Source organism: Glycine soja, chromosome 3 (assembly GCF_004193775.1).
Source record: "Glycine soja cultivar W05 chromosome 3, ASM419377v2, whole genome shotgun sequence".
Lineage (NCBI taxonomy): Eukaryota > Viridiplantae > Streptophyta > Magnoliopsida > Fabales > Fabaceae > Glycine > Glycine soja.
Window position 1 is genome coordinate 40194653 of NC_041004.1, and position 71741 is coordinate 40266393.

The 71741-nt window shown below is 30.8% G+C and overlaps 5 protein-coding genes and 1 non-coding gene across 14 annotated transcripts; 4 read left to right on the top strand and 2 right to left on the bottom strand.

Annotated features, from left to right (window-relative positions):
• Positions 1-2787: 2787 nt before the first annotated feature.
• LOC114406979 (receptor-like serine/threonine-protein kinase ALE2) lies at positions 2788-9210 on the top strand. Of its 3 annotated transcripts, none has more exons than XM_028369870.1 (8): positions 2790-3314; positions 4421-4549; positions 4639-4737; positions 5535-5903; positions 5994-6257; positions 6945-7337; positions 7437-7677; positions 8061-9210. In XM_028369870.1, the coding sequence occupies exons 1-8, from the start codon at positions 3146-3148 to the stop codon at positions 8770-8772; spliced, it is 2376 nt and encodes a 791-aa protein (XP_028225671.1). In that variant the 5' UTR covers positions 2790-3145; the 3' UTR covers positions 8773-9210. The 3 variants fall into 3 exon arrangements, with proteins under 3 accessions (XP_028225670.1, XP_028225671.1, XP_028225673.1); XM_028369872.1 differs by having other exon boundaries at positions 2791-3314; positions 4436-4549; XM_028369869.1 differs by having other exon boundaries at positions 2788-3314; positions 5535-6257.
• A 2273-nt stretch (positions 9211-11483) lies between these two features.
• Positions 11484-16800, top strand: LOC114406980 (sulfofructose kinase-like). 3 transcript variants are annotated; one of them, XM_028369873.1, is made up of 12 exons: positions 11484-11630; positions 11724-11813; positions 12195-12272; positions 12358-12432; positions 13180-13232; positions 13778-13928; positions 14152-14262; positions 14594-14720; positions 14881-14978; positions 15712-15850; positions 16291-16343; positions 16455-16800. In XM_028369873.1, the coding sequence occupies exons 1-12, from the start codon at positions 11589-11591 to the stop codon at positions 16536-16538; spliced, it is 1101 nt and encodes a 366-aa protein (XP_028225674.1). In that variant the 5' UTR covers positions 11484-11588; the 3' UTR covers positions 16539-16800. The 3 variants fall into 3 exon arrangements, with proteins under 3 accessions (XP_028225674.1, XP_028225675.1, XP_028225676.1); XM_028369874.1 differs by having other exon boundaries at positions 12358-12411; XM_028369875.1 differs by lacking the exon at positions 14152-14262.
• A 498-nt stretch (positions 16801-17298) lies between these two features.
• TRNAD-GUC lies at positions 17299-17370 on the bottom strand. Its single transcript has one exon. It is a non-coding gene; the product is annotated as a tRNA-Asp (tRNA).
• Positions 17371-17444: 74 nt separating this feature from the next.
• LOC114406981 (ribokinase-like) lies at positions 17445-22319 on the top strand. Its single transcript, XM_028369876.1, has 10 exons — positions 17445-17670; positions 17742-17984; positions 18532-18584; positions 19101-19251; positions 19804-19914; positions 20307-20433; positions 20552-20649; positions 20887-21025; positions 21850-21902; positions 22018-22319. Exons 1-10 carry the CDS (start codon positions 17515-17517, stop codon positions 22099-22101), a joined length of 1215 nt encoding a protein of 404 aa, XP_028225677.1. The 5' UTR covers positions 17445-17514; the 3' UTR covers positions 22102-22319.
• A 7341-nt stretch (positions 22320-29660) lies between these two features.
• On the bottom strand, positions 29661-30673 carry LOC114406983. 2 transcript variants are annotated; one of them, XR_003665573.1, is made up of 2 exons: positions 30416-30525; positions 29661-30318 (listed from the first exon to the last, which is right to left on the bottom strand). XR_003665573.1 is itself a non-coding variant. In XM_028369882.1 (2 exons), exons 1-2 carry the CDS (start codon positions 30647-30649, stop codon positions 29975-29977), a joined length of 483 nt encoding a protein of 160 aa, XP_028225683.1. In that variant the 5' UTR covers positions 30650-30673; the 3' UTR covers positions 29661-29974. The 2 variants fall into 2 exon arrangements, 1 of the variants encoding a protein (XP_028225683.1); XM_028369882.1 differs by having other exon boundaries at positions 29661-30223; positions 30416-30673.
• On the top strand, positions 30623-47779 carry LOC114406982 (myosin-6-like). 4 transcript variants are annotated; one of them, XM_028369880.1, is made up of 39 exons: positions 30623-30724; positions 32468-32596; positions 32922-33065; positions 33202-33347; positions 33426-33585; positions 33666-33724; positions 33820-33979; positions 34272-34421; positions 34517-34653; positions 34727-34873; positions 34998-35099; positions 35643-35700; positions 35837-35938; positions 36792-36829; positions 36914-37040; positions 37202-37372; positions 37465-37596; positions 37715-37824; positions 37906-37966; positions 38282-38459; positions 38552-38757; positions 38913-39032; positions 40792-40890; positions 41277-41489; positions 41634-41773; positions 41948-42062; positions 42152-42193; positions 42286-42366; positions 42460-42630; positions 44052-44207; positions 44295-44483; positions 44705-44830; positions 44948-45018; positions 45127-45226; positions 45404-45460; positions 45907-45963; positions 46451-46531; positions 46620-46702; positions 47124-47779. In XM_028369880.1, the coding sequence occupies exons 1-39, from the start codon at positions 30722-30724 to the stop codon at positions 47236-47238; spliced, it is 4536 nt and encodes a 1511-aa protein (XP_028225681.1). In that variant the 5' UTR covers positions 30623-30721; the 3' UTR covers positions 47239-47779. The 4 variants fall into 4 exon arrangements, with proteins under 4 accessions (XP_028225681.1, XP_028225678.1, XP_028225680.1 ...); XM_028369877.1 differs by having other exon boundaries at positions 42149-42193; positions 44283-44483; positions 47124-47370; XM_028369879.1 differs by having other exon boundaries at positions 42149-42193; positions 47124-47370.
• The last annotated feature ends 23962 nt before the right edge of the window (positions 47780-71741 follow it).

Below are 71741 nucleotides of genomic sequence, written 5' to 3' on the forward strand. Positions count from 1 at the left end.
CTCAGAATTCCACAGGGATGACTTACTCTTTTGACTATCCTTTCAAGTTGTGAATTAAATTCTTCGGATCCATCAAGTGAGAAACCCATGTAAGCAATTGGTTCATAACAAACCTAATATGTACTTTTGACGGGTAATCATTCAAATTATAATAAACTGTAAATCAAAATAAATAAGCAAGTTAAGCAACATAAGCATTGTCAAGTGCTTCTCAATAAGCCGTGTTGATTGTTGATGTGTATAATTTTCTTCTTCTTCATAAATCACAATCTTTAAACCTTTTCTTCAAATGACTCTCGATACTGCATCATAAACTGGTTGTGAGTGAAAATAAACTCTAGAAGATAAATTCCCACATCAAAAAAGGATTATCCCTTATTTTTATTTTATTGTCATACCTGTAATAATGTCAAGTCATTCGTAATTTTTTAAAAAATTAACCGTTGTATTGATTTGTAAATCAGCAGTATAATATTGTATAATTCTTTTGCTAGAAGCAAAATATTTTCACAATTAAAAATTATGAAACTAATCCTCAAAGTATAAATATCATAAATATTTTTCATACACACGATAAGATGATTCATAATCTTTATAACATGTTTAATTGTCATACTATTTTTTTCTTTCTTTCGCTGTCGTAAAGAGATATATATGAAACTTAAAATTTCAATTACTTGTAAAAGTAACGGTTACAACATTGTTCTAAATTCGAGATCAGAAACATTAAATAAATACATTGCTAAAGTTGATCTTAGAAAGGGAAAATATTCATGATTATAATAACACCCGGCCGGTCTTGTCGTAAACTTATTATTGCTGTTTCAAAAGTCAACTTTACATTTATCATTTGGTATTTGTTTTCATTAAAAAAGTTAATACAGTCTCCTTTGTTTTTTTAATCACATTTCTTTCCTCTTAAGTTTTGACTATTGAGGGGGAAAGCATTTCAGTTTCAAGAAGCATTTTCAATTTATATTTATCGAAAACAATTTCTATTTATTGTTTTTTCTTTAAAAACATTTTTTGTTCCCTTCGACTTTGATAATGAATTTTTAGCAATTCAATAACAATTAACAAGTGATGTTTGTACTAAATCCCATCCATAACTGTTATAACAATGTTAATGATAAATTTTGCATATCTTTTCATGAACAAACATAATTTCATAAAAATTTGAGGAAGGAAACAATTCTTCATTGTATTCTTGATAGATTATTTACTATTGAGCCAATGTGTTAAATTCTTAATATTCGGTTCGATTTAAAATAATGATTACAATTATAATGGAATAAATTAATAATGTACATTAAATAAAATAAAAAGTTGTAGAAATAAGAAAGGAACATGGGAAAAAGAAAGGTGCGATAGGAAGATGATGAGATATCAAAAGAATAAGTAATCGAAACCGTACACTCTATAAAAAAAAAATTGTTGAAAATATTGCACTAACATGTTGATGTGTGAGTGTTGTATAGATTTAGAATATGAGGATGCTTACAAGTTCCAATCTTTATTATAACAAAAAATTTTATATTTATAGAGTACAAAACATAACTACTCTTACTTGCTACAAATTCCTACTAAATTTTCACCATCAATGACTTTATTCTTTGATATTTATCATTAATATTTTTATCTTCAATTTTCACCTTTGATGACTTTGATTTTTGATCTCCATCATTGATAGTTTTGTCTTCAATTTTCACAATCAATGACTCTGATCTCTGATATTTATCATTGATAACTCTATTTTTAATTTTCACCGTTAATGACTTTGATCTTTAATATGACTTTTGGTCTTCGATTTCTACAATTAATTACATTGTCTTCTATTTTTACCGTTTATGATTTAGATTTTTATCTGTCAATAATCATCTAAATATCAAGTTTTGATAGAATTGAAAAATGACAATATTAACAAGCAAATAATAGTTTTATCTTATTTAAACAAAAATATGTTCCACCAAAGATATTTATAATTTTGTGCAAAGAAAACAAGTAATGAAGTCTTAATGACTAGCAACCTAATGTAGCTCAAACACCAAAATATAATAAAAGCCAAAAAAAAATCCTCATAAATTACAATAAGTTTTGGATTTTGAGATTCAAGGATTGCTTTGGTGGATTCACAAAGAATACACGTGTGGACAATATTTTTATTTATTTATAAAAAAAACAGAAAACACATGCAAGGCATTCCGCACCAAATCAAATCAAACGAGAAAAAAAACAAAGAAGACCTACTAAGACCTATTCAAACTTTTTTCTTTCATCAATTCTCAAATAGTAGAATAGATTAAGACGAGTAGGGCATTCTTTGAAGGATTTAAATTTGTTTTTGCTTTACCATCACAAAGTTAATAAGACAACATTTTATGATCTCCACCAAATTTCATTTCTTTAAAATAAATAAAACAATATATTGACAGGGGATAGCCCCACCACGAAACAATGTTCCCCCGATGTCAACGTTTGAGAAAGAGAACGGAACGAAACGGCTTGGTCAGTGTCGTTTCGTTAAACCCTTTCAGCTCACGCTCCCACCGTTGAAGAATGATCAACCTAACAACAAAAGAAATAAACAAATTAATTAAAGATTTTGATTTTGAATATATAATAATGTTAAATATTTGAAGGAATTTTTTTTGTCAGAATCATATCATTCAACTTGAACATGATTGGCTAGGATATAAAATACATGTAATCTAAAAAAAAAAAATATCAACGTAGCGCAAAAAAAAAAAAAAAAAACTGAATGCATCATGACAATTCACACGCGCAGACACACTCACTGTATCACTGTCAACAACACTCCCACCAGCATTAAAGTCTCTCAACTCCCCTCTTCCTTCTTCCCCTCTTCCCCTTCTCCACGCACAACACACTCGTCTCTTACGTTTCAAAACCTCTCTCTTTCTCTCTCGAGATCTCTCTCGCTTTCTCGCTCTAACTTTCTCTCTCTAGCTTTTCCCATGCACGCCGGTTGCGTTGTGTAGATCTTCCACCGCATTTCATGGATCCAGCAACCGAGCCTCCTGCATTGTCTTCTCTCTCTCCTAGGGTTTCGTGATTCCTTCTTCTGCTTCGCGCTTTTGAGCTATGCGTTCTTTCTCCACCGGCTCGGCCTGCTGCCGTCTCCACCATGACCGCCGGCGGCTGCTCTGCCGGAATTTCGCCACCTGCCGGTCACTCCTTCAAGCCTCTTCTCTCTCCTGACGATGCTCTTCGCCGGTGTCGCGTGCGGCGAGAGAGAATGCCGGTGTCGGTCGTCTTCCTCCTTGCTCTTCTCAACTTGCTTTTCTCCTGCCAAGGTACTTTCACAGTTTCAGTGTTTCACTTTAGTATTGTTTCGCTGTTTTGATTTTCTGCTTATCTTTGTGCTAATTTGTGTGGTGGTAATGAAATTTGAAGTAAATGTGGAATAATGGAAGAACGGGAAGAACAACGTAACGTACGAGTTTGTATTATTTGGTTCTTTAGCGCCAGTTCCGTAGTACTGTAGCTTGTTTTTTTCTTCTTCCTCGTCGCTGGAATATATATGAACTAGATGTTAACGCTTTCTCTGGGAAGTGTATGCTACACGTGAATCCCTGACTCGTAATTAATATGTAGCAGTTACTTGCCAGGTTCAAGGTCAGAGTCTGAGACTGGGTATGTACATGTCTGCTAGTGCTAGTTCTGTAGCTTGGTAGCAACTGGGTTCTTCAATGTTATACTTTTTTTTTTATTATTATTTGTGCTGTGTTGTTTGAATTTTAGTTGATTGGTTGTCAATATTTGCTAAATTATTTATAATTTTAATCGTGTCTAGAACAGCCTCTCTAATGTTTTTTTTCTTTCACTAAGTAGTTCTCTGCTAGCCAGTACATGTGGCATATCATTGTTTGCCCTTAATGTCGCGTTGGACAAAACCCAGTCTTCACTTGCCAAACCTAATTCTTTGATCCAGCATTATATTGAATATTCAATTTTTTTAATATTTGGTTTCTGAATATATATGTTCTACCGTTGGATTGCCTTAGGTACAGAATTTATTTAGTATTTTAATCTAATGACTCCTTTCCGTTAAAGCAGAACTATGACAATTTGATCTGTATACTGATATTTTCACATGCTGTCTCTCTTCTCTATGTTCTCTGCCTCAGCTACTAAACCAAGCATTGAATTGAATAATCAAGAAACATATTTTACTTGATTCTCTAATACCCTGCCAGATTGTCCGAGACTGATCATGTCAAGCACCTCATTTAGCTAGAAAATCCACAAACTGATTACTTTCCTGGAAAACATGCTTCAAACTTACTATCACACTCGTTGCTATTAAATGAAAAAGATTATCTGTTGATATTTTTTTTTTTGCAAGAGATTCCTTTTGAGATCCTCTCTGTGGATGCTACTGTTATGTATGACATAATAGGTTCTTTGCATGCAGTGAAGTCGATTTCTTTGAGTGTGTCATTTGCTTCATCAGAACGACCTAAAATGTGGTTTGTTAAACCTTCTTCTGGACCATCTTCTGCACCTGTGCCATCTCCATCTTATCATGGTATATTATATTATTATATATTTCAATAGCTCGCTGTTAAACTTAAAATTAGCTTTGCATATAAGAGGGCTAATCTTTTCTTATTTTAGGTCCTCATGTAACTCCAAGACCAAGACATCATTATCATCACCGTCACCATCACAGCACGAGACCTTATGTAGCAGCTCCACCACCTTCAAAAGATCAAGGTAATTTTTTGGAATAGACAATCTTTCTTCCTACACTTTTTGAGGGAAGAGATAGTTATAAGGTGATGTCCCGTCCCCCCCCCCCCCCCCTTCTCCTTAAAAAGCAGGAAAGAAGAGAAGAGAAAAATAAAAAAAAAGCTCGGCCAAACGCAACCAAAGTTATAATATCTCAACAACTATTGGTCTTTCCCTTTTCTAGTTATTATATATTTTTATCTTTATATGTTTTTCTGAACTCTCTATTTGGAAGTAAGATGATCAACAATGTCACCTGGTTTAGTAATCTAAGTTTTATAATTATGTTGCCTTCTTAGTCTTTTAGTGTAATTTGTGTTGTTAATCATGGTAAGACAATATAAATAGAAATGATGTCTAAAAAATAATATTTGGAAGAAAATTCATAATGAATCAGTTTTCTTCCTTAGATTAAACACATTTTATGTGAGGAATTTTTTATCTATTTTAAACAATATTTGCTTCTTGATGTTCTTTCAAACTGTCTGATAATGATTGCTCACTCCATATTAATGGTAAAAATGATTTTATGCTATATTTGCTTTTGGATGCTCAGCAGCATATGCAATGTGAATACTATGCCCTAGTTCTCAAAGTTATGGAATGGCTTAATGATTTAATTAATAGGCCTAAATATTCATTTTTCAAACAAACTCAAATTAATGATTTCTGTTAAATAAAACATTTTGCTCATTGATTGGATTTCTGAACTTAACATTTGCGTTTTTGACCCTCCCAGTTAGTGTCTCATACTGTATACTCAATACTGAAATTTCTGGCAGCTTGTGACCAAATCTGTACTGATCCGCTCACATCAACTCCCTTTGGTTCACCTTGTGGTTGTGTATTTCCCATGAAAATCAGACTTACACTGGATATAGCTCCTTATGCTGTGTTTCCGGTAATGACTGAGTTAGAGAATGAAATTGCGTTGGGCACTTATTTAGAGCAGAGTCAGGTGAAGATAATGGGTGCCACTGCTGACAGTCAGAATCAGGGAAGAACTATTGTTGATATTAACTTGGTTCCGCTGGGAGAGAAATTTGACAATACAACTGCATCTCTTACATATGAGAGGTTTTGGCACAAGAAAGTCCCTCTAAATAGGAGCCTTTTTGGCGATTATGCTGTTGTGTACATTACTTATCCAGGTAGTTGTGTTTCTGAGTTTCTCCTTGTAACATTTTACTTTAACAGTATCGTTATTCATTACTATTTGAGACTAAAGCTGTTTGTATCAGGAATGCCATCATCGCCACCATATGGATCTTTAACTGGGAGCGGTCCTAGTCAAAGTGTTGATGGTATTCTGCCAGTCAGTGCCAACTTTGTCAGCAAGAACCAGAAAATGAATCTCAGGACCATAATCATCATTGCTTTATCTTCCTTTGTACTCTTGCTGGTTTTGGTGGGAGCATTTTCGATTATTTTGAAATGGAGGAAGACTAGGAGACCATCAAGTGCTGTTGGCCCTGCGTTCACATCATCTCTAAACAAGAGATCAGGTATAGTTTTGAAGTTCTTTTGACATTTTTTTATGTTTAAATTGGCAGCATTTTTTGTTTGATTAATAAACATTTATTGTCTACTAACTAAAAATAATTTTCCTCAGGTTGATTGTGGCTCCCTTTGTAGTTTCTTTCTTTTAGTTTCTATGCTATTGTTATGTGAAGACAATTATATTTGTTAAGCTCTATTTTGGCAAAGTGAATTTACATGAGGTTTATACATTATGAGTTTGCAGTGTGTTGATCTGTTTGACTTTGAAGATTTTTCTACTGTCATTACTCATTGATGTTACTTTTGTACCACACTTCAATTAGGTTTTCTTGACTCACATGTGTTAGTTTTTGTGTGTGGGGGTGTTTTAATTTTTTATATGAAAAATGGACAGCTGTGAATTAGACTTGTTATACCAAATACGTACTATTAATGTCATCTTCAGGATCAATTCTATTAATGAGATGCCCTCTTCCTTTGGTGGTTATTGTTTTATATACACCTGCAGCTCAAATTTAGTAGTGTAGCAATGGAAACATTTTTATTTTATGTTTACGAATTCCTCTTTTGTTAGTATGTAAACTTGCATTTATGAGGTGGAAGTCTTGTATTTACTTGTCCTTGTGTATTTTTTATAGTAATTTTATTGTTTTCTTGAAGTAAATATAAATGGATCTATGCTTGGACTGCAGGCTTGGGGTCTATGTTGTCAAGTAGTATTACAAGCTCAACATCAATGTCACTTATGTCCACAATGGCTACTTCCCTGCTCTCTGTTAAAACATTTTCACTTTCTGAGCTTGAGAAAGCAACAGATAAGTTTAGTTCAAAGAGAGTACTAGGTGAAGGAGGATTTGGACGTGTTTATAGTGGGACATTGGAAGATGGGGCTGAAGTTGCAGTTAAGCTGCTAACAAGAGATAATCATCAGAATGGAGACCGTGAATTTATTGCAGAGGTTGAAATGCTAAGCCGTTTGCATCACCGTAACCTAGTGAAACTGATTGGTATATGCATTGAAGGGCGCAGGCGTTGCTTGGTGTATGAGCTTGTTCGCAATGGCAGTGTTGAGTCCCATCTGCATGGTAACATATTTTCATCAGCTCAAGACGTGCAGTCCATGTACAATTTGTGTTTCTTTGCTGTCTTTTAAATTATTTAAATGTTTGTTAATGATATTACAGGTGATGACAAGATAAAGGGAATGCTAGATTGGGAAGCAAGGATGAAAATTGCACTAGGAGCTGCAAGAGGATTGGCCTATCTTCACGAGGATTCCAATCCCCGAGTTATTCACAGAGACTTTAAAGCTAGCAATGTGTTACTAGAAGATGACTTTACTCCCAAAGTTTCTGATTTTGGCTTGGCAAGAGAAGCAACTGAAGGAAGTAATCATATTTCAACACGGGTGATGGGCACTTTTGGGTAAGTGTATAAACTGACTTTGTCTACAGCATTTTGATTAAGTACAGTCTTAAAACATTTCTAGTGCCAAATTGTAAAGTTCTTCAATGACTCCCATATACTCTATTAAAGTTTTGGATAGTATTTCAATTCTTGACTTTCTTTATTTAACTTACATATACTTAGTTTAGTTAATCTGTGAAAGATTCTAATAGTTAAATTGTATTTACTACTTGTCAACCATTTTGAGATTTATCTCCTCTCTACTAAATAATTTAGCTTTATGAGTTGTAATTCATTCGTCTAAGAAATGGTGGGACTATGGGAGGTGCATTCTGTTTTTCATGCATTACAAATTCCAGGTTTTTAATTTGATGCCTTTTCTCTGATCTTTAATTTTGCAGGTATGTTGCCCCAGAATATGCGATGACAGGCCATTTACTTGTCAAAAGTGATGTTTATAGTTATGGTGTTGTGCTGCTTGAACTTCTCACAGGCAGAAAGCCAGTGGATATGTCTCAACCTCAGGGACAGGAGAATCTTGTAACTTGGGCACGGCCAATGTTGACGAGTAGAGAAGGTGTAGAACAGTTGGTGGATCCATCTTTGGCTGGAAGTTACAACTTTGATGACATGGCAAAGGTTGCTGCTATCGCTTCAATGTGCGTTCACCCGGAGGTTACACAGAGACCATTTATGGGTGAAGTTGTGCAGGCTCTCAAGTTAATATACAATGATACAGATGAAACTTGTGGAGATTATTGTAGTCAGAAGGATTCCTCTGCTCAGGAGTCTGATTTTAGAGGTGACCTTGCCCCTTCAGATAGCAGTTGGTGGAATGCGGGAGGGCTAACCCCTCGATTAACTTATGGGCAAGCATCTTCCTTCATCACTATGGAATACAGTTCTGGTCCACTTGAAGAAATGGAGAACAGACCGTTTTCAACTTCAAGCTTGATTGGCGATGAAATATCTTTACCGGTTAAGCATGGGAATAGATCAGGTCCCTTAAGAACAGTCCGAAACAAGCTGTCCTTGCATAGATTTACAGGAAGTCGGAGTGAGCATGGAGGACCTTCTTCCAAGCGTAATTGGAATGATGGCAACTGGGTTTAACAGGTTTGGGGGGTTTTCTACTGTTTTTGAAATGTACAGTTTCTAAAGGGATCAGAACTAATGATTGAGTGACTGATTTAGCTTAGGCATCTCAAATTTCTGCAGTTTTTATGTTATGGTTGGAGAGATACAGGACGTTGACAAATTTTGAAATATTGATTCATTATACAAGGAGGAAGTGTAACTTAAACAGTATTGTAAATGCCTTGAATTGTATCTCGTGGCGTCATTCCATTTCCATTTCTATCAGCAAGGACTAGCCAAAATGAACTTTATGACCATTCCTCTAGTGTCCATTTTTACCAGCAGTTGTATTTGCAGTTCTAGTATAAGAAACAGGTATATAATGGGAAAAAAAATGTAATTTAGTAATTTATCATTGCCATGCATTGCCTCATGTATTCAATCTTACAGGATTAATGTTAACTTCATGAGACAGATATTACTATTAGAAGCTGTAAAGAGAGGGAAGTGCACATTCAGTTGCAATTAAACGTGATTGATTTTTTTTTTTGTCGGCTGGTGGTGGTCTAAGAAAAATATTAAGAATACATTTTCTCACTTTTTTGAACACAATCTTTTTGTGGTTGAAATTTATTAATTTTGTAACTTTTAATAGATTTTAAAGGATTAGAAAGACTATTTATAGAAAATGTGTTCTCAGCAATCTCTATCCCTTTTGCCTGTTCAATTTAAAGTCAATGTTTTTATAGAATCTTCAATGCAAAACTCTAATTTAGTTTCTTAACTTTTTTAAGGGATCTTTTGTTACCATAAAAGATTTACAAACATCTACTAATTTTACTAGTAAAGTTTAACTTATTTTTAATGAGTCTTCATTTTACTTTATTTTATTTATCCATCCAATATAATTGTTAAAAAAAATTAAAAATCAAATCAAATTGATTCTTTTTAAATTTATTCGGATGATTTTTTTCTTAAACGAAAGTTTGATTCGGATTACAGTTTGTGTTTTTATGTTTCTTAGTGTTTTGTAATTTTATGTATGTGAAACTTATATAGTGTATATCATTTTCTTTTTAAGATAATTTTTTAAGATATGTTTGATTTAGAATAAATGAAAATTTGATAAATTTTTATTATAAAAGGTTTAATATATTAATAAGTTTCATAAATTTTTATTAAAAATATTTTTAATATAATTTAATTTAAAAGATGAAAAAAGTATATAAATTTTAATGAAATAATATTTAATAAAAATCACAAAAAATCAAATTAAATCAAATCACAAAATATTAATTTATTTTAATTCAGATTTTATTTTAAATAAAAATTGAATTAAACCAATCTACATATATTTTATAAATTTGGTTCGAATAGTTTTTTTTTATGAATAACCGAATCGAATTACAGAACATCCCTATCCCTGATATTTCATTGCACATCATAAGACTCCCAACTCAGTCTCTTCTTCACTCCTTTCGCACTCACATTACAAAATTCTCAAGTCAATTTCTTTTCAACTCCTCTCTCACTCACATCACAACGGCCTAAAATCAGTTTCTTCTTCACTTTCTAACCCGCACATCATAACACCCCCAAATTCCTCTCAATCATGGGAATCGTCATTGCAACTGGCGACTTGTGCTTCGTGGGTATTGCCACTGCTGCTGGCGATCTGTGCTTCGTGAATTCTAAACCCCCCCCCCCTTCCCCAACGAAAGTAAGCACACATTCATCTCTTTCCTTTGTTTGTGGTGATGGCGAGAAGCTTTGGAGAACCTTTGGCCCTCATGTTCTTCTATTTTCAGTTTTCTCAAAAGTTGGTAAGTTATTTAATATTTTTTGTATTTTATTTATTTAGTTGTTCGTGTCCTGATAATTAAATTAGTTGTTTTAAATATTATAAAGGTTTTATATAGTGGAATAGTTTTAGGTATTATAAGTTATTAGTTTTGTATACCTTAGTTTTAGTTCTTAGTTTTATATAGTAGATTAGGTTTAGTTTTAATTTTATATATTACGTTAGTTTTAGTTATTGTAAGTTATTAGTTTTATATGTTAGTTTTAGTTTTAGATATTATAAGTTATTAGTTTTGTATGCTAAATTAGTTTTAGTGGTAGATATTGTAAATTATTATTTAAATATATTTAAATTTTATTATGTTATTTAAATTTTGTATGCTACGTTAGTAACATCTTTCAAAACAGACCTATATGAAAAAATAGTTTGTAAAATTACTCTCAATTTGCCTCCTAAAGTTGGTTTACATGTATTTTCATTTACTGTTTATGCTTTTTAATTATATAAAATTGCCATCCTATTTTTAATTTTTTTTTTTAGATTTGTACAAGAAATATTGAAAATATATTTTTTAAAAAACATTTCTTTTCTTAAATTAGATAATCTCAATCAAGAAAGTGTAATTAAATCGGTTGAACTGAATGTATAAATTATTATAAATTCTCTTATACCTATATTTAATTCTTATCAATAGTTAAATAATTTAACACCAAATGATTCTTTGATGATAAATTTCATCATATCTTTATTGTTTAAATCTTTCTAAATAATTAATGTTTTAAAGACATTAATTCCACTCCTCTATAAACAAAGACATTAATTAAAGAATGGGCAATATACAAGTTTGATTGAAATTCATTAAATGCGACAAGTATAGTACAGTACATCTTAAAATTTGTTTTTAATTTAATAAAAATAAAAAAACAAGGTAATAATGATGGGCAAATTATTATTAACTGAAATGAAGATGGCATTGGTCAACCGATCTAGCTTTCTGGGTTTCAGATTGAGTTGGAAGCCAACTAATTAATAGTACCTCCAAAAAAAAACCATGTCCCGTGACTGTGATTCCCTTCCTGAAAACACCATTGTTGTGAGTCCTCTCGGCTCTCTCTACTCTGCGCCTACCCTTTTCATTTTTCAAGCTGAAAATGGAATCTTTGTTTGTAACTGTGTCTGTGTGCAGGTGGGGTGTGGGGCGGCGGGTGTGGATTTCTTAGCTACCGTTGCAACTTATCCCAAGCCAGATGACAAAATCAGAAGCACTTCCTTCAAGGTATTATCTGTCATCGCATCTTGTCATGAATCATGATAATCATAAAACTTACTCTCTCCGTCCCTCATCCATAGTCGATTAATTTATGTTTATTAATAAAGAAGTTAGTTAATTTAATTATTAACATTAAATTTTTATAATTATAATATATTTTCAAGTTTATTCTTAACTTTAATGAAAATCTATTTATCTTCTTCCATTTCCATAGGAGAGAGAAAGATAATTTAGGGTATTTTAATAAAAAAATAATTAATGTACATGAAATAGAATTTTATAATAAGAAACAAAAAAATTTGTTGCCCTGTCTTATAAATAGGGAGGGAAAGAATATTTCTTTCTTTGTTTGGAGTTGAAACTTGATAATGTGCATTGTTTGTTTAGATTCAAGGAGGTGGCAATGCAGGTAATGCGTTAACCTGCACCGCACGCTTAGGCCTCAAACCAAGAATCATCTCCAAGGTTTTTCTTTATCTATCACACTTACACTGTGTGCATGTTTTTTTTTCTCTCCATTCTTGTATTATGTTTTTTTTATTTCCATAAGGTTGCAGATGACACTCAAGGCAGGGAAATATTACATGAGCTAGAGGTTGATGGGGTAGATACATCCTTTATGGCTGTAATTTTCTCGCACTTTCAATCTTCCCTTTTTCTTTTTTTCTATGGTGCCTTATAATATGATTGTGTCTTTGACTGTTTGACTTTGACATGTGACTTTTTGAGTGTAGATGTTGATTTGTTGAACATGTCTTCACCTGTGACAACTTTTTTGACTTTTGACCATTTGCTCACTCAATAATAAAGAATGTATTGAAAAGAGTATGGTTCTAGCATATTTCGGGTGTGTATTTGAATTTATTTGCATTGTATTTGCTATAGCAGCCACTCTGTGATTGATTCCTCCTTGCAGTCATTTTCTTCATGGATTCACACAGTCAGCATCTCAGAATCGTGGGATAAAGATCGGATGGCTCATATTTTAGCTCTTAAATTGGACTTAAAACATGCATCTAGATATGAGCCGTCTGACTTTCATCCAATGGTTATAATGTGCTGACTGTATGAATCTGGTTTCCTGTGATCTGCTACACCAATATAGCCTTTTTGTAGAGCTTACTGCACTGTGCTACTATCTGGAATTGACTACTATGTCTATGTGCGTTCTTGAATTTTTAGACAAGCCGTGGTATGATTTAAGCTTGCAGCTAAAAGTTAAAAAGCCTTAGTATATGACAATGTATAATTCGATGTTCAAATTTTAATTTTTCCCTATTTGTGTTTGTTTTTATATAATTTTCATGCATATAATAGTGTTATTGCTGCTGTTATTATTATATTTATTTATTGTGCTTGCTATTATTTACAGGTCTCTAAGGAAGGCACTTCACCATTTACATATATCATTGTGGACAGCCAAACGTAATGATCATTGACTTATTCTTCTTTTTATTTGTATAGCTCCCCCTTCCAAAATGAAATTGTAATAAAATTGTTAGATTTCATCTTAAAACCAATTGGCATTAAGTAAAGTTGCCCAATAGATATATAAGCTGCACTCCAAAGAGTGAGGCAGCTGATGTGGGACTTGGGTATTTCCCAACAAAAATACAATAAGCATTGAGATTCTTGTCACTGTTGCCTCCTCAAAGTTGAACATAAAATAGGGCATACTGCAGCATAATTTAAAGAAAAATGAAATGAATTGAGGTTGCAAATTTTTTCTAATATTTCTCAATTCTTTTTCTCCTTTTTCTATTTCATATCAACTTTAGATACCTGAGATTGTGTTGTTTCACCCAGCAATCAGTGCATGCATGAGAAGGAAAAATAAAGCATTTTTAGTAAGAATAAAACAACAGTGTTTTATCATGATTCATAATAGTTAGATCTTCAAGCATTTTCTGTTAATGAGGCTGTTGCAAATTATATTTGTAACTTGACTAATCTTTATTCTAATTTTTAAGTAAGTCCCGTACTTGTATACATACCCCGGGATTTCCTCCAATGAAGCCAGATGATCTTCCAGAGTCAAATTTGCTAACTGCATTGAACGGAGCAAGAATTGTTTATTTGGATGGGAGATTGCATGAAACTGCTCTAGTTGTTGCACATGAGGTTATTACTTTTATAACTTATTACTTTCATAAACTGATTTTACCTTTTGTTGTTTATCTAGAACCTCCTGATATTCATGTTTTGTCTTCTAATTGTATTGTATTCTTTAATCCACTTAGTGTCTTTCACTTTATTATCTTCTTCTGGTAAAAAAGGTTGAGAATGAGAGAAGAGAGCATCATCTTATGGGAAGTAAAACAAAATCTCATATTTTCCGGTACAGGCAGTTAAGAAGAATATACCTATCTTAATAGATGCAGAAAGGCTGAGAGAAGGGTTGGATGATCTCATAAAATTAGCTGATTATGTCGTGTGTGCTGCACGGTTTCCACAGGCATGTACATTGTTTTCTCTGGAGTGATATATTGTAACAATGCGTAATATAGAAGTCTCCACAAACCTTGTTTTTGATATTCAGAAATGAATTGATTTTAACAGACTGCCTTTTTATTATACCCGTCTATCAGTAAATGTGTTTTTTGCTGTGAAAAATATTAACTCAATTTGAGCATCAGAAGAAAAGACTCACTCTCATTTAAGTGGCCTTCTGAAATTGAATTGTTTATACCTGTATATATGTTCTTGCATGAGCTGTGTTTTCTTTAATTGTATGTTTTCCTTTAAGCATCACTGTATGCATGAGATATACCTATCTCTTCTGACAGGCATGGACAGAGGCATCAACAGTTTCTAAAGCACTTGTTTGTATGCTTTTAAGGTTGCCCAACATCAAATTTGTGATTGTAACTTTGGGAAAAGATGGTTGCATAATGCTTGAGAGATGTGTTAATGGTACATGTTCCTATTTCTTCCAATTTTTATTTCGCTTTTAATTTTGTGGGGTGGGGGAGTTAATTGTATGCTAGCATTGGAAAGAAATAGTTGTTTACATTGTATGTTGTAGTTGCTTTTCATTTAAACAGTTTCTAACTTATTATGCTTTTATTGACAGAGGATCCTTCCGCTGAAGAAGTGGTTGTTGACAAATTACTGGAATCTCTGGAGATGAGAAAGAATGGAAGCACACACATCCCAACCTGCATATCATCGGTATTCACAATGAAACCCTAAACACTTATTCTCTGCTGTGGCATTACTGAAGTGAACTACTGAAGCAAATTTACATACGTGTGCTATGCTTTCTTTTGACGATAATGAGGTTCACGTTGGTGTCTCAGGCCCTTTGGCATGAACAGGCCTTTTTTTTTTCTTCTTAATGAAATATTCCTATAGTAACCTATATACCTCATCATTTATTTATTTTTGACACTAAAAAAGAAAATCCAAGTCTTTCTTGGTTAAGACTTAAGATGCAGAGGCTAGATGATCTGGCAAAATTGGGAAGACATTCAAGTGATGGCACTAAACCTTTGCATGGTCTCTTTAGCAGTCCTGCATTCATTTGCCATAAATTGACATGTACTCTGAAATTTTTGAACAGCTAAGGAAATCATTTTTGAAAAATGAAAACATCATATACAAGCTTAAGGCAATCCTTTAACAAACTAGCATTTGTTTTTCCCTGTTAGGGTCTTTGATGTAATAGTCCAATCAGTTACAATTATAACTGTTTCACTTAATTATAAAAATTATTTTTCTAAGCCAAATAGTCTGTTACCTAAACTGAGGAACGAGTGTACGTAGAGCAAAAACTTTTTCTGTGTATTAGTTATGATATTGTGGATCACTAGCATCTTTGAAATTATAGAAGGGATTGTAACTTAAACATTACATGCTTATTTGCTTTTGGTAGACTTTTCATTTATATCCTTTTCTCTTCCAGCCAGTGACAAAATTGCATGCAGAAGGTATAGGAACAGTTTGCAGCAGGTTATACATTGGAACAGCCAAGAACATACCACCATCAGAGCTTATTGATACAACTGGTGCTGGAGATGCATTTATTGGAGCCGTTCTCTATGGTAATTTACCACATTTGTTCTACATCTTTTCCTTGTGGCCTTCAAAGGGACTCACATAAACTTCGTAGTCATCATTCTTACTGATTCATTTACTTTATGATAATAACTTGTTGGTCATCATTAAGATTTTCTGGCTCTAAAAGGTTGGTTTGGCAATAGATGGATTGTCCCCCTTTGGTCATAGTGGTGTAACCTTAATTAGTTTCCGTTTTTTATATAAAAATAGGATAAGTTGTTCTGCTTTATGATATTACTCAATACCGTGCCAGTCATTGTGGTTGCATTTGGGTTTTACTGTTTTTTTCTTTTGCCAATTGCTGTTCTTCAAATTATCCATCACCTCCTCCCCAACATCTAATTATTTGGTTTTCAAAGATGTTTTACTTTTACCAGCAGCATGTTTAACTAGTGAAATATACGCTGCCTTTGATTGCTTTCAGCTATCTGTGCCAACTTCGAGCCAGAGAAAATGCTGTGCTTTGCTGCTACTGTGGTAAGTAGTCTTGCACTCTAGTAATAAATAATAGAAGAGGATAGTGTATGCCGAGGATGAGTTAACTTTGGTGCAAGAGGCTTATGCATTCATTTTGATGCTCTAATGCAGGCAGCTTCCAAGTGCAGAGCTCTTGGAGCAAGAAGTGGTCTCCCTTACCGCATAGATCCATGCTTGGCATCCTTCATGCAGTAGCATTCTTTACTACCACTGAAGTGAGCCAAATGGTTTAGAATAATTTTTTTGGTTAGAGGAAGTGATATAATATTGGACATTTCTTCTACATCTTTGTTTCATACTTTCATTAAATGTCAATTTAGAATTCAAAGCCAACTTTAACACTGCTGGAAAAGCTACCCCTTTCGTTGATTTGTCACACACTTGCCTCACTATGGTGGTCTATATATACAAGTCCCAAGATACCATTCCATTTTCACAATATTGATGTCTTCATAAAGCATGTGGTCTCGTGTATTTAACGTTGAATGTCACTTTTGAAGAGTAACATTAAATATTTATGTTTAGATATATGGAAAAAAGAATGGCTGAGCTTTGTTTAATTAGTTAATTTAATAATTAAAAAAATGTTCAATGATGCAAGATTGTATATATGTTTAAAAAGGAATGGTTAAGCTTTGTGAAATAAGTTAATTTATCAATAAAAAAAAGTGTCATGCTATGCGACAAGATCCGAAAAAAAAAAGAAACTTTAGATATATATGGAAGAAGGAATGACCGAACTGTGTAAATAAGTTAATTTCATAATTAAAAAAAAACTATGTATTGTAATTTGTAAAAGGAAAAATATAAACTATAGAAAAAAAAAAGAGTTTAGATATATGAAAGAAGGAATGAGTAGGCTTTGTGAAAAAAGTTAATTTAATAATTAAAAAATAGAACAAGAAGATCGAAAATAGAAAAGCAGATATCGTAAAGTGAAAAAAAAGAAAAAAATCGCCGTTGCCGGGGATCGAACCCGGGTCACCCGCGTGACAGGCGGGAATACTTACCACTATACTACAACGACCTTGTTGCTTAGAAAAGAGCTATGAAACATGAAATATTAAATATGTAATGAAACATGTTAAGTCAAACAAAAAACGTCTTCGTCACCCACTCACGACTACTCACCGAACTCGAACGGAACCGTAAACCGTTCCTCTCCGTTGTGATGGCATGCGTGCTGAAGTTGTTCGCCGTAACCAATGGCAGCGTCTTCAGCCTCCACCTCAACTCACGTCGTCGCTTCCATCGCCGTTTCAATGCCAAAATCAAAATGTCCTCCTCCGACGCCGCGCTTCCTTCTCTTCCCGATAACCGCACCGTCGTGCGTTTCTCCCCCCCCCCCTCTCTCTATATATATGTTTGTTATTGTTCTGATTTTGACACGTGGTGCAGGTCGGGTTCGGAATGACGGCGGTGGATTTCCTGGCTACCGTGGACGGATTTCCGAAACCAGACGACAAGGTCCGAAGCGCTTCGTTGAAGGTTGAAGGAGGCGGCAATGCCGGCAACGCGCTCACCTGCGCTGCTCGGCTCGGCTTGAAGCCGAAGCTGATCTCCAAAGTTGCAGATGACTCGCACGGCTTCGCCATATTGAAGGAGTTAGAAGCCGATGGCGTCGATACTTCCTTCATCGTCGTAAGATTTTTTTAGAAAAATGTTAGTTTTTGTTAGCGGGAGGAACCCGCTACCTTTCGTTTCCTTTCATTACTAGATCAACCTTATATGTCCGTCATAAGATTAATTTTAATTTAGTTTCTCTGCCCGTGTTTTAGATTTTAGGTATTTCTTTTTACTATTCCAAATTTAAATTGAATGTTTATGCAATGCAATGCTAGCAAAACTGTTTTTCCTGTTGTTTATAGTACAAGGCATGCATGCAAATTTGTTACCTGATTGTTGCTTTAAATTATCTTTTATCCTCCTATAATAATGATGATTAATGCTTTCTTTCTTGCTCCTTTAATATATATGATTAATGAATCTGAAAATACTCACATTGTACAAATTGATCCTGTTTTTTGTCAGAGTTATAACTGTACTTGACACTGTTCTCGTTTTAGTCCCTACGTGATGAAAATTTTCCACTTCATTTAGGTCTTTCATAAAAAAAATCCGAGTTTTGGTTCCTACGCTTGGCATATTGTTGTTCATTTTGATTTATTTATTTATTTTCATTGATCAGGTATCCAAGGGTGGTAGTTCAACATTTTCATATGTACTAGTTGACAACCAAACGTAAGAGTTGCTTGCTTGCATGTTTTGCCTGTTACTTCCTTCCATGATTAAAGATAGTATGGGTCTCTCTTAACAATATCAAGAAACCTGCTGATTCAAGGCTTAAAATGACATGATGATCTTATGCCTGAACTCAAGGGTATTACAACCAGTTCCCCACTTATTCAATGTGTTCTAACTGTGAAATTATGCATAAAGGTGTATTGGTTTGTTAATATTTGAGGCAAAGACTTCTGTTGTTTTAAATTAGTCATGCAAGTGCTGTTTGAGAAACTTTCACTACCTCCCTGTGTGGAATGCATTTCAATTTTTTTATCACATCATGACGATTACTAGTGAACTCTACTGGTTTCACAACTGCAGCTATAATCCTGGAAGTATATTTTTATTCACTGACTTCTATCCAATATTAAGCTTATGCATTAAAATAGAAATATGTGGTTAAATATACTTGAGGAAATCTACCTAGGATTTCTGTATTTTAATTGAATCAACTAATTATAAGTAATACTCCAGAAAAACTCGCACAAGTATCTACACCCCTGGAGATCCTCCAATGATGCCAGATGACCTGTCCCAGTCAACATTATTATCTGCATTTGATGGAGCAAGATTAGTTTATTTCGATGGAATGTTTCCTGAAACTGCTCTATTTGTTGCACAAGAGGTAATCATGATCTTACTTTTTCTTAAAGTTTTTTCATGATTTCTAGACAACATGCATATTGGTAAATGATAAATTACTTTTAGTTGTCAGTTGTCATTTTCAAATTTAAGAAGACAGGGAATTTGGCATAAAGCTTCCCTTTTTGGGGCTTTGGTTTGTCTTGTAAGTGAACCTTTTCATTTTTACCCTACTTGGTGAATGTGAATTTAATATCAGAATGTAAAGAATACTTCATACACATAGTCTGCCTGAACCTGGTCTGCCCTGGGTGCTAGGGAAGGATTGAAGTTTTGGAAGGAATTGTTACCAACACCTTGGCTTAGAACATCAGGCCTTTGTGCTTTTTCTTTTTAAATAAAAAAACTTGTTAAATTAATAGATATGTTTAAAAAGATTATGATAATTATGTAAATTTTCAAGGGAAAAAAAAGGCAATAACCTCAAAAAAGTAGTTTTGAAAACAAGCTCTAAAAGAAGTTGAATCATAGAATCCTTCCTTTTTATGCTTAAACAAACAGACCATAGTCTCAGTCATTGAATTTTCAAGTACAGGCAGCTCGCAATAATATTCCTATTTTAGTTGAGGCAGAATCACTGAGGGAAGGGTTGGACGAGCTCTTGAAGCTAGCAGATTTTGTTACATGCTCTGCAAAGTTTCCACAGGTAATATCAATATGATGAACTTATAGCTCATCTTTAATCAACTTTTCTTTTGGCCTACATTCGTTTTGCTTTAATTTGAACTATGTAATTCAGATTTGTTAGAATGTTGATTGTAGGACTTACTAGAAAACATTTCTCTTCTCGGCATCCAAAAAAGGGATATTTTTATTCAAAGTCCATAGTTTGAAAATATATTTATTGTTGTTTTCAAAATGTTCCTCTTCTCAACAGTCAGCAGCCAAAAAACAAGCACTCAATGTACATATACTTTCAAACTTGTTCTTTATTCCATGATTAGCTTGGATTGCCTTTAAGATGGGATGCTCCTCCAATTATGAAAATGATGTGTCCGTATGCCTTTATTTACGATTTGATTTGTATTTATGTGTCAGGCTTGGACGCAAGCACCATCTATCCCGAGTGCACTGGTTTCCATGCTTTTAAGATTGCCAAATATCAACTTTGTGGTTGTGACTTTGGGTGAAGGTGGTTGTCTAATGTTAGAAAGAAGTGCAAATGGTAAAGGCACTGCTGTAACGTATTGAAGGATAACATAATGCTGTAAAGTTATTGCTTTGGATTGTACTGTTTTCTTCAAGCAAAATACATCTTTCAAGTCTAATACTCTTTTTGGCAGAGGATTCTGACATAGAAGAAAGGGATGTGGAGAGTTTCTTGGAATTCTTATATAAAGGGAAAGATGATAGCTTGGCTATCCCTACCTGTATACCATCGGTAAAATATTGTTGAACTGAAAACTTCTATGAGTCTTATTTTAATGTGAAGATATATTCCACAATTCTGCATTTTAAGTTGGGAGACGATAATAATAGTTTTCAGTACTGGATTTTGTATACATTATATATAGACATTAATTCATCCAATTCCATGTCAGGTAGATAATAGTGACACTGACAAATATTTAAGATTATATAGTTCCTCCCTCCTATCTTTACCGGTTGAGTTTATCAGGCGGTGACAAAATTCAGAGCAAATGGAATAGGGACAATTTGTGGGAGATTCTATATTGGAACAGCTGAGAAGATACCAGATTCTGAGCTGATTGATACAACTGGTGCTGGGGATGCTTTTATTGGAGCCATTATGTATGGTAGGTGTAGTGACTTACCTAAAATTGATTCCATTATTTGAGTTTCTGACTTTCTGTCTAAGCTTCTTACTTGAGACCTCGACTGGGTTTTCTTGTTTTCGTTTTTGTTCTTATATTTGTGTCACCATATATGATAGAAACACAGAAAGGAACAAAAACATCCCCCCTGAGGATGTGCAAGTGGTTAGTGCTCAGTCCCCTCCTTCCCCCTGGGGCTCCCAATATGGTCCATTCCAATGGTGGCCCCTCCCCAGAACCCAAAATAATAAACAAAAAACGTTAGTTTTTCATCTTTTATTGGCAAACTTTTCTAGGATTCCAATCATGTCAATTAACCTAGGTCCAAGCTTGTCTTGTTCCCCATATATATGCAAGGTTTGTAACATCTTAAACTGAGGTCCTTCTCATGTTTTCCTCTCGGAAATCCTAATTGGGAAAGTATAGAGCCAGTTTTTACTTGCAACTTTGCTGTAGTATATATTCAGTTGACATGGTTTTCTTATATGAAGTCCCATACAGAATCACAACGGTTGTAAACTTGTAATACAGTAATTGAACAATGATCACAATGGTTAGAGACATAAATGGGAAATATTTGGTTCAAAAGTGATACTCTCCTAATATCTAATCACTTAATGCTTGGATTAGCTGGTGTACCCAACCAAGAGCCCAAAGTTGGTCCCTCGAGCGAAAGACAGTGATGAAGTTAACATTAATATGATTGTCATTTTTGCATGTTTATGTTTAGTAAAAGTTGTTTTCTTTGTTGCACTGGATGTTAAACGTTTTGGATAATTACTTATGCTCCCTGACTTATTTTTTAGCTATCTGTGCAAACATGGTACCAGAGAAAATGTTGCCACTTGCTGCTCAAGTGGTAAGTTGCCGCAAGAGAAAAATACATCCTATTCATATTTCAGAGTTGCATTTCAAACCAAAATTATAAAATTGAATGATTTTTTTAAATATTAATTTCATGGTGACAATTGCAGGCAGCTGCCAAGTGTAGAGCTTTGGGAGCTCGAACTGGTCTTCCACGTCGGACAGATCCACATGTGGCATCGTTTTTACACTAGACAGAAACAACTGGTATTTCCCATCAAAGAAGCTCAAAAGCTCTTTCATCTCTCTGCTTTTGGAGTTATGTTTACTATGTGGCTCTTTGTACATGTCTTGTTGTAAGATGTCCTATAGTTTGTACAGAATCATGAGTTGGGGTGCTCATGATTTGGGCATTTACATAACTATAAACATACCTAATAAATAAATATATTATAAGTGAGTATTATAACTATAATCATAACTAGTTTTTAAAATATGGGTATATAATTAGTTATGAATAAAGTAGTTATATAATCAATTATATAACAAGTTATATCTAAAACCAATTAGATAACTAGTTATGGATGAATAAAATTAAGTTATTTGAAGTATCCATTTCTATAAAACTAGTTAAAGTTTTATAACTATAATTATTTTTTAAATAAAAATAAGTTATTTGAAATACCCATAACTATAAAATTGATTATAGTTTTATACCTACTTTTATATAACTAGTTATAGTTATTTTTTAAAACTAATTTTTTTAGCATCCCTAATCATGAGTTCGGTGAGAGATTATTAATTCTCTCAATGTTGGAATTGCTCTTTTGCTGATGAAATTTTTTCTTGCAACCATTTGATTTATTACATATCTCTTGTATGAGATTCACCCTGTGGTTATTTTCCTGGTATAAGTGTTTTACATAAATAAGACGCAACTATTTCATATGGTCTAAAGATAAACACGAGATTGGAAATGCGAGATGATGTGGCCAGGATGAAAATTCCGTGTGAATACACACTTACACAGGAATTGAGTGTGCAGTTATGTGTGTATGTGTGTTGCATGCCGACAAAAACACATAACATGCTATACGAGTTATTGGAAAACAATCGATCGATCTTATCAATGGACATTTCCTTTTTCTCATTGTGGCTGAAAGTCTTTTTGGTCTTATTATGTCCAAGGCTGTAGAATTGGGTATATTTCGGGTTTACCATATGGTCGATTTCTCTCTTCTACAATTAGCAGATGATACTATCATGTTGGGGAAGTATTTGGATGATAAAAGTAATTCCTAAAAGTTTGAGTTGGATTTAGGCCTAATGATAAATTTTAGCTAGAGCAACCTCTTTGAAAATAATATGGAGGGATCTTTATGAAAGTAACAACTCACTTTCTTCGTGTATTAGTTTTTTATTTAGACTACAAGTATCCTCTAATAGAGGTAATTTTGTTTGAGTCAAATAAAATTATTATGCATAACAAAACTCTCATTTCTAGTATTTAAGACAACTACGATTCAAACTTAAGACCAATAGTTTAACTGGAACATGGGCTTGGTGGTCTATTGGTTTTAATCCTAAGAGACAAGATACATGAATGTGTTGATATTATGAGAAGGAAGTTGACGGAAGGGCAAATAATTGTCTTTAGGGGCACAAATTCCTTTATTTAATTATGTTTTAACTAGCCTGTCTTCGATTTTTTTCTTCTTCCTTTCTTTAAAGATCTTAATGGAAGATCTTGGCCGACATACAGAGGAAATTAGCCAAGAGCTTAAGATAGTTTTAAAGTCCCAAAGATGAGTTGGAATCTGGTACGCAAACAAAAAAAAATGGTGGACTTGGAATTAAGAATATTGATTTTTTAAGGAGTTTGTTGAATAGGTAATGTCCCTTTGAACGATGCTTTCTTCTCATTTATATCAAATTTCTCAAAACAAACACATTGTCATTTTTTATATAGGGTCTTAGAAGGATGGTGATTAGGCACGTTTGGAAGAGGATCTTTTGCATGATCTAAAACAACTTCTATGTATGTTGCCTTGTATAGGGATAAGAGGGACAGATAGGTGTAGAAAGGAGGTAGTTGTTGATAGTGAAATTTGGTTTATTGTTCGAGGTTTTAATTCAACAAATACGAATTTTAACAATGAGACTTTGTTTTTGGAATTAAAATAATTATGTGAGTCTTTTAATCGAATTAGCAATTAACTTAATTTTCAACTTAAGAAAAGTTAAACTTAGAATTCAATTTTAATAAAAACTTTAGTATCAAAGAGTATTTGACATTACCTTCTAATATTGAATTTGTATAAATAAAACTATTTCACTTTGATTATCATGCATTAGTGCTTGCATTTGTATCATTTATGATTAACTTCGAGTAGTTAAGTATTATTTAAAGTCCAAATCAAGAAAATCATAAATTATAATAGAGATAACAAAAATGAGTTATGAGAAGAAAGAGTTATCGAAAGAAGATATAAGTAAAAACAAAGCACTAAATATATACTACTCAAAATGGGCAAACATATGCCCTTTTCCATTAGAATCTTGAGCCATTTGTGCAATAGTTTGGCGTCAAAAAGTGAGAAATGTTTAAAAAAACCAAAAAATAATTACAGAACCTTGCCTACTTATAGAAATTCAAAATAATGGTAACATAACTATTAGGACACATGTCTTCTATAGATAAAACTTCTCGTTCAATATTGACACTTGATCCACTTAGTTGTGATCTAAGATAATTCCGTCCAATTGCTCTAATAAGTTCTAGTAGTTTTGTTGAGGGGCACTAGACACTTCAAAAATATAAGCATACACCCACCATAGGACTAAAACCAAAAATATAAATTATCGTCATTGTTTTACTGTTAGGACCATATATAGTAATGGTAGATCAATGTGTAGTCTAACTGCAATGTCAAACTTAGGATAATTGTTGTCATGGTCAAATTTCTTATACAATAAGGTTGCCTTCAGTACCTTCTCCATGTGACAATGTCAATGGTGTAACAATATTTCCTAGAATTAGCAGTGTTACAGTGTTGTGTTTTGCTTCCTTGTCTCGTTTGCAATTGATATGGTACTTGTTTAGCCATACGTAAGCTTGTCAAGAGTCTAGTGTAGATCAATTTCATAAGTAAGCTTTTGATATAAGTTTTCACACAACACCTATATAATAAAATTGTGTCAATTTGTGAAAAAGAAAAATGCAAGTGCGAATTCATAATCGCATAAAAATTCGTAAAGCATATTTGCTTTTGACTTCCATCAAATGCCGTGTTTTAAAATTTTTAATTTAATATTCAACCAATCATATTTTATTATAAGTTTTTGTACAATAAATATTTGTACTAAATAGCAATACTATTTATGAAATATTTTTTATTCTCTTTTTTCTTTTTGGATTATGGGCTCAAAATTGTAGAGATTATGCTTATTGACCCAACAAAATGAAAGCAATTAAGAGAAAATAATAGAAAGAAAGAAATGAACTCAACTTTTTTTATTTATATAATTTTATTTTTTGTATTTTTATTTTGTTTATCTGGACAAAATTTGGATGTTCACGTTGTGCGATACACGGACATTCTCTCTCTGATTATTTTTTAAGGGATGAGAATGGAGAAGGAATCCACTTAAAAAAATAACATTAGCATTGGAACTATTTTTGGTTGTTGCTCTGAGCATGGAACAAATATGGATCACTATCTTCTTGGGTCTAATTTGTTGTAGAGGACTGCAAAACAACAAGAGTATACTGTAAATATAATTGTTGTAGAGTATAAGATGACATGCATATGATTTCAAGTACTCGTGGTTATGCTGAGAATGGTTCGAATGTGACATTTATGGACTCAAATAATACTCTCAACTTGTTGGTTGTTGATATAGTGACTACCAAAAAAAATGTTATTGTTAATTTTTATTAGAGTAGAAGAGTAGAATTACTCTTTTTTGAAAAATGTCCAAGACCTCGACTACCCATAACCACCAGAAGATCTGACCTTTCGCACTTCATATTACTTCTTTGGGATCACCATGTATTATTCATGTATTACTCAAATAATTTTAAACTCCCACTGAGAGAACCACAAACATTTGGCTTCCAAATGATATCTATGATATGAATTCATCCCAACTTTATTTAGTGTTTTGAAAAGAAAGAGAAAGATAAAAGTAAGAAAATGCAAATATCAAAAGTCTTTAAAAAAATATATATTTAGTTGAGTTAAATAAATAACATATGGACCATAAAGCCTTAATCTAGGAGAAAAAAAAAATACTCATGAAGCACGCGTAGATTCAAGGTTTATGAACATAATGGTTCTCATATTATTGTCATATGGGAAAGGAAAAACATAATATTAAATTTTGTGTCAACGTTATTTTAGTTTTTCACTTTTTTAAAAATGAACTTTTCAGTGAAATTTATGAATATTATTTTTAACATATTAATCATGATGACTTTTTTTTTTGTTTGAAAAGGCACATATGAATCATATAAATAACCCAACAAAGTTTATACAAATGTACCAGTTGGAACAAGCAGTCTTACAAAAGAAAGTCAACAAAGGCACATTGAAAATACTGTGTCCACCAATCAGCACTTTCAAAGACAAGAACTAGTAGCAATGCATTCCCTAGGACTAGAAAAACATGGATCTAACTTGTCTATTGTCCCTCCTTGTACTGTCCTTGTGTTGTCCTTTTAAAATTATACAATTTTGATTATTTTTAAAATTAAATATTATAATTAAATATTAATATAATTGTCATGTCATGCAATGTTATTTTCATGGGACAGAATGAAAAAGGATAACAGAGAAGTCAAATTCAAAAAACTGATCTAGCTTCTCTCAGCCTTAAGAAAAAGTAATCATTCTCAAGACATTAACTTCACATGCTCCATAATTTTGACGACGCTGATTACCACATTCGTAGTCCTTACAACTTTCCCTATTTACTATCTTCAATTAGGACTAATTTTGACAAGTGAATAACATGTCCGTACAAAATCTACCATGACTGTGCTCATAAACTTTAGGTTGATTTCTTGGTTGTGGTGACCCTAGCAAGACTATAGTTGACATAAATACTCACTCTAAAATACAATCAAAGCTCGATTTATCAATCAATAAGAAGACAAAAAGTTTAAGTTTAATAACTTCTTTCATCGTTTTTTCAATGTCCATTGGCTTGAATGCCTCCTTGAAAATGATGTCAAAATGTCTTCTATCCAATCGATGCAAAAATCACCCCCTTCCTTTCTTTTTCTATGGACAATGTGGTTTAGGTTGAAATAATTTGTTTGACATTCTTAATTAGCTTCATAGTCACTTCTATGTTTTCAAGTTTGATTGGTAGATCAAACTTGCAATGCAACCCTTATCATAAATAAGTATTTTTAGTTGAGCAAAATCCAACTCCAACTCTGCATAACAGAAATAAATAAAATAATAAATAAGTTTTGTTGCAGATAATCGGAAAAAAAACTATGTTAATTAATTTATAAACAACAAGTTATCAAATTTATTTATTAAATATATACTAGGGGAAGATATGCATTTGCCTAGCTGCTTTTTCATTTTTTTTTAATGTTGTTATGGTCAAATTTTCTATACAAAAAGTTGCACTAAAAAGGTGTACCTTGTCCTTATGACAACAAGGACAAAGTAATATTAATTTCTTGAAATCAATAGGAAAATATTGTAGTGTTGTGTACACAACCATTAGCCATGGGACGGAACACAAAAAACAACTCCATTCTTCAAAAACAATCTTTCCATCGTAACTCGTGTTAATGCACAACCTACCACAATAGTAAGAAAATTTAAAAAACAAATAAATAAATATAAGAAATATAAAAAAAAACAAAGAGGTACATGCGTCTTTCTCTTATCAAATCCATAAATCTGATTTTTATTTTTTGTGTGAGAAAGAATATTTAATGCGACAGTCTAAAATGAAATTTGTGTCATCACTTTTCTTACATTTGTTCTTTTTAATTCTTTCATCAAATCAATTTTCACAAAGATTTTATTTTATACATTTTATACTTTATATAATATCATAATTTTCATTATTTTAGGTAACTTCAATTTTTATTCAAATTAATTATTCTAAAAAAATGTGTCTACAAATCCCATAAGAATTCAACATCTTAAAGATTCATAAGATGCTTCATAGTTCAAAGCATATAATTAAACAATGACATACAATGCATACAATGCTTAAGTGGCAAAAAAGAATTCAAATAAAACTCGGGTTGAAAATCATCTCACCCTTTAAATCTTTGTCTCATCTCGTTCATTCATTTTTTCTCATATCTAACTTGGATTAGAAGTGTCCTGATCAATACCATGAAGAATTCATCGATTTCTAAAACAATTAAAAATGCTTAAATTAGTAAAATTACTCACATCTTTATAGAGGGAAACAAACCTACAAATTGATTTGCAAATTGCCAAGAAAATTACACTAGTTCATAAACTTTCTAAAAAATACACCAGTTCAAGAATTTTTCACCCGTTCATGAACACTTTTTTTTTCATTCAAAATGTGAAATATGTTTCATTTGATTCATCTTCATCAAAATTATAAACATCAACTAATGTTCAAATAAAAAAAAGACATAAACAAAATAAAAATACATTAAAAGTGAGTTTCATGATTAATCAAAAACCTAAAAATCTAATAATACATTTTTTTTATTATTTATGAGACTCACTTTTTTTTATCAAATTTTTATTATATTTGTTTTTTTTTCAAACATGAATTGATTCTTATAATGAAATAAGTTTCACATCTTGAATTCATAAAAAAAGTTTAAAATAGTGTTAAAAAATAAAAAATGGTCAAATTTTCAGAAGATTAACTTGATATTAATTATATAAATAAAAGGATTATTTTAAAATTTTAAAGTTAGGAGAATAATTTAGAAAAAAAATTAAGATAAATAACCATTACTATATTTTAACATTCTTTCAAACAAGCAAATTTTAATGCAACGTTTCATTGCATCAGATCTTTAGCATCTAATTTAATTTAATCCAATGAAAACACAAACGACTACTAAATTTGAAATTTTTACTACCCCAAAAATAGGAAAAAAACAAAACAAAATCCATCCAAGTAAGGACAAAAGGAGACGATTGAGGCCACTAGAGCAGCATCCGAAGATGTTAGCGACCGCGATAGGCGCCTCAAATATTTGATTTTTTTAATGTAACATAACATTTCTAACATCTTTCACAAATGACAACGTTAGTCATCAAATCAAAACGTACCGTAATTCATACCGACACTGAGGGGCATTTACGGAATGCCACACACATAAGCAAACGTTTCATTTTTTTTTTACCTTAACTAAAACTACGATTCTGTGCTCCTAAATCCAAATGTCACGAACATCATCATCATCACCATCTTTTTATTTTTTTAACCCATCAAAATATGACTACGGTGGACCAGTTTTATTGGTCATTGGATTAATCTGATCTCATGATCATAACATACGTCCTCTCACACAGGATTACAACATCGAATCATTCCCTTCCTCCTGTGAACCCCACCATCCTCTTCAACATCACCATTTCACCAATAATCTCCAACCACCGCCGCCACAAACCAACGAGGCTGTCTGGCGTCATGAAATGGAGGAGGGAGGGGAATTCGGAGAAAAAAGAAACTGAAGAATGGACCACCTTCAATTCGCAAATCAAAACACAATTAATCAACAAATTTCAATTCACGCACACATTGAGAAAATTCCGATCCAAAGTTAACTCTCCACAATCGAATCTACAGTCAAACGAATTCACTTCACTTTTGCATTAAAAAGTTGATACAAATTCTAGGTTCAAGTCAAATATCGCACCCTCCCTGATCAGAGCAATATTCAGAAAGCAACACACATCATTCACGTAAACCATTAATAAAAGAAATAGCATAACAATGAAACCACAACGTATTGCAAGAACGCCTAGTTTTTGCCTTTAATAAAATCTAACCAAGCAAGTGTGAGACTGCGAGGGTTGGATGGATCCATATTTTGGGCGATTCAGATTTATCGTTATTAGCGGCGAGCTTGTTCTTGATCTGGAGGATCTCGTGGGTTCAAGTTTTGATGGTCAAATCGGGCTTGCGATTGAGCCCAACGCCGACGATGACGATGGGGACAATCCTAATGTCCTTCTCGAAGCCCGTCGCACCTCCGACGACGAATCTCACCGTCGTCGTCGTCGACACCCAGGAAGCAACACGGTCGATTAGCCTTATTGGCGGTGACAGAGAAGGGGTTGCCAAAGGTATTGGCGGTGAGCTTCGTCGGAGAAGGTGCGAGGTGATGTGGAGGATGTTGTAATCCTGTGTGAGAGGATGTATGTTATGATCATGAAACCAGATTAATCCAATGACAGATAAAACTGGTCCACCGTAGACGTTGTCTTAAAATATTTGCCCTTAAAACCAAGAAAAAAAAAGGGAAAATACAAATTACAAACAGAGAGCGTTCACAACACAACATAACATAAAACCCATAACAAAAGCAAGGCCTACCATTGAACCAGTGATAACAGCAGACCAAGGGCTTAATCTCTTCTTCAAAAGTTTTGGTCTTGTTGAAGGGTTTTGAGTTTCTCTCTTTTTTTTCTCCTCCACATTGTCTCTTAGTTCATATATATATAATATTAATATATAGAGATATACCCTTTTGTTTTTTCTGCATTTGGAGTTGTAAAACACGCATTTTTGTGGAAGTTGTAGTGGAAGAGGAGTGGCAAGATCTTCCATTTTGATTAGTGGAGTAGCTGCTGCCAGTAGATCCGGTTGCAAGCTGAGCTTTTGATCCGATCTCTCTCAGAAATGGTATTCATTTCTCATTCATTTGGATTTTCTCTTGTGGTCTTGGTTGAGTCAATTTCAAGTCTTCCATTCCCTTTCAGTGGCGTGAAGCTCACTTTGTTCAAATGGATTTTTTGATATTGTTTTTCTTTTGTTGATGGAAATGGGGTTCTCGTTTTCCTATGTTAATGGACTGATCTGCTATAGCATAGAAGGCAGATTTGGGTCTTTGTGTTTATCTTATAACTGATTGCTAATACTGTTTAATGAATGTGCCCGTTTCTTATTGCCAACTGATATTGTAGTAGTTCAATTCCATAGTGGATAGTGTTTTTCATCTTAAGGATGTCCTTTAAAGAAATATGAAGCACAAGGGAGGCTTTGTGCTGCTGATTACAACTTCCATAAATTTTCTGTCATCATGTTGCTGCTATTGCTATGCATCATTGATTGGTTTAGATGATTTTTCATTGATTTAAGTGTAAAGATTTTTTTTTTAAAAAAAAACTGGTTCATAATTATAATCAAGCATAACTGTTTTTTTTTTAAGCTTAATCGAATAGGTCTGACCTTACTCTTTGACAATGTAGTTGATTAACTTCAAAGTAACATATTTAATGGGTAAATGTGCATGTCTGTGGGGCTGGCGAGGACTAGTGGCAATTGCTTATTAATCCCCCTTAGTCATAATTTTCAATTTTCAATTAATAGATTTAATTGGGTGATGGTAGGTTTTGAATGTTTTCGTTGTTCATGTTGGATGTTTATTCTTTGGTTACTCATGTTTCAGTTAATATAATTTATTTTTAATCAATGTTTCCTACCTTATTTTTTGAAAAGCTTGACTAGTCCATGAATCTTATGACATATGTTTCACCTATTTTGGTTAATATCAGTGTTGACTTCAATACTAGATGTGCATAGGTTTTCTTCTGATTATGTTGCAACATGCTTTTCATACCAAAGAAATTTTATTTAACTTGAGTGACATTGATTGACCTCCTTCATTGAATTTGTTATTTTCTTCTACTGAGATTATATTTAAAATTTCATAGATGCTGTTTCACAATAGGAAATAGTTAATACGCAGATGAGCTGCGATGGAAGAACTAGATTTATGATGGTCTTCTCAAAACACATTTTATGAAACACTGAACGTTTCTAACAATCTAGTGATACTTTCAACCACATGGGTTTAAATTAAACCCACTCCTCAGTCTAGGGCACATTATGGAATTCTTACATACTGCTTGAGCCGTTCTCTTTATGACTTTCTACAGAAAAGTCAGGAGCTGTTTGGTTTGAGAAAATGTCAACGTATTTTAACTTTTTTTTTTTAAAGATTTGCATGGGAAATAGTCATTTTTTTTTATTGTTTTCACCATTTTTTTAAACTAACTTTTGAGAAAGTTGTTTTTACTATTTCATTGTAAACTTTTGAAAACAGCAAACAAAGTAAAAACAAGGTGACATTTGTAATTAAAAGTGAAAATAGAAAACATTTTATGCAAACAAATGATCCTTTACATTTTTTGTAAAAAACTAGCAATTATGTTGTATTGCTTTTTTCTAGTGTGCATGTTTGGAGATATGTTACAATTCTGTGGGATTTAAGATTTAAGAGAGAGAACTTGACTTTTCCTTTTACCCAATACTCGCTGTTTATGAGTTTCACAATAGTTATTTGATTATGCATAAAATTTCATTTGCGAGTTACTGAATTCTGTTTGAGTTTGTACAATTAAGTTGTGACACTCTTCATTTTAGGCTGTGGTTGCCAATCCTGTAGTTGGGTCCCATATTTGGGTGGAGGATCCTGATGTCGCTTGGATAGATAGTGAGGTCTTGGAGGTTAAAGGAGAAGAAATTAAAGTCCTTTGCACTTCAGGGAAGACGGTTAGTGTACTTTGTAGTATTTGCTAAAAGCTAATCCTCACTAATTCATTTTCATGTTCTTTCAATCTTACTGGTTTTACTTCGAGTACATTGATTTCTTGAACATGAATGACTGGTGGGAACCTTTGAAGCATATCATAATAAAGATATGTGTCTTATTGAAAGTTTGAAAATACTTGTTCTTGTTTTGCACGATGTCTGTACTTTTATTTGGTGTATTTGGTATACTATAAATACATTTTTAAGTTAACTTCAAATTTGAAACTTTCTAATGTTTACGATTTGTGAATTTTTGCATTGCTCTTGTTTGTCTTGAAATTTGCAGGTTGTTGTTAAAGCTTCCAGTATTTATCATAAAGATACAGAAGTCCCACCAAGTGGAGTGGATGATATGACAAAGCTTGCATACCTGCATGAACCTGGAGTCCTAGATAATCTGAGATCAAGATATGATATAAATGAAATTTATGTATGCATTACAGTTTCCAACTCTTCAAAGCTTGTGTCTGTTGCATGGGGGGAATGGTTCCCTTTATTTTGCATTTGTTAGTATCTTCATATTTTCAAACTGTATTGACAAGTGCTGACTAATATTTTGCTCCCAGACTTACACCGGGAATATATTAATTGCTGTGAACCCTTTCATAAAGCTTCCTCATTTATATGATAGCCATATGATGGCCCAATATAAAGGAGCAGCTTTTGGTGAGCTAAATCCACATCCCTTTGCTGTTGCAGATGCAGCATATAGGTAGTTTTCATATCTGTCCTGCAAATAGATCATGCTATTGGTTTAAGAGTCTGACTATATAAATTATTATGTATATAGGCTTATGATAAATGAGGGAATCAGCCAGTCAATATTGGTTAGTGGTGAAAGTGGAGCTGGTAAAACAGAAAGTACCAAGTTGCTCATGAGGTATCTTGCTTACATGGGTGGGAGAGCTGCTGTTGCTGAAGGTAGAACTGTTGAGCAAAAGGTCTTGGAGGTAAGAAAATTCGACATTTACAAAGCTGATTTATTTTGTAAACCTTAACTTCTGTCCATTCAGCTTAACTCTTTTTGCAGTCCAATCCTGTTCTAGAAGCCTTTGGCAATGCAAAGACTGTTAGGAACAATAATTCAAGGTGGGAAATAATTGTAAGTTTACAGCTTATATAGTTATATTGCAAATTTTTTGCCATCTTGTCTAATTTTATTTTCTCACTTGGGACTTCTGCAGTCGTTTTGGTAAGTTTGTGGAGATTCAATTTGACCAGAGTGGAAGAATATCAGGGGCTGCTATCAGGACTTATCTGCTTGAAAGATCACGTGTTTGCCAGGTGTCAGATCCAGAGAGGAACTATCATTGTTTCTACATGCTCTGTGCTGCACCTCCAGAGGTACGGAAACTATTTTGCTTACATTAATTTGTTTCTGGATCGAATCATAAATGTGAGTAACTTACCATTATAAAAAACTGTGAAAATGGACTTGAAGAGAACTTTGATGGAAAATAAGAGCTGATTTCCTTTCCTCTCATAATCTCTATGTATGCTTAACTTTAATGTTTTTTTTTTTTTTGTCGTAAGATGTGTCTGTATTAGCAAAATGATTTGGAAGTTCTTTATTGGTAAATTTGTGCTTAACTCTTTTTTATTTTATTTACGTCTATTATCTGGTCCTCTTTGACAGGATATTAAAAAGTACAAATTAGGAGATCCAAGAATGTTTCATTATCTGAATCAATCAAATTGCTTTGAGTTGGAAGGGTTTGATGAATCTAAAGAATATAGGGATACAAGGAGAGCAATGGATATTGTTGGAATAAGTTCTGAGGAGCAGGTTTGTAGGGATTTTATTTATGTTTATTTTCCGTTTCTTCAAGCTTGACTTATGATTCAATGCTTTGTTTTTCCATGTCTACCATTGCTCTTCAGGATGCAATATTTAAAGTTGTTGCTGCAATTTTGCATCTTGGCAACATTGAATTTGCCAAAGGGAAGGAGATAGACTCATCTGTGCCCAAAGATGAAAAATCTTGGTTCCATCTACAGACTGCTGCTGAGCTTTTCATGTGAGCAAGCGTTGCACACTTGCATTGTTTTAAGGTTTCCATGTCATCTTTTTAGCTCATAATTTTTATTCAGGTGTGATGCAAAGGCACTTGAAGATTCTCTTTGCAAACGTGTAATTGTTACTCGTGATGAAACAATTACAAAATGGCTGGATCCGGAAGCTGCTGCACTTAGCCGAGATGCCTTGGCTAAGATTGTGTATACAAGATTGTTTGACTGGTAAGCCTGCGAGCAGATTGGTTAAAGATATATATTTTTGAACCTTGGTTAGTGTTACCATGTTTGGCCAATTTTCTCCAAGTGTTAATCTCTGTTTCTGTAATTTCCTGTCTTGCTTTTGTAGGTTGGTTGATAAAATTAATAATTCTATTGGTCAAGACCCCGAGTCTAAATCCTTAATTGGCGTGCTGGATATTTATGGTTTTGAGAGTTTCAAAACTAACAGGTTTGTAACCGCTACTTTGTTGGTAATTAACATGGGCGAGTCTTCAAGTGAACAGTTACTCCAGGAAACTTACAGATTGTTTGGGAGTTGCTAGAATTAGTGGTAGAATCCCTAATTAGTAGCTGATTAGGCTTAGAATAAGCAATCACATTTATTTGTATTTATTGTAAATATATTACATATACAGAGCTGTGTGATCTTGTTTAGACACACATTCAGTAAAACCTATAGGAGTCAATGATGTCCTCCTCTACCAGTTGTCATATACTGAGAAGCTAGATTGAATTTGTGATATCATTTAGTCTATCCTTAGTTCATTATAACCTGGTTTGTGATTAAGAATGCTTATGCGATAAATCCATCCATTCTTTTGGTTTGCTGTTAAACTCCATTTTGATGAAATGCTGTTCTTTTCCATCACTCATTGCTAGCAGTCTACTTGACTGGGCATTAGTCTAATGGACAAAAGCTGTAGTTCCACCTTTTGTGAAAGTAATGATGCTGATTTTGTTTGTTATCTTGGTTATTATGTGTACTTTGCAGTTTTGAGCAATTTTGTATTAATTTGACCAATGAAAAGCTTCAGCAACATTTTAATCAGGTTTGTTATTGAATATATTAATTTCTTTATAATTATAGGTATCTTTTGCTTGTATATTTGAAATGGACAGTAATCTCATTTTTTTTTTTAAATTATTTAACATGCTCTTGTAATGCTCCAATATACTTTTCTGTAGCATGTTTTCAAAATGGAGCAAGAAGAATACAAAAAAGAGGAAATTGATTGGAGTTACATTGAATTTGTGGACAATCAAGATATTCTGGATCTCATTGAAAAGGTTTCCCCTTCTTACTCTGCAATCCTTTTGTTGATTGGCTTGGTCTCTTGTGGATGCTTTTGTATAAGATATTCAATTCTGTTAAAAGTTATATATATTAAATATGGTGGTGAATGGAGATATAATTACTAAACTAGCTTGTGGAAAGATGGGGTGGTAGCATTTTCGACGGCTAAGGCATCTTGAATTTTTTCCTGGAAGGTGAAGGCTTTATGAAATGCATGTTCAGTGAGATGATACAAATATGTCAATTACCCACTAACAATAACATCTTTTTTTTTAATAATTACCGGTTGATTTCCATCCCCTGTTTTTAGGATAAGTTGTTTTTAAGATACAAGAGGCAGAGACAATAAACTATTTTTTTTTTAGTAAATATAGAAGTAAGAAGATGAAAGACACAACTAGTTTCTTTTTATTGTAAAATTGAAGGAAGTCGCTTTCAAGAAAGTATACATGGGTGGAAAAGATGGTTGACTACAATTTTCAACAGTCTTCAGTTTAGACATTGGAATTTGGAAATAAACAAGAAAACTGTAGTATCAGATAATTAAGATGGATGGGAACTGGGGATTTGGGTAAAAGAGAACTTTTGGATGTACCTAAAAGCCATTCACAAATTATTAATACATTAGTATACTTTTCATGCTGTGATATATTTCACCGTATGTCTGTTTTGAAAATCAATGAGGTTGTGTATACTGTATATATGTATCAAAGAGAAAATGTTCAATTTGTTTTGCAGTTTGCCATTAGTGAATTTATTACTTACCATTAGAAATGCTGAGCAAAAAAAAAAACTTACCATTAGAAATTTATTTTGACTCTTGAATTCTCTTGTATTCATTTTCAGAAACCTGGTGGCATTATTGCTCTTCTGGATGAAGCTTGGTATACTTTGTACTGATAGCCTACATATTTTTTTCAATTATTTTCATTGATGCTCAGATAGCTGTATGTGTTTGTACTATGCAGTATGTTTCCTAGATCTACACATGAAACTTTTGCCCAAAAGCTGTATCAGACCTTCAAAAATCACAAAAGGTTTAGCAAGCCTAAATTATCACGTAGTGACTTCACAATTTGCCATTATGCAGGAGATGTAAGTTCATAAAGTTTTAATTTTTTCATTCAGAGATATAACAAATAATAAATAATAAATAGGATACATATTAGTATAAGTACACGTTCAGACTCCAGAATGCTGTATGTGATCTGTTCCTTCTTTGCACTACATGTATCCTTAATCTCTGTCATTTGTAGGTCACTTATCAAACTGAATTGTTCCTCGACAAGAACAAGGATTATGTTGTTGCAGAGCACCAGGCCCTTCTTTATGCTTCCAAATGCCCCTTTGTATCAGGCTTGTTTCCCCCTTCTCCCGAAGAATCTTCTAAACAATCAAAGTTCTCTTCAATCGGTTCACGATTTAAGGTTGGTTGGTTTACTTTTATTTGAAAACCAACTTTTTTTTGTCTTTCTTGCTTAATCTTTGGGTTTGTGAAAACTGTTCATTTGTCCTGCAGCAACAATTGCAATCTTTACTTGAAACTCTCAGTGCCACTGAGCCACACTACATTCGTTGTGTAAAACCCAATAATCTTCTTAAGCCATCAATTTTTGAGAATAAAAATGTTCTGCTGCAACTACGTTGTGGGGTAAGACTGCTAGTATTTTATCCCTTTTTTCTTTTACAATATAGTTTGTGCTGTAATTGAAGTTCAACCTGATATTACATGAGTTTTTTCTTATTAGTATATAATTCACTGGTTGTAGGGAGTTATGGAAGCAATTAGGATAAGCTGTGCTGGGTATCCTACTAGAAAAACCTTTGATGAATTTGTGGATCGATTTAGCCTTCTTTCACCTGAAGCATTGACTGGAAGGTATCTGAATTGCTCATCTTATCAGTCATTCTTATCATTATTCTGAAAATGCTTACCTTTTTCATATTTTAATTATGTTAGTTCTGATGAGGTCACTGCTTGCAAGAGGATTCTAAAGAATGTTGGACTCGAAGGCTATCAGGTAACTCTTACTATGTGATCAAAACTTTTCTTCTTTGAGAGTCTTTTTTCTCTCTCCTTGGAGAACTGGTTACCTTTCCTTTTTTGCCCTCCTTGCATGATTCACATCTACTAACAGTAAATTTGGAAAATGTAGTTTAGGTTTAGGAATGATCACTGTTTCATGTAGTCAAGTATATACCGAACATGGATTGCTGATTATGCCCATCTGTACTTACTGTAATGATATTTGCCATTGCATTAAACAATTGCTGATTGGTGATATGAGGCTTATATTATCTTTTTTCTAATTTATTGGTTCTGTTTATTGCCACAGATTGGTAAGACAAAGGTGTTTCTTCGAGCTGGTCAGATGGCAGAGCTAGATACCCGTAGAAGTGAAATCTTAGGAAGGTCAGCAAGCATTATTCAGAGAAAAGTCCGTTCCTATTTGGCCCGCCAAAGTTTCATCTTGCTTCGTTTGTCTACTGTGCAGATTCAAGCTGCGTGCAGAGGTCTGCTCATTGCTTCTTGAAATATTAGCTCAGATTGGATTTGGGGGAAAATTTAGATTTTTGAAGTCAGACTTTTTTTGTACTGATTGCAGGACAACTTGCTCGGCAAGTTTATGAGGGAATGCGGCAGGAGGCTTCTAGTTTGGTGATTCAGAGGTGCTTCCGCATGCATATTGCTCGGAAGGCATACAAAGATTTGTATACCTCTGCTGTTTCTATCCAGACTGGTATGCAGGGGATGGCTGCTCGTTCTGAGCTACACTTTAGAAGGCAGACTAAAGCAGCAATTGCCATTCAGGTATTTTGAAGAGCCATCATTAGAAAATATTTTGAACATTTTTACTATACTTGTTCATGCATTCTATACAACATTATTGCTGACCTTAGCTTTAAATTTTTATTTTGGTTTCAAATAGTATGTTATTCCAACACTGCTGATTTTGTGTATTGTAGAGCCACTGCCGGAAATACTTGGCAGAACTTCATTTTGCAAAATTGAAGAAGGCAGCAATTGCAACGCAATGTGCATGGAGAGGAAAAGTTGCTCAGCGAGAATTGCGAAAGCTCAAGATGGTAAGCTCCTTTAATGTAACTCCTTGATCCTCTGAATCCGTTAATGAAATGTTAAGTAAAATTGTGAGTTAATAAATATTTGATAGATTGGGAAAGGTGCATGTTAGGAGATATCCTTGGAAGAGTTAAAGAGCTGTCAGTTAGTTAGGACAGCTAGGATAACTAACTGTTAATTAGTTAAGAAACTATAAATAGAATTGGGAGAAATTAGTTAGAGGTCAGAGAGAAAATTGGGGAATAGTAGGAGGGTGATGAGACCTCAAACTCATCAGTGTTTGTAACCATTGTTGCTGGTAGCATTCAATTTAAATATACACGATCTTTCCTCTATTTCTGGTCCAGTTCTATCAATATCATATTAATGAAAGGACCCAAGATAATAGTCATGAAAAGTGAATTTAGAATTCAACGAATTCATTGGTGTATTGATTGGTTAGTGGCATAAGCCCTTCAGAATTTATAGCATAAGGTTATTTAAGTAGCAAGTAATTACTAGGAAACATTTTAACTACTTTTGGGGCATAGTCAGAAGAAAAACATGTTTTGATGTGTTAAACTGCCTTGTACATGAGAACCCCTCATCACATTCCAAGCTCATCCATATTCATTGTACTACTGTAAAATTCTCAATGCCACAACTTCGTTAGGCTGCACAAAATTTCTGTTTCATTCAGCAACTTTTGGACTGTGAAAACTACTGCAATTATACTCCTCTAGCCAGAGTTTTTTTAAGCCCGCGCATGCATGTGCTAATTTATCTTGGATTTCTTAGTAGGTACTACCTATATTTTTGCTGTAAGTTTCTCATTTTCAATTCTCTATGCCCACAATCAATAATTTCCCACATGGTTTGATCCATTGTCTCTATGATACGGATCACCTCTAATAGTCTACCTCATTTGTTCAAAAAGGATTCATTACAAAGCATTCTTATTTCAAACTACCATGTTGTAAAAGCTCTGCAGAATGCAGTCAAATATCACGCATAGTGGGGATATTGTAAAATAATTCTGTGTACCCAAAGCTTTGCTGGCTCTCGTCTGTGAGTCTGCATGCCTTTTCGTTTTGAGTTTCTAGTTAGCAAATAGGAAATTTATAAAAAAAAATTGACAAGAGGATATTAAGGGCTCTAGCTCTATAAATCCTGAAGGCCAAAAAGGATTGGAATCTTTGCAACAGGAAAAGTGTCATGGGAAATGCAGATGACAGTAAAATTTTATAAGGGACACCATTACACTAGTAGAAGTCATAATTCAATTTCACCATTAACTCTTGATTACTCAAAATTTCCCCTTCAATTAGTTTTCTATTCTTTGCCTGCCATTGACATATACTTCACTTTAAGTAACTGAGCAATATTACCATACTCCAAAGTCCTAAGTGGACCGACCACTGACCTTTTCTCACCTTAGTCCCAACTCAACAATATCCTCACATCTAACAAGATGTGAAATCAGATTACATATCTCAGCAAAGCAGTATTGTTGCATATATTGCTTGGGTTAACTGGTTACATTGTCACATGAAGAGGTAATATGTTGGGGATACAACTCTCTGATTTTTTAACCTTAAAAAGTGCTTGCCCAGAAATCATAACTGTAAGAGTCAATTTGTACACATTTTGCTAGAAGAAAAAAGTACATGTTTTTTTTTTTGGTGAAGGGAAGTTTTTCATAATACATCTTAAAGAGTTAAGGTTGTGTATTCACCATTTTTGTTTTTGTTATTATAGTGATTGAGATTTTTATTTTTCTTGCAGGCTGCAAGAGAAACTGGAGCTCTCCAAGCTGCCAAAAATAAGCTTGAAAAGCAAGTTGAAGACCTTACATTGAGATTGCAGCTGGAAAAACGTTTGAGGGTAAATTACTATGGTTTTGTCAGTACTAACTGCTAACAGAAATAACTTTAATGTGGTAAACTGGCAATTTTCCAGTAGTATGAATCAACCCTGTCCAATTAGTATGAGTAAAATATCACAGTATGCTCTGTTAGCACTGTAGCAATACTTGTTTTAGAAACTTTCCAAGTGAAATTGATCTGTGTAATTGATGCAGAAGGATTTTGTCTTGTGCTTTTTCTGAGAACCTCAATACTTGTTTTAGAAACTTCCCTAATGGAGTGAATTGATTTATGTTATCGATGAAAAGGGATTTTGTCCGGGCTTTTTCTGAGAAAGATGTAAGAGATCAATAACACATTATTTAGTATCTTCAAAGATTCTTAAACCTCTAATAATAAATATAGGTTGACATTGAAGAAGCAAAAGCACAAGAAAATCAAAGATTACAATCTGCTTTGCAAGAGATGCAACTTCAGTTTAAAGAAACTAAGTTCCTTCTTGAAAAGGAGAAGGAGGCTACAAAAAGAGCAGCAGAGAGAGTGCCTGTCATACAGGAAGTTCCAGTTGTTGACAATGCTTTGTTGGAAAAGCTCAGAAGTGAGAATGAGAAACTCAAGGTGAAGTGGTTATGGCATAGATACCTGTGCTTTATTTCAAGAAAGTATTTCTGTATTGATACACTTAGGATATCCTCACATTTTGTGTTAAGATATGTTGCCATATTGTATTATTAAGATAGTGCTTCATGGAGTCTGTTGCAGAACATGGTGAGTTCATTGGAAAAGAAAATTGATGAAACGGAAAAAAGGTATGAAGAGGCAAACAAAGTTGGTGAAGAAAGGTTGAAGCAAGCTTTGGATGCAGAATCAAAAGTAATCCAGTTGAAGACTGCTATGCAAAGGTTTTATTTGTGATTAAACATTGTTGATTTAGGATAAATATTTAATTTAACATCATTTGAAGTTTTGAACCAATTTTTGTATCTTGTGTTGTAATGATTATCATTCATCCTCTATTTTCTGTTACAAGATCTCTATCATCATGACCATTTTCTTGTTTTAATTAATATTGATAGGCTTGAAGAGAAATTCATAGACATGGAATCTGCAAACCATATTCTTCAGAAACAATCTCTTTTAAACTCATCTGTGAAAACAATAGCAGAGCACTTGTCTTCCCCATTGGATGAGGTAATTTATTCTAGTTAAGGTATATAAGTCCTCATTTTCTCTAAGTAAATATACATCTATAGAAATATTGACATTTTTATGTGCAGAAGTTAGAAAATGGTCACCATGCAGCAGAAGAGAAGAAAGCTGTTGTAAGTATTCTTTACTATTGCTTCTGTGTGCCTTCTGTAACATTTGACTGTGTTTAATGGAATATGGAATATAAAATGAGTTATGTTTGCAGGATACATTTGTTACACCTGTGAAACAATTTGGTACTGAATCAGACAGTAAATTGAGAAGATCTTACATTGAACGACAACATGTATGTGCTTAAAATTAGGAATTGAATTTTGTTTGTTGTCATTATTTTTCATGCAAAAATACTATTCTCAATGTAAATTCTTGTTCACTGTAGGAGAGTGTTGATTCACTTGTCAATTGTGTTATGAAAAATATTGGCTTCAACCATGGAAAACCCATTGCTGCATTCACCATTTACAAATGTCTTCTCCACTGGAAATCATTTGAAGCTGAAAGAACTAGTGTATTTGATCGCCTTATCCAAATGATTGGTTCCGAAATTGAGGTGATGTAATTACTTTATTCTGAATTATACTTTATGGCACATGATAATATAAGGAGCCCCAATTCTTAAAAACTTATAAGTTTCTGATAAATTTGTTTTGGTTGCTCTTTTTCTTCTATTTTATCTAGCAATCTGGTTCCTCCAAACAGCTGTTTTGAAGAGCACTTTCAAATGGTGCAATGGGAGTATGAGTATATGATTAAAAAAATGAGCTTTTTCTTGGGGGAAGTTAAAGAAATCCATTATGATGGTGAAGATGATTACAAATGTAGGAGGATAATATATTCTTGTTAAAAAAGAAAAAAAGTAAAGAACATAGGAAACCATAATGAAGCAAAGCTACTCATATCTGTTAGAGAAACCTCTATAAAAATGGACTCTTTTCTACACCAAGAAGAAGCCAAAGCTGCTCATCCAAAAAAATCTCCTTCAAAGATGTGAGACTTTCAATCTAAAAAGAACTAAAGTGTGGCGTAGATTGCACATTACCACAAAAAGCATGATTCTTTCCTCCTTCCATAAAAACAGTAAAGCTAGACTAGTCAACAGAAGCTGGTCACTTTTAGCAGTCATTTTAATAATCTGTTTTCTATATATGCTTTAAATTAGAGTAGGATCTGTTATAAATGTGAAGTTTTGAAGATCTAGAACCTCAAAAGATGTTAAAAACTATAGAATGTTTAACCATTAAAATTGACGCTGTCAATAAAGTCAAGTAATGGCATTAGATTTCAGGGTACTAACTAAAAAGAAGTTCCAGCTAGATAATCCAAAAGTAAAAAGTTGAAGCCATGGAAACCAAGTTCATGGTAGTGAAAAAAATCACCTTACACCGAAAATATTTTGTTTCTTTATCCTCTCCTCTTCCTGTTGAGGGAGTTTCATCAATCATGCAGCCTAGGGACTACTCAAATCACATGATTACAAATTTAATCTCTTTTAGACTCTCACCCCATATCATAACTGTGCTGATTATTCTAATTTGGTCTATTACAAAAGTTACTGAATGTGCAGTCTAGTGGAATGTAATGTTGATTATCAGTTAATAACTGCTGTGTTGGTGGTAGGAGTGTCCGTTTTTGTGTTTATTTATTTAGTTTAATTCTTGTTCAAGGGTATTTTTCTGTGAAATTATTGGTGTTAGAAATTATATATGCAAGTTTGAATGCTGCTTTGGTCAGTCTTTTATTGTTCTAACTTCTAATTATCCCTCTATACATTTCTTTGAAGAGTTAATGAACCTATTTATATGTTTATTCATTGAATGATAAATTATTTTGTGGCTGTTGTAATTTTAAATGCTGTGATCTTAATTTTTAGTATGATATTCTATATTTATGGTTTTTTCTGGTATAGTAACAAAAAGTGTTTGAGCACTCATCTTGTCTTTCTTCTGCCCTACTCTCTTTTTTACCGTACAGAATCAAGACGACAATGATCATATGGCCTATTGGCTGTCAAATACATCTGCGTTATTGTTTTTACTTGAACAAAGCCTGAAATCTGGGAGTTCAGCAAATGCTACCCCAGCTAGAAAACCGCCTAATCCGACATCTCTCTTTGGAAGAATGACCATGGTATTGGATATTTCTTAAATTGTATGTAATATGATTTTCATTTAACACTTGAATAACTACACTCATTTATTCAAGGGTAAATTGCAGAGTTTTCTTTCATCACCTTCTTCTGCCAACCTTGCTGCCCCTCCAGCAGATGTTGTACGCAAGGTAGAGGCTAAATACCCTGCTTTGCTTTTCAAGCAACAGCTCACAGCCTATTTTGAGAAAATATATGGCATCATTCGGGATAATTTGAAGAAGGATTTAACACCGATTCTTGCATTATGCATCCAGGTGTGTTGAAATCTATTGATCAATTGTTCAACTCAAGTTGCCTGGACAAAGTAGGATACAATATCTCGTCATATATCATTATCATTGTTTATCCCTGTATAATTACCTCGTAGAGATATTTTCTAGAAATTTCAAAAAGGATTCTGACTTCTGAACCCAATATTTTTTTTTGTATATGTTTTTATTCTGTTCCTTATGCAAATCTCATTGTTGATATGTAGGCACCAAGAACATCAAAAGGAGGGTTACGTTCTAACCGATCCCTTGCTAAGGATTCCCCAATGGTTCACTGGCAGAGTATTATTGAATCCCTCAATATGCTCCTCTGTACACTGAAAGAGAACTTTGTAAGAAGAGAAATTGCCATTTATTAAGTTCTGAATACTGAGCAATTACCTCCATTAGCTACTTCCATTCCATATTCTGAAAATTGCTGAAACACGATATATTCTTTTCTGTTTCAGGTGCCCCCCGTTCTTATCCAAAAGATCTTTAGTCAAACATTCTCATATATTAACGTGCAACTCTTCAATAGGTAAGTAGTTTTTGCATACATCCATTAACACTTTTTCCCCCATCATAATGGTTTTTTCCCCTTAAAATGTGGAAAGGTTAACACCTCTTTTGCTCAAATGATTACTAGTCTTCTTCTTCGTCGCGATTGTTGCACATTCAGCAATGGGGAATATGTGAAAGCTGGATTAGCTGAATTAGAGCTGTGGTGCTGCCAAGCAAAGGAAGAGGTAAATTGTTTTTGCTTTTACTGTAATGTGTTAATCTCGAGTTAGTGCATATATTACTTGGGCTTTACTGACATATGGTGATGACCTAAGGTTGTTCTGCACTGCTCCATGCTTTTTGAACTGTTGTACACATTTTAATAAAAGCTCCAACTGATAGCGTTGAGCACAAACTTGCAGTATGCAGGGTCATCTTGGGATGAGCTTAAGCACATAAGACAGGCTGTTGGATTCTTGGTAAGTGTGTATTATTTGATAATTTGGCACCTGTTCATGGTTTTAATGTGCTCACATTTTGCTGATGGTTCATTATTTTGATTGTAAATGATGATTCTCGATGCATTGCATTTCTTTTTCCCATTACTTCCCTATCTTACCATAAATGGACTATATTTCCGTAATGATACCAAATATCTTACCATCACTTCCCTATCTTACCATTACTTCCCTGAATATCTTAACAGAATGCATAACCATGCACATCATGTATGTTAACTTAAAGAGATAGACATTAGGCCTCCTTTGTGGCAGTCTTGTAATAAGTATGATGAATTGAACACGACAGAATATTTATTCTATTTTCTTCTTTTCCTCATGAATATTTCTTTTATATGGATTGATCAAAATCCAAACTGTCTTAATTATTTCTCTGTTATTTAATTGTTGTCATTGTTTATATACAGGTTATTCATCAGAAGTATAGGATTTCCTATGATGAAATCATCAATGATTTGTGCCCTGTAAGTGTATACCCATCTCAAACTCTATGTGTGAGTGCGTGCATGAGGCCTGCATCTCTCATCAACATAATGTTCCATGGACTTTTTTATATTTTAAACATTGGAGATGCCAGTACCTGGGGGTAGCTGAGTGGTGGTGGTAATCACTTCTGAATCTTAAAGATTGGGCTAGTGTCAGTTGAGCTGAAAACTCAGGGCTATGGATTCATTTGTTTGCGCTAGTAGCAGTTGACTTGGTTGCGCAGGTTGTTAGTTCCTTCAATATAGGAAGTGGATGAGGCTGCTGCTAGGACTGAAATTCATATGTATGTTTGCATTTAGTTGTAAGGGATGGATTAGAAGGAGATTAGGGATAGTGATATATGCATGGTCACAAAAGCATGATCTTTTGTGCTCACTACATCTCAATGTTTTATACAGTGTATATGTTTCTCTATGTCTTTCCTTTCCATTTTCTTCCCCTCACCTTCTGGTTCTGCTTCTCCAGATCTTGAGTGTCCAGCAGCTGTATAGAATATGTACACTTTACTGGGATGCTAACTACAATACTCGAAGTGTATCTCCAGATGTAAGTTTTTATCGATATTTTTGCCAAACAGAAAAAGGCATAGCTGAAGTGGTAAATGCTTGACTAATGCGTTCAAATCTTCCTCCAGGTCCTTTCAAGCATGAGGATGCTAATGGCTGAGGACTCCAACAATGCTCAGAGTGATTCTTTCTTGTTGGATGACAGTTCCAGGTTAATAACACGTGCTTTAGGCATTAGAGCATAGAACTATGTAGCGGGGAAAATTATCTTCCATTTGGATAAATTTTTATTGGCACGTATAGGAGAAGAAAATAAGAATGTAAAATTAATTTAACTTCTCTCAAGCTAAGATCAACTTATGTACTTCACAACTTTTATCGTAGAGCTCTCAATAAAAAAAAAAAAAGCTCTCAATAACTTCCCTAAAAAGTTGAAGTGCATAAATTGATACCAACTTATTGTCATGAGTTTAATTCATTTTATCTTATTTTATTCTCTTTCAAGTGATATCAACTTATGTGATCTATTGATACTTGGTCAACTATTATTGCAATTGTTTGATGTCAATCTTTTGGGTTTGTACTATGCAAATAAGCTATATGTTCATCAAATGGTGTTTTCTTCTTTACAGCATCCCCTTCTCAGTGGATGATCTCTCTACATCACTGCAAGAGAAGGATTTCTCTGACATGAAACCAGCAGACGAGCTTCTCGAGAATCCAGCCTTCCAATTCTTAAACGAGTAGACACGGGAAGCTTAGTAGTATGCTTCTATATTTGTCTTCTCAAGGCTGACAACAAAATTAGTTATTGGTCCTTGCCATTGGTGGTTGTAATTGTAAATGCAGTCTTATATTTATTTTCTGTACATCTTTAAAGGGGGGAAGAAAAAAAAAACTTAGATATTTTTTGCCATATCCTTGCATTACATGCCCCTGCTGTAAAGTTATTTTTTCATTCTTTTCTTAGCATTCAATTGTAAAATATTCATTAATAGGGGCCGGGATATTTTTAGGATTAGTGTGCTTGCCTTGTATGTTCCTTTTTGCTTCTTTGTTCTGTCCTTTTGGTCAATTGAAATTTTGATTTTTTTTTGGGGGGGGGGGGGCAAGCTCACTATACCCAAATTTTGACTTTTGTAAAGTCACATGAAGGAGCATTTATACAGTAATGAATGGGCTGTGCCTATTCTAGAATCTGAACTCTAGTTGTATTATTATTATTGGATGTCTTATATAAACTATGACACGTGACCCTTTTTTCTATAAGGGTAAATATACTTGAAAACGGCTTTGATTGTATCCAAATGTCACGTTGCTAATAAGGAATTGGTCGAGGAGAAAACATTTACTAATTACTACGCATCCATAACTGAAAGAGATGTTCATGTAAAAAGTGGTTAGTGGCCATGCATCATTATATGTACTATCCAGTGTTTTCCTTCTTTATGAATAGTCACCTAACTGGGCAACAAAGCCTAACGGATTCCGTGGTTAGAGTCAGAGAGAACCGTTTTCGGTCTTATCAATAGATAATTCTGGAACTGCCAAAAAGTTGCTAGCTGTTATAGAAAGAAGAGTACTTGTTCAGACTAAATTTGTGCTTAGCAGTGTTTTATTGAAGTCATTTAGTTCTAAAGTGGTGCCTTGTTAATTACATATCTGTATTTTTTTTTTTGTCTATTTACGTTAAAAATATAAAATCAAATATTTGAGACTGTCCATCCATTATATATTTTACTTACAGGCTGGCCAATGTTTCATCCTATAACCTATGGCCTGTGGGATTAGATTATGATTGAAAGTGAAATTTGATTCGGAAACCAAGAGAAATGAAGAGATGAAAAGTAACATGGAGAAAAAATGTTAATGATTATTTTAAACCCACACCTAAAAATTACTGTATGATTAACATTTTTCGTATATTGCTAAAAAAAAATATAGTATAAGCATTGATAACCTTTAGTTAAATCATTACTATTTACTAATTTAAGTGTAACTTAAATTCAGGCCTTAAGCAGTAGATGTGACAATATCCCAAAAGAGCATAGTATAATCAAACTTATCAACCGCGTAAACAATATTTATGTCAAATTTTAAAATGAAGTGTCGATTTTTCCAATCAGTTATGGTCCAATTTTTTTAATTGCGTAGTTGAGACGGAATCGTTAAGTATTTTGATTTGCTTACGTCTTGTTTGTTCGTAGGAAGTAAAGTCAAAACCCTCGTTTTTTCCTTTATTATACGCACACTATTGGGAGTCAACCTAAAATTAATGAAAGGAACCCCATTTGATGATGTAGAACTTGTTTGCTACAATAATCTTCCTCCGATAGGCACGTTTTATTATTTTTTTAAAAAATAATTATCAAAAGTCTTTGGATTGAAACTTTTTTCGGCCGAACCATTTGGAATTCACATGGCCCTGGCCCCAAAAGTTTCCCCCTTAGTACAGGCACAAGGGTTGCAACTCTATAGTAGCTCTTACCCTAAGAAGGGTTTTGGGACCAAACTGAAATTGGACCACCCTATAGCTAAATTTTCACTAATTCTTTCTTCTAATTGTACAATCTAACGGTCAGAATAATGGGCACAAATTGAAATCAAGATATTTGATTCTTGGATTTGGATAAGCTTTGTTGTCAAGGAAACAGCGAAAACAATCGAGTTTGTTCTAGGTTAACATTCTGGTCCATGAGTGTTGTTCCACGAGGTTCACCTGAAATGCTACCCAATATTTGGTCCATTCCCAATGGTGTCAAGGTCCTCCCCCTAGCTATTATACCTACGAGTTCAAAATCTCTCACTATCCTACCACCCCTACTTGTTCAAATTCCCTTTGCATTCAATCCATCATTTTGGATTCACTATAGTTAGTATAGGACAATCTGGCGCCAGTTTTTTATTTGTTTTTAGCGTGTTTGGTTCTACCTCAAAACCTCTCAACTTGGATCCAAAATATGAAAAATTGAAACCAATAAGCATAACTTCTTGATCGACGTGAAATTTATTGTGGCACATCACTTTTTCAAATACGTTTTTTTTTTGTTATCCACAGGAATCGAATATTAGGCAAAACTTTACTTAAAATTATTCTGTAATTTAAATTTATAATAATGCAAGTAATTTTTTTCTTGAAACAACATTAGTAGTTAAACTTTCAATAAGACTTATTATGCTAGCTCTTTCTTTAAGTGTTTGTTAACATTTTATTCAAACTGATTTTTAGCTTTGCTCATTTAGCTTCGGGGACGAAATTAATTAAATTTTAGAATTGACTGGAATTAAGTCACCCTTTAAATAATTACGTATGACTTTATAAAAGTTCAATTTAAATAAAAACGACCAAAATTTCGGATGCATGTGTAATTTTCTACAGATATTATTGCAAAAACAATGTTCCCATCAAAAGTTTGGACGGAAAGAGATTATGAGAAACAAACGTCGACAAGTCTTAATTACCCATCCGTTGGCATCCAATCGAGTTCAAACAACGATAATTATCAGTATAATTTCTTGTCATTGAATTAGTGAATAAGGAAAACAACATCAGCCAATAGAAAAAGAGTATACATTACATCTATCAAAAAAGTTTTCATACTGGTCGACATGCTATCGACAATTTATCATTCATAGATGATCAAATTTCTCGAGTTGGACCATCACAGATGTTAGATGTACAAGCTTAATTAGATGAGGATAGAGAATTTTGTAAGCATTAAGTACATCGGATAAATGGTAAGGAAAATAAACACAAGTTATGAAAATGGCAGCGATTGTATGATTATATATACTTATATACTATCATAAAAAAAGGCATTCTCTTTTTATTGTGTACTTTTCTAAACTTACACTATTAATTAAATAAATTATAAACACATCCCACAAAAGATAACTAAAAATTAAACATCATATTCTTTAATATTATGTATTTAAAATTTTAAATTTTAAAAATACAATACCATGGGGTTTTTTTTCTGAGTTCAATACCATGGGGTTATTGCAATAAAATGCAAATAATAGGGTTATACAAATTTTATTCAGATTTTCAAAATTTGAAGTTGCTACTTTAAGAATGGCTTTATTTAATTATTACAATGGTTCAAATATTAGTTTTAGGAGTTTAATTTTGATATACTATCAATGGAAAATTTTGTATGTTGTGAACCGATTAAAAATAATCCTATATATGTATTTTAATATATAATTATTATAAAAATCAGTAATTTAAATGTATGATAATTCATGATATTAAATAATAGTGTGAAAAAACTTTAAAGTCGACAATGCATTATAATTAGTTTCACCTCCATTTTCCCAGCTATTGAAATATTAATTTGGTCATATATATAAAAAATAAGAGAATAAATTATGCCAGTGTAAAGTAATTTTATATTATTATTTAATCATAACTCATAATATTTGATAAGTTTATTAACTTTTATATTTCTTTTGTTCTTATATATACAACTCAGTTACCTACTTGATCAGGATTAAGAATTACCTACTTGATCAGGATTAAGAAAAATAACTAATTTAATTGAAAGTAATAAATTTATCTTAAATTTATAATTTTTTTAAAACTATTCTTATCATATATTTCTCTCTTTTCCCATGATTTGTCAATCTATTTTATTTTTTCTTTAGCAAAAAAATATTTCAAAGTATAAAAATAATTAATGTATAAAATATTATAGATTGAATCTTATAAAAAAGAATAAATAATATTTTAAACTTGAATTTTATAAATAAGAACGAAAAAAGTAATAATTATTTTAAAAATATGTGAATCATGATTTATAATTCTATCACAATACAAAATTATTTTATATTATCATTATATCATCATTAAAGTTGTGCCTTGGTGACCTGTTGATCATGGGTTCGAATCCGGAAACCGCCTTTTTGCATATGCAAGGATAAGGCTGCGTACAACATCCCTCCCCCATACCTTCGCATAGCGAAGAGCCTCTAGGCAATGGGGTACGAAGTTTTTTTTTATTATATCATCATTAAACTCAAAAAATATAAAGCCACTAACCAATAACAATCATGCACTAAAAATTTAGTATGATCAAGTTAAGTCCAAATAACAGCCAGAAGGCTATTAAGATGGAGTTTGGGCTTGGCGCGGGGTACCATAATCTATAATCAACTAGGTGCTGTAGAAGAAAGCAATCGCTATCAGGAAATTCCTTGTCACAATAATAAGAGATGCAATCCTTTCGATCACTTGGCTTTTTGTCTTATTTGTGATATTAATTAATTATGATGGGAAAGTCCAACCTTGGTCATTTTCAGTCTGCACATGGCTCCAAAGAATGAGTCCCCGCCACGACTTTCCGCAATAGATATGAAAGACTATACATTTCCCCATCTATATTAATTACACACATCTTGTTGCAGTTTCTACAAAATTTGTGGCTTAGCGTTGAAAACAATTGGAGAAATTGAATATGTTTCCATTTTTTTCAGTATCATGATTTGACTGGGAATGGGAATGATAGAAGAATACTCACTCTGGGGAGCCATCAATATATTGTTGCTGATCATCAAGTTTCATGTGAGCTGGTAAGCATTTTTATCAAATATATATAGGAATATATAGGCAAATTGACCCAAAGTCAGTCTTACAAACTTTTTTTTGGAATGGGGTCTGTTTTGAAAGTAATTAACAAGGGATCTATTTTTCAAAACTTTCCATTATTACTATAAGTAAATTATGGCATGACAATGACAACACGACATTTCGTTAATGGGGTTGGCACAGGTATGACATTTCACCATTAGATTTGGCAAAACAGGCAAGCATCACATCGACAGCAGTCACGGCAATAGTGGATTTCGCTGGTGGTATTAGCAAAAAGAAAATATGTTTTTTGGTTAATATTTTTTAAGAAAAAATATATTATTTAAGAAAAAAAATACAAAGTTGCATTAATCAAATTAATTTTAAATAATTACATATTTTTTCTTTCCATTTATTTTCTCTTCTTCCTTTTTAAATAATTACATAATAAATAAGGGATAATCCATTTATTTTCTTTCCTTTTTAATTACATAATAATAAAATTGATTTTAAATAATTGCATAATAAATGAGAGTTAATATTTTTTCTTTTGATTTATGTTCAGGAAAATTAATTCCTATTTATTATGTTAATATTTTAATTTTAGTATATATTTTTCTTTTCTTTTTAAAATCCTTTTTAATTTTATTATATGTTTTTTTCTGTTTGGTCACTATATGCACGTCACAATAATAGTTAAGCTCTCACCTGCAACCTAGCCTATTTTGCTAATATGACCAATGAAATCTGCAGTCAAAATGTCATGCCTATTTCATCAATCCCACTGACGAAATGTGACGAAATGTCATGTTATCTCTGTCACGTCATGTTTAGTTTATAGTAATGGTGAAAAACTTTGAAAAACAAACCCCCTTAATAATTACTTTCAAAACAAAGTTCTGAAAAAAGTTTGTAAAACTTACCCCTAGGTTAATTTGCCGAATAAATACAACTTTTTCAATAATCAATTATACTATGAAGATTCCATAACATTTTATCACAAATAAATATCTGTTTTAAAATATTTTCATACGATTAGTTTTTCTTGAGCTCCTGAGTGTCGTTTTGTAGTTGTATATGTGATTATTGACTTATTGAGATCAGTTAGCCGTGACAAATAATTATAGGAAATTAAATTGTTTTAACTAAAATTAACAACAACAAAATTTGATACACACAAGAGGATTTTTTACTTTATTAACGTAAGTTTCATGTTATAACGTAATTTTATTGAAAATAGATGGAGTACAAAAAAACAAAATTCGTATGTAAGATTTTTTTACAATATGCATGAAGTATATTTTAATGTAATAGTAATATATATATATATATATATGTGTGTGTGTGTTTTGGTCTGCAGTAGTAATGTGCTTATTATAAAAAGATCGAATTGCATAAATGTGTTTTGATAATGTTGATTTAATTATCCCTATATTAACGAATATTTTTCTTACTAATATATAAAATCAAGTCGATCTCACATTAGTAGGGTTAAAAACAATTAGTTAAAATGCATACAAGTAAGAGGATTACAAGTATATAATATTTTAAAAATTTCAAACAAATAAGTTTTCACTCAAGTTAGGCTCACTTATTAACACATACTCTTCCCGTCTTATTCAGTGGTCACTGTATAAGCAAGGCCCACAGACAAATTCTGGTGTTTATATATATATAAACAAGTAAATAATTAACATAGACCTGAAACCTCTAAAATCTGCCTTTAAAAGTCAAGAAAAAGAATACAAACTCAAGTAATAAATGGAAGCAAGAGTTGGGACATCAAAAACCATGACTGTGAAATATCTAAGGCTGGACAAACAAGTCACTCAAACTAAAATCATTAATATACATTCTTTCTCATTTAGGCAATGGCCACATACAAATTCCAGTGTGGGTATATATATATATATATATATATATATATATATATATATATATAAAGAGAGAGAGAGAGAGAGAGTTGAAAAAAATTGTTGAACAATGATCATATGCAAACTAGTAGTCAAAAGCATGATTTTAATTTTATGAGAATATCAGAACTACCGACTGCACATGTAAGTTTCTTAATTAGTTTAAAATTAACGGTTTCTCGTAAGTTTTAATATTCCAGTTTGTAATTTAAGCAGCCCTTCCATGTGGTCTCGTGTTTCTCCGGTGACTCCACTCATCTCTCTATTGAAGATATCTTCTCATATGCGTATATAGTCAAACAGGTTTCATATGATGTTAGTTAAAATTAATAATGATTCATAAGCATCTAATTAATCCTTCAACCATGTTCTCCGTTTCCTTTTGGTAAACGGCTGGTCATGTTCTAAAGCATATTCAAATCCTTTCTCCCTAACTAGTTGAGACATGCATAATTAAATAATAGTACGAAAATAATATTGATGTTTCTTTTTAGTCTTATATAAAATATCTTTGCCGTTATGATGGTTACGCGCGTTGTTATTAATAAATGTTTTTATGTAATTATTATTATATTAATGATACCATGCCATAGATGATCCATTTCAATGCTATTAATTAATAGAAGCAAATCAAATAGAATTTTAACGAATTATGCCATTGGTCAAATTGTCCAACAAGTTCGACTAGCCCTATTTCTTTTTCCGCGGGTGTGTATCTTTGTTGCTGTGGGAAGTGTATAAAATTTGCATGGAAGTAACGTCGATTATATATAAAATTTAACGACTTTGTGTAAATCGAAATTATCATTATACATTTACTTGGCTTAGTAAGAAATTATCCTCTAAAAAAAAGCTTAGTGAGAAATGAGAAGAGAAAAAAGAGAAGAAAAAAATGTCATATATAAGTGATGTGAAAAAAAAGTAAGGAAAAGTGAAAATAAAATACAAGTACATAAATATCATTATTATTATATAAACTGTCGGCCTATGCATTTATATATAATATATACACACCATTAATCAAAAGGAAAATATGATGAGTCTAAAGGTTTGACCATTGAACTATGCCCAATGTTTATGAAAAAAAAAAAAAATTTGAGCTCATCTCCCAAAAGTCGCGGTACATGTTAAGTGTTATTTTTAATTAATTCAATGATGTTTTATTTGGACTGAAAACAGATTATAAAAAAATGACTATATTTTTTCGTCTTTGTATTCTTTCTTTTTTCTTTGGTTAATCTCTCTCTCTCTCTGTCTATCTCTATATGTTGGGGGATCGACTAACCTGCATGTTCTCTCCATGAAGAGTGGGGTTTGTTGAAAAGGATTTTTTTTTTTTTTAATATATTGTTGGTAGAGGATATTACTATACTTCAATAATTTTTAATAATAATATCTCAATTTAAAAGTCGACTTCAACTAAATACATATCTTCTAAAAAGACTAAATATATACGACTATTAAAATATTGAATGCAATTTTTTTTGGAATATTGAAATCATATATAACATTTAAGTCACTTTTACACTTTGCTGGAAAAAAAAAAACAGAGTAACTAACACTTTAATTCTGTCTGGATAATACAAATACCTATAAAAAAAGAAAAAAGAAAAAAATTGTCGCCTAAGTCACCACAAAGAATGGCAGAATTGATTATTAACAAAATAGTTTTTCTGACGTTAACACCATTGTCATAAAATATTTAGTGATGATTTTTTTAAAAAAATTACATATAAATTGTTTTGTCCCTAATTTTAATTTTTCTAGTAGTGAGTTAAAATGAACTTAATGGACTTAAATTTTATGTAAATTTTCTTATCTAACTTTTTCAAAGCTGAGGAATATATAATTTAATTTTAACTTATAAGAGTAATTTAATTCTTTTTATCTTTCTCTTAAAAATGTCTATTCTTGTAATCCGTAGAAATTAAAAATAGATATAAGAATTCAGCGAAAAAAAGGAAGATGGATATAAGAAGATCTTCAAAACTCACGCACCCTTTATCCAAACAAAACCTTATTTTACTTTCAATTAACTAGTATATCAAATTATAATCAAAGCAAATTGCTAGAGAGACCAATTCTTACAGAAATCCGAACAATTAATTATATCCGGTGGTGATAGTGAAATAGAAGTGTTTCTAAACATTTCAACGGAAAATTAGAATCTATTTTATATTTAAAATATACTATAACAATGATAAATAGAATATATATATATATATATATATATATATATATATATATATATATATATATATATATATATTTTGGATGCGTATTCTTAAATCAACAAAATTTTTCTTTAATAGTACGTGGACTTTATGTATATCTAAGATCAAATTCTGTTATCAACTTTTTAATGAGTGAAGCTCTAAAGAATAAATTCTCTATCTATAAGTTTAGAAATATAAACTTTTTTGTCTCTCATACTCCTTACTTTCATGTAGATACTTTTATTTTATTTATAATGTTAAATAGATATGAATTTAGGTCTTTTCAACAAAAATGAGAGATTTTTTTTCCAAATAATTTCATATATAGTTATTCTTATATTTGAACATAAAAACTATCTCATTTTTTTATCTAAGAAGTTTCCTGATATAAGATAAAGATAATTCTCAAATAATCACATGACTAATTATCATAATTAATCACATGATTTGATCCTCATATGTAGTAATAGAATTTATCCTTATTGTGTGAACAACTTTCACATTTATAAAATAATATTCCTTGTTTATATTAATTATATTATTGGTGCTAGTAAAAAATTTAATAATATTACACTAAAATATTTATTTGATTAAATTAAATTTTCTAATTTAATTATCAAATAAATTATTTTCTTTTACAAAGATAGGAACACTCGTTTGTGTGTAACTCGTATGTTCAATACTAAGTCGGTAGTAAATTAATCATAATTAATTTATAAATCAAGATGACGTTTAGCAATGCTCCTTAATATCCAGATAACGTGAAATAATATTTTTTATTTTCGAGAATCAATAGAAGAATAATATATAATATTATTGACAAACTCTAATAATTTAATAAGTAAACATATTATATTTAATATGAATAACTTCAATTTTTTTTTCTTTTACTCAATTGTCCTTGCTAAAGTTTTAATTATATTATAGAACTCAAACTCATTATAAAAAGTTTATAGATTTCTTTTTGATTAATAATAATTAATTCTACAAGTATTTAATCATATTTAATATTCATTCAACTAATGTTCTAAGATATTAAGAGTCAAAGATTAAATATAACAAACAACTTATTAAATATTGTGATAATCTCATGTCAAATAAAATTATTATATTTTTTTCGTGAAAACTTCCTATTGACATATTAAGATAATATTAACCATAGAAATTGAATATCAATTGATTTAGTCCTTTATAAAAAAAACTAGTATGTTAACCATCCATGTTTATTTTATAAATTTATAATAAATAAGTATTTTCTAATATATACATTATATATAATTAAATTTTATAATAAATAATTTTTAAAATATAAACTATGTTTTAGATTTATAATGAATAATTTGAATTATAATATAATGTTTTTTTAACTATTGACAGTTTTTAAAAAATATTAAAATTAAATTTACAGATATAATAAAATAAAAGAAGGTAGGTTAATTAAGAAAATCAAATACAGACGCACAATGAAAAATATTGGGATTGTTTAATTGAGAAAATAAGAAATGTAGGAGTTGTGTATTTTTATGTTAATGTATAATACAAGAATGGATAATTTATTGATAGAAATTTGCTTTCCTAATTTTATATGATTTTTAGTATGAAAAGTACGTAACGAGTATATAAGCAAACAAATTCATCAAATACAATAAGAAAAAAACAAACAAAGAAATGCCATAAATTTCATTAGACTCTTGAAACATGTCACGCAATGACACATACGAATTTAGGATATAATAAAATAGACAATAATGTGTTTCTTGATACTCCTGTCGGTTGTGTGGATATGATATAATATAATTGTTGATAAAAAAAAATTACGTACCAGAGAGTTTTCTATTAGTACGCGTTGAATTTATTCAAAACTCTTCTATCTACCTGATTTTTTTTACAATGGCATTGACGGATTCAGAAATTAATTTGAGGAGCTGGATTTTTTCCTATTCTTTATATGCCTAAATTCTAATAAATAATATTTATTATTTTTACATACTAATTGAAATTAATTTTTATTTTGAATGATAATAATTTTAACCATTATCATAATAACAACAAACACATAACTAAATTATAAAATTATTAAAAACCAAAAATATAATTACATTTTTAATTAACAAAAATAGCTTGCCATTTTCCCCAAAAGAAATAAATAACTCATTTTTAAATAAATGTTTTTATTCTTGTTACCATCTAACATGCAACAATTAATGTATTGTTATGTTAATAAAATAGTATCAGATTTTAGTTTATTAAATACCCTTTTAGATTCAATTATCAGAAGAAAAAAAAAGGATTTGATGAATTTAAATATAAATAAATTTTAACTAATTTTAACGTTATTTGATAATATCATTCAAAAAATATCCTTTAATTATTGAGATTCTTGGCCATTGATTTTCCTTTTAGTCGAACGTTAGATCGCATAGTGTTTAACAATATATTTTAATTATACATATATTATATTATCTATTTTTTTTCTAATAATATGATTATAATATTTTTAAGAAAAGTAACGATATCATTATCAATAAAATAATAAAATACAATCACACATTATATATATATATATATATATATATATATATATATATTATTTGAAGATAAAGTTTTATATAGCTATTATTCTATTTAGAATACATGATAATTTTTTTATTTATTTGAAAATAACTTTACGTTATCAGTATATTACATATTTATTTTATGATTTTAATAATGTATTTTTTAAAACTTAATATGTATATTTTATATTTCTATTCTTCTATTTTTTATAATATAGTATTTTCAATAGGTTGTACTTGTCTATCTTTTTTAAGAATTTTTTTTAGCCTGTCTACTTCTACACGTAGGCACACAGACAATATTAATACCTCACCGACTCGCCCAAATATTTGAATAAAATTACAACGATTATTTAACTCTTTTTGTGAAATTAATTTTAAATGTATTTAATATTTTTATATAATTCTATATTAAATTAAAGAATTAAATAATATCAAGTTAAGAAAATGCATAATTTTTTTTATAAAAATAGTATTTTTAGTTTTAAAATATAAAAGTTTTTAGTTAACGAGTTTTAATAAATTAACTGATAAAAACTAATTTAATTGATGAAAATTATTTTATTTGTGGCAGAATTAAATTATTTATTTAAAATATAAGAAAAGTTTTAAGAAACATACTATTTAAACTGAATACAGAACAAATAAGAAGGGTGAGAACGAATAATTATCAAATAAGAGAATTTATAATAGAAAAATATATATTATTAAAAATAATTTGAAATTATAATTGTAATTGTTAAACAAATAGGAAAAAATACTGATAATGAAACATTTCTTTTTTTTATTTTAACACCTCAAAAATTTAATTATAATAATTATAAAATAAATAGAAAAATCTTGCAAAACACATTTTTAAGAGAGGAATAAGTTATAATTGCTAGATGGTTGAGTTCCTTAAATATACCAATAAAAATTTGATTATCTGATCATATGCATGGAGAATGTTTTATTGGGAGAGACAAAATCCTTAAATCTATTTTAATGATCTTTATGTTTTAAGAATTGGTTTTATAATGTTTGACTATGAGATAACTTGCTCTTAGCAAAAACAAATACCAGAAACTACTACTACATATGTGACTTTTGGCAACTTTTTTTTTTCTAACATTTAATAAGATGTTGTTAAAAGCCTTTGGTCACATTAAAAAAATATTGTCAAATTATGAATAAATATTACTAATATGTTTTTGTGACATTTTATTAAATGTTGTATATAGTTCATGTTGCTAAAGCCTAAAAATATCACAAAAAAGTTTTAATAACATGAACTATACGTAATATTTAATAAATACTGCAAAAATATATTAGTAACATTTATTCATAATTTTATGAAAATTTTCAAATATCGTCAAAAAAATTTAGTAATATTTTTATTAAGGGTTAGATGAAAAAATGTTGTTAAAAATCACATTTATAGTAATGAACTTTAATTATACTTAAAATTTTAATTAAGAATTATGAATAATATCAACTTATGGGTGTGTATTGTATTGAGGAATTTAATACTATCGTCCCTATTTATAAGACAAAATTCATTTGTTCCTATTTATACTCAAGTTTGAAATGATGCATGTTTCTTTTTATAAGACTCAATCTTTAATATTTCTTGCATTAATTATTTTTAAACTAGAAATACCCATCATTAAAAAAGAAAGATAATGGATTGACAAACCATTAAAAGAGAAAGAAGTGTTAATAACATGGATAGTTTTGGAAATAATAATAAATTTAAAACATTTTTTATTATTAACTAAATTAACCACTTTCTTTAATCTTGATGAATTAGGTAATTGAGTTTTATATATAGAAATGAACGGAGTAATTTATACTTATTCAGAAAGTTAATTAATTTAGTTATTAACATTAAATTTGTCTATAATTATAATATTATTTCAAATTTATCCTTGGCTTGATTTATTGGGAACCTACTACTAATCTTCTCCCATCTACATGGGAGAGAGAAAAAGACAATTCAAGTATTTTAGTCAAAAAATAACAAATACATGCATAAGAGAGATGAAATGAAGTCTCATAATAAACGATAAAAAATTTATTAAAGTCACTACTCCCTACATTCCTATATATAAGACTTAATTACTAAAAAAAGTTTTTTTTACCCTGTAGTTTCAACTATGGTTGTTAGAAAACCATCTTAGATAATAAGACGATGGCATTTTCATAAATCCTAGCTTCTGGAACGAATACGATTTTAAAAAATCATCTTCAAATGATCTCTTCGACGATGATTATTTATAAAACCGTCTTAGAATTCATTATATGAAAAAATCAATGACATTTTTAAAATTAAGTGGAAATTATTTAAGATGATTTCAAGATACAATCGTTGCCGAAAGTAAAGACTTTTCATAACATTGTCTTCAAATATTGTTTCAAACCGTCTTTAAATGTAACCAAGAACAATCATGAAATGGTCTTTCTCTGATAGTAAAAAATAAATAATCATCATTTTAAATTATAGTCTTATCAATAAAAAAAAGAAATAAACTATGTTTTATAATTACGACGGAGGGAATATATTTCAACTTATAATTAGTAAATACACAAGTTATTTAGAAGTATACGTAAAATTTAATCACACGAGTAGCATGCTAGTATATGATAAAAGGATTGTGTTCCCAATTGAAATGCGATGGAAATGGATCACATGGGTTAAAAAAGGCAAACGTGCAACTACAAACATTTCAAATATATATATATATATATATATATATTAGTTTGCAAAATTTCAGGTGACTTGGGTCTCTCTCAGTCAAAGTTTATCAAGTTTAAGCAGCTTATATAAAGAATTTTACATATTGTTCATCAATAAGGTAATTTTGTTGGCAATGATATTTAAACTCAAATCTGTGTAGCACATGAATTCCAATTTTACCAACTAGATTAAACTGTTTGCTTTGAAATATACACTTAATTTAACCTTTTAATGTTAATACATTATTAATAGTTTATATATATATATATATATAATTTTACATTAATTATTACATATAGGAATATTCATAACTAAACGATACTAATTAATATAAATCAATTGTATTAATGTATTCGGTATTGGATTATATTTCAAGTACAATTATTTCTCACCAAGAATATTTGAGAGAAATATAAAAATTAAAATAAAAAAAACTGAATAAAATTAATAACTTTTTTATTCCAAAACTTATCAATTTAAGTTTATTAGTAAAATTCATTTAGAAAACCAAACTAGGATAATTAGACTTATTAACTTTTCTAATGTTTATTTTATAAACTTATGGCTTAGGTTTTTTTTTAATCCGTTGATGGTGTTTTATATATTAAGACTTTTAGATAATTTTATTTTTGATTGCATAATAAAAGAATGAACTGTAAAGTTAAACTTAATTAAGTTAATTCAATAATTCAGGATTTTTAATACAAAAAAGTTGAATATAATTGAACCAAATCAAACTAACCGAAATTATTTATTGATTCGGATAAGTTATGGGAACAAATCAATTGAATTTCGTATAGCTAATTATATGATCAAGATTATACCTATTTAAAAAAATGTTTTGGAATGGGTCAATAGGTGGGTCCACTTCGGGCATAATCTTAAGGTCACAAGGCTGTTGACCTAACATGCTCTAGTATAATATGATGAATAAGTTATCTCATTAGAGAACTTTAGGGTGTGTTTAATTAATAAGAAGAAAAGAACAAGAAAAGAACGGATGAAGTATTATTTTGTCAACTTATTTTACTTGGGTTTGAATTTTGTCATTGGGTATGAAATAAATTATATTAAAATTAGGGATATGTAAAAACTGATTTAAGAGAAAACTTGAATTGTTTTATAATTGATTTCAACGGTTTAATTTTTAAATCAAATATGAGAATTGGTTTGGTGAATTAATTCAAAATAGAATTGGTTTTAAGAAATCCCTTATGTACTGAATTGGTTTCGAATCAGTTTAAATTAGTTTTTAGAATTGGTCCAATTTTAAAATAAATACATGTGATTTCATTAAAATTAGGGGTGCATTTATCCATTATCATTCATAAATAAATTCGTCACAATAGAAATATTTATTTTGTGGCCATTTATGACCTCAAAAAAATTAGTCATTATTTTATACTAATACCGTGATCATTAGAAAAAAAATGTTGAATTAAGTCCTCAATTTTCACTTATTCATTCAACCATTAGAGACTAATTAATAATAGACCACCAAAAGAATCACTCAATCTAAATATGGACCTATTACTTTTGGGCCACCTCAGATCAAAATTATACTAGTAGCAAACTACAATCACTTTTTTTTGGGTAGCTTACAAACACGTAATCCTAATAGAATAACGTTATCCTGTTTATCTATAATGTGCTGAATTTAGTTTCTAACTAATAACATGCATACTTTTATCTTTGTTTTACAAATTATGTAATTAATATAAGACTACTTCCAATCCATTTTTAATAAGAAACAAGTTATAATATAAAAATATATTATTATTTATTTATTATAAAGATAATATGAGATAGTATATAATATTTCTTTCATCTCAAAATAAGTATCATATTTTAAAAAAAATTATTCTAAAATAATTGTTTTTTATAATTAACTTTTCATTATAATATTAATTATAAATTTTCATTAATATCTTAATAAGTTTTATTTTAATTTTTTAATATAACACTTATGCTACACTCTTTCATCTATTAATTTAATCAGATTATATAAAATTATTTAATTTTTATATTAATTAGTTTTTTTTCCAGTAAAACAATTAAGAGAATACTTATTTTGGGAGGAAGTGATTATTTTCATTGAAAAACATAAGATTTGAATAAATCATCACCGATAATAATACTAATAATAAATTTAATGTGCATGAAAGTGGGCAGGTATACGTGGAACGTGCATGAATCTTGCACCCAAAACAGCCACGTTACCACTAGACATTATAAAGTTCGAAACTCACCTTTTCTCGAAACAAAGCCTAGAGAATAGAGATTCTCTCATCTACGTGTACTACTACTATACCCAATAGAATCATGTTTACTCTCTCTCTCTCTCTCTCTCGCTCTGTTGGTCCTGACACTCGGAATTTTCTTGGGAAACAAAGAGTATAAAATTGTTCCTACGTTGCGGATCGAGGAGAGAGTATAATACTAGTATGAGTATGAGCCAGTAAAATCTCGTCCTTCAATGAGTTTGTAATAAGTGAAGGTATACATCGATCTTATGTATTGGCACATGCACAGAATTAACCTAATTTGTATACCAAGAATAAACTGTTAGTAAGTTATAGATAAGTGATAACCACACTACATTAAGCTTAATTACTGCTCCCAATACGTGGGAAGAATGCATGGAAGATAAATCTTTGACCTTACTAATAATATAGTAGTACCAATTTATTAGTTAACATAATTTATTAAATAATTAGAATATACTAATACTATATTTATCAATCTGTATCATGTGATTTTGATCGGCGGAGGGCAAAGTATATTATAGATAGACATGAAAATTAATTAAACTTTGTGGACCCCCCGAATGAAGTTCAGTTCAAATTAATCCCACATTCTAATTAATAAGAAAACCTCATTTGAAATCTGAGTGCATGGAACGTGACGATTTTGCTATAACCATGGAAGAGGGTCTCTGAGGGCGGCACCTAGAATAGAGTGATGGGGGATTTAGATAAAATAAAACAAAAAAAAAAAAACGCAATTTATGGTATGTGAAAGCTTAAAATGAGGTCAAGAGGTGCCACATGCAGCGCCGTGGTTGTGCCAGGTGCAATGCCCCTAACGTGGTAATGCAGATGACTAATATTGAAGATGACTTCAAACTTAGTTCAAACAGTAAAGCTTGCATATGTCACGATAATCGAGTCGTGATATATGACTATAAAATTATAAATTATTATAATTAGGTAGGAGTATTTTTTATTTTAAAATGGCCACCCTTCCTCTTTTTGTTTCCTCTCTTGACATCAACATTTCTTTTTTACTTGATTTTCTACTTATATCATATGCACTCATACGTCATTCTTGAAAATAAATAATTGATATCTTAATTCTTATGCATCAAGTCAAAGTTTATTTTCCTGCAAATTTTGCTACATTTTTTATTATTTTATAAATAAAAAATTAAATAGAAAATGAATATATTTATGTATTAATGATATAACATACAGTTAATACTTATCCTACAAATAAGAAAATTGATATAAAAAATAGTGTAAGAATTATAAAAAAATTCTTTACCAGTCGGATTCAAAATTGTTTCAGCCAATGTGTCATCAAACACAACTGTTTAGTACTGTAATCCCAAACTCTAGTAATCTGTAAATGAAATACGCCGGCGCGCGGAATAAAGTCAGCCCAATCAATTAATTACGGAAGTTTTTTTAAGAAATAATATTTTTATTTATATGTGTTTTTAAATTTTTTAAATAATATTAGTTATTTTGTATCAATTTAATTCTTACTTTCCATATAGTCTTTTGTCAAAAAAGTTACCACAAACTGCACTACTGTTAACTCTTACTAACTGAGTTAGTCATTGCGGTTTATTATGATACATTTTCAATAATAATATAGGACCAAAAATCAGTGTTTTAAAAGTGAGGGACTAAAAAAATTCTTTTTTTTATTTATAGGGACTAAAAATACGTTTAACTTTAAAATAAATAAATTATTAAATAATAATAGTAATAAAAAATATTATAATGAACATTATAATAAACTATTTAAAGCATAACATATAATATAAAAATTATCAAAGGGTCTAACTCAGTTAGTTAGATAACGTGCATAAATATTATAAATTCTTTGATATTATCTTTGATTTCTATTGATAAAAAATAATAATATGAAAAAATTAAATAATAATTATTAAAACTAAATAAAACATAACACATTAGTATGTTTCTTTATTATGGGGTTGAAAATTTAAATTATTATGTTATTTGTAGGTATTTTAATATTTTTTATGCAAATTAAATTCTTACAATTTTATAAATTAAGTTTAACTTACGTAAATTCTCAAATTTAATAATTTTTTTTTTTGGTCGGCTCAAATTTGATAATCTTATTTGACTAATTACTTTTATGCAATCTTCTCTTTTAACATTTGTTTTCATTCACAAAATTTGAACTAAAATTTTATTTAAGAGATTCAAGTTAAATACCACTTAGATTAATAACATATTGGTCCATACTTGTATATTTTATTATTCATCCTAGTTTCAAATTAATGTATTTATATCTTAATTTTAAAATAAAAAAGCAACATAAATTTCTTAATTAAACAATTTTCTATTGGAAATTTAAAATACATAAATTGTGAAAAATTTAAATTAATAACAACATATATTAAATATGGATAATTGTACATTATATATTATGTAATTCAATTGTGATCATTCTTACATTTAAAACACTTTCTGGTACTTAATTTCTACAGATAATAAAAATATATTTTTTAAATATGTTTCATCAAGTCAACTTAAAATGTTAATGTAATCTCCTTGACAAGTGTTTGGAACTGTTGAGTAGCACAATCCCATCAGGTACTAGTGCATGCAACCCATTGCAAATTAAAAATTTAATTTACATTGCCTTGACATTTCAATTGGATCTATACATCGTGTGTGTCTATATATATATATACGAGGGGAGAGAGAAACTATGAAATGAAAATATAATTTTTTATCATTTAAAATATGAAATTTTGCAGACAATTCAAGAAAATAAAAAAGAAATTAAAATAAATGAACTAGAAAGATGATAATTTGATAGAGAGAAAAGATAGATACAAAAACAAGAGATATTTAAAGTTGAAATTATAAATTTAATTTTGAGAGGATTATAAATTTAAATTTAATATTATAGACAGATATTTATAAGTGGCCAAAGATTTACCTTTTCCCCCCATTTTCCACCACCACTACTATTTTTCTCTCTATTTTACCATTTCGTTCCCTTTTGTTTCCCATGCAATTTTGCCGTTAGTTTTCAATCTTTCACCCGGATACAGTATTTAAGAGGCAAGTTGTTATTGCTTGTCAATTGGTACAAGTCCAAATGCTTTTGGATAAGAAAAAAAGACAAAATTAATACACTTGAATCTGAATAAAAACATAATTTACCCTCACTAAGAATAGAAGAGCAACAATTCCTTCTAGCATCTTGTGCTCTGACTTGATCATGCTTTGAGAGTTACTTTCTATTGGTTCTAAATTATTATTCAAGTTGCTCAACAAAATACTTTTTGAAGAGCAACTTTCGGTGAAGGTGCTCTTATATATATCCTTGTCATTAATTTTTTGTAATGAAATTATAAGATATTCTTTCTAGCTAATATTATATATGTGTTGTACAATTTAAAAGTAAATATTCATATGTTATTTTTTTATTAAAAAAAGCTCGATAGCAATAGTCATTTTATCTGATTGGACACAACTGAATCAATATTTAAATTATTTTATTAGAAATATAACCTATCTCAAAGTCTTAGCATTTAAATCAATTGTTAATGTCGGGACCGTTGAAGATATAGAGTTGTCTAGTGGCGAAGGAAAAAAAGAGAAGGAAAAAAGATGTGAGTTCGAATTTTTTTAATTAACAAAAACTACCCATACTAATAATTAAATTAAAAAAGTTGAGTCATTATTTTTGTTTTATAATAAAGGATTTACAAATGTTTAAAATATTGTATGTAAATTTTGTAAAAGTAATTACAATTGACTTAAATATTTTTTAAACGGTCAAAATATGTATAATTATTAATGGAAATTAAAATTAAAGTGAGAAAAGTAAATTGATTTATTAATTAATTAAAATAAAAATTAAATTAAAATGAGACATAAAAATACTTGAGAGATTAAAAAATAGTGTAATTCACAATGTTATAGAGATTGCGTATATTTTTTTTAGTATTAGTATGGATAGTAGAAACTTTTTGTTCCGAAATATTTAATATAATTATATATTTAAAATTTAAATTTGAGACTACTAATTAAAATAAATAACCTCATACAACTTGATTCACTCATTTAGTGATAAATAAAAAGTCATTAAAATTGACTTAAAACTTGTCTTAACAAAAAATTGCTTAAAATTATTTAACTAGATTATAAATATTAATATTGCTTGAACTATTAATTTTAAATTATATTATATTCCTTTCCTTACGAGTGATATTTTTTTTATCAATAAATGTTAGTTGTTAATTTTTTGTGAGTGAAATGATTCAAACTCATGATCTCTTTTTTTTCTTCATATTCTTCTTTTACTATTAAATCAATCTTATAATTTTTTATTGAGAAAAATATATGCATAAAACTATTCTCATCTCTTATTTTGAAATATATAATTTAGTTCATTTAACTTTTAAAGAATATATTTTAAATTAAAATTACAGTAAAATATTTGTTATTTACCACGTTACCTTTCACTCAATGCCCTAATAGTACTTTCTATCTACACATCAATATTACTACTACTCTTCGTAAGGAGTCATAAACAAAGTAAACGTTTTAGTAGTGACAAAAAGTCTAACCAAATTTATGATCGAAATTATTATAAAAATTAAATAATTTAGCTACATTATTTTTTGAAAAAATTGCATAAATATGTTAAGAAATGATTTATCTTCTCAAAAAATCATTCTTTAGTAAAAAATACTATATTTTTATAGAAAAAATGGTTAAAACTGTGGGGAATTTCTATCGGGTAATTAACTCTCACAAATAAAATTATCAACCCCCACAAAAGATCGTGAGAACACAACAAAGATTGCACAGTAAGAAAAATAATAACAAACACAAAAATTTAAACGTGATTTGACATCTCTTGCTCATGTCTACGGAACCGACTCAAAGTATTTCACTATCACAAAAATGATTATAAAATTGTAACTCACCCCAAATAATGTACCACTCTACAAACACGAGTACCTCATTCAATGGCTACGAGAAATGATAACACTCTCACACAAAAACACTTTTCTCTTAACAAAATGGATTTGTTTCACAATCTCTCTTCTCTCATCTATTTATAGTGAAAATTGTCACCAACTATAGTAAATAAGTTCTCTTGAAAGTTAAAATTAAAAGAACTTTCAATATATCCATTCAACTAAGATTCAACTAGAAAAATACTATCTTTTACTTTGTATTTAAGCCACATAAACTTTAGTGATAGAAATTTAATTTCCAATATACATGTATTTTATCTTTTGGCTTAAAAATCTACAATTACAAACTATTAAAGGAAAAAAAATGCTTATCTTAAAATAAGAAAAACAAAGTGTAATGTTTAAATCTTAAAAGGTAGGAAGTATAATACTAAAGGAATTTTTCTTAATGGATTTATACTATTAGTATAAATTTATCTAAAAAAAACTATTTGTATAAATTAATTCACACTATCCTTCAATTAAAAATCATGTTTGGTAAGACAGTGTAAATTTACACTCTTAATGTATATCCTTTTTATAAAATAAATAAAAATTAACACATTATTAATAAATTAGCTTTTGAGTTTGTTTGACGACGTGGTATAAAATGGGTCAGCATTACATAATTAATTTTAATACCAATCTCATTCGTAAGGGTTTCCATGACAAAAATCCCACCCAATCATATTTTAATACCAATCATATTTACTAAGATTATGTTCTCTCATCTCACATATCCAAACACATGCCAGAAAATATTCCGTTCGAGGAAAAGTCGGTATAATTTGTCGCTACGACAAACAATGTAAGTTTTTAGTTTGTCACAAGATAAAAGAACGAGAAAGAATATTTTGAGAAAACGAAGATCTTCTAAAATCTTTTTAAGGTTCTTATTATAACCTCATAGATTTGTTCAGATTTTCTTCTTACTTTGTTCTTTTTGTTTTTATATTTTACTTCTCATAACGATTATGGTGCTCTGCCATGTGACACTCTATTGCTCGCCGCCATAATATATTGTACTATGAGTGTTTGCTCTCACCACCGTGAAACTAGGACATGAGATTCTCTCTTGTTTGTTCATGTGTTAGCATTTTTTCTTATGAATAAAGGCAAATTAGTTTTAATTCTAGTCCAACCATTTATTGGTTAATAATTTAATAGCTTAAATGTTAAAAAATATAAATTGATAGCATAATTAGTGACACTTGTCATTTGAAGTGATCATATGTTTGATTTGGATTTGATAAAAAAAAAGTGCAAATGTAACATAACCCAAATTAAAGTATTTTAATTGGTTAACGTATATGTTTAGTCAAACTTAATTCAAACCGACGCGTGTAATTAACTTGCAAGTGATACATCAATTTTAAAATTTAGTAATTGAATTCTTGTTTGTTGCTTATATAATTTTTACATTATATGTTTTTAAATTAAAGAGGAATTTGTATATATTTGAAATTTGAAATATTACTCAGCTAAGAGATAATAAAAAATATTCTAAGCAAAATGATGACATAAAAACTCAAAAGTTCAAAGTTTCATAAAAAAAAACGTTTTTACAATCTGTTGGGACCCTTTGTTAATCATGAATTGAACCTAACCCTAGTCTTTTTTAGTATGTTCTCATTGAACTCTAACGTTTTAAATAATATATTTAATGTCTGTTTTCCTAACTATCATGCCTAAAGAATAGCTATAATGGGAGATTTATATTCCCTAGTTGACCCAGAAGAAATTTGTGGGTATATGATGACCCTACCTAACAAAGTGTGACAAAAACAAGGGGGGGAAATATAAAAGGAAAGAAAAGACCGATATCAAATTGGCTCAAAATTCACTGGATCTATACAGCTACTACTTACCGGTGAAACCTTCAAACGACGTCAATGTTTGACAACTTTTTTATGTAAATGGTAAATTATGAATTGTTTTTTTTATAAATGTGATCTCAAGGACAGAATTTTTAATTTAATGATAAATTTTGGAGGAGATATATTTTGTTGTGATTCAGGAGCAATTCCAATAGTGGACTTTGATGCTTAAATCAGGGTATGTGTGACAGAATAATAAATTAATGAAACTATTCATACATAAAAGAATATTATTAGATTTAAATAATATACATAAAAGCGTATTTGAAGAAAAAAATTATTAGATTTTTATTATGTTTCACGTGTGGGATCACATAATCATATATTTAAGTATTTGATTACTTAAGTTTGAACATTACTCTTATTATGATATTTTTAGGTTAAGTGCATATTCCAATTTAAACTATTAAATTTGATGTTCTTTGAACCAAATTGCTTTTTGGTCCGGACTAAATAGGGAAATCCAAGGTGACATTCATAACAATTATCCCTAGATCAGTATTACTCACTAAACAATGTTGACATAAGAGTTAGAGTTAATGTGAGTATTTCTTTCATAATAATTGCCTCCAAGTCAATATTACTTAAGATAAATAATATTGTTAACTTAAAATGCACCTGACTTTAGGATGATAACTTTCATTCATTCTTAGAGTGAGGACACGCGTATTTATAAATGGTGCTCTCCGTCCATCTTAAGGTCAGATTTTTTGCTTTAATTTCTTAAACCATTTTGATGGAAGCCTCTATTCATCTCAAACTCTAAGATGACAACATTCTTCCATTCTTAAATTGCCTTTAAAGATGACAGTCGTCATCCATCTTAAGGTAAGTTTTCCGCTTAATTTAATTTTTTAAATTGTCTCCCTCGAACTCTTATGACAACCTTCATCCATTCTTAGTGTGATGACACCTACATTTAAAGATGACAGCCTCTGTCCATCTTAAGATTGGGTTTTCCGCTTTAATTTCTTATATAAGCATGTTTCGCTGAAAAAAATGTTAGATTTGTTATGTTTCATATGTGTAGGATCACGTGATCATGTATTTAAGTATCTAATAACTTAGTTTAAATATTATTCTTATTCAGGTATTTCTGGGTTAAGTGAAAACTAAATATTAATTTAAGCTATTAAGCTTGATGTTCTCTAAAATGATTTTTTTAGC

Bases quoted from the DNA above. Each gene is read 5' to 3' on its own strand.
- LOC114406983 (XM_028369882.1), bottom strand. From the start codon at position 30,649: ATGGAAGATCTTGCCACTCCTCTTCCACTACAACTTCCACAAAAATGC. The intron at 30,224-30,415 runs GTAGGCCTTGCT...CCTCTCACACAG, and splicing joins CTGTTATCACTGGTTCAATG to GATTACAACATCCTCCACAT.
- LOC114406979 (XM_028369869.1), top strand. From the start codon at position 3,146: ATGACCGCCGGCGGCTGCTCTGCCGGAATTTCGCCACCTGCCGGTCAC. The intron at 3,315-4,420 runs GTACTTTCACAG...ATGACATAATAG, and splicing joins CTTGCTTTTCTCCTGCCAAG to GTTCTTTGCATGCAGTGAAG. The intron at 4,550-4,638 runs GTATATTATATT...TTCTTATTTTAG, and splicing joins GCCATCTCCATCTTATCATG to GTCCTCATGTAACTCCAAGA.
- LOC114406981 (XM_028369876.1), top strand. From the start codon at position 17,515: ATGGCATGCGTGCTGAAGTTGTTCGCCGTAACCAATGGCAGCGTCTTC. The intron at 18,585-19,100 runs GTAAGAGTTGCT...GTAATACTCCAG, and splicing joins GTACTAGTTGACAACCAAAC to AAAAACTCGCACAAGTATCT. The intron at 19,915-20,306 runs GTAATATCAATA...TTTATGTGTCAG, and splicing joins GCTCTGCAAAGTTTCCACAG to GCTTGGACGCAAGCACCATC.
- LOC114406980 (XM_028369873.1), top strand. From the start codon at position 11,589: ATGTCCCGTGACTGTGATTCCCTTCCTGAAAACACCATTGTT. The intron at 13,233-13,777 runs GTAATGATCATT...CTAATTTTTAAG, and splicing joins ATCATTGTGGACAGCCAAAC to TAAGTCCCGTACTTGTATAC. The intron at 14,721-14,880 runs GTACATGTTCCT...TTTTATTGACAG, and splicing joins GCTTGAGAGATGTGTTAATG to AGGATCCTTCCGCTGAAGAA.
- LOC114406982 (XM_028369877.1), top strand. The intron at 34,422-34,516 runs GTTTGTAGGGAT...ATTGCTCTTCAG, and splicing joins GAATAAGTTCTGAGGAGCAG to GATGCAATATTTAAAGTTGT. The intron at 42,367-42,459 runs GTATGTGCTTAA...TGTTCACTGTAG, and splicing joins CTTACATTGAACGACAACAT to GAGAGTGTTGATTCACTTGT.